Source organism: Eucyclogobius newberryi, unplaced genomic scaffold (genome assembly GCF_026437365.1).
Source record: "Eucyclogobius newberryi isolate DKJ021-1_F unplaced genomic scaffold, fEucNew1.0.hap1 SCAF_31, whole genome shotgun sequence".
In the NCBI taxonomy this organism is placed as follows: domain Eukaryota; kingdom Metazoa; phylum Chordata; class Actinopteri; order Gobiiformes; family Gobiidae; genus Eucyclogobius; species Eucyclogobius newberryi.
Window position 1 is genome coordinate 704,174 of NW_027315957.1, and position 71,277 is coordinate 775,450.

The 71,277-nt window shown below is 50.7% G+C and overlaps 3 protein-coding genes across 3 annotated transcripts; 2 read left to right on the forward strand and 1 right to left on the reverse strand.

Moving 5' to 3' along the window:
* The first annotated feature begins 17,543 nt into the window (after positions 1-17,543).
* On the forward strand, positions 17,544-18,466 carry LOC140374759 (olfactory receptor 4E1-like). Its single transcript, XM_072461760.1, has one exon. The coding sequence runs from the start codon at positions 17,546-17,548 to the stop codon at positions 18,464-18,466; it is 921 nt and encodes a 306-aa protein (XP_072317861.1). The 5' UTR covers positions 17,544-17,545.
* A 7,818-nt stretch (positions 18,467-26,284) lies between these two features.
* LOC140374763 (olfactory receptor 4E1-like) lies at positions 26,285-27,207 on the forward strand. Its single transcript, XM_072461763.1, has one exon. The coding sequence runs from the start codon at positions 26,287-26,289 to the stop codon at positions 27,205-27,207; it is 921 nt and encodes a 306-aa protein (XP_072317864.1). The 5' UTR covers positions 26,285-26,286.
* Positions 27,208-27,584: 377 nt separating this feature from the next.
* serpinf1 (serpin peptidase inhibitor, clade F (alpha-2 antiplasmin, pigment epithelium derived factor), member 1) lies at positions 27,585-60,191 on the reverse strand. The gene is made up of 8 exons (XM_072461767.1): positions 60,133-60,191; positions 59,484-59,544; positions 58,173-58,365; positions 55,551-55,706; positions 54,316-54,519; positions 48,684-48,823; positions 40,742-40,952; positions 27,585-28,352 (listed from the first exon to the last, which is right to left on the reverse strand). Exons 2-8 carry the CDS (start codon positions 59,541-59,543, stop codon positions 28,102-28,104), a joined length of 1,215 nt encoding a protein of 404 aa, XP_072317868.1. The 5' UTR covers position 59,544; positions 60,133-60,191; the 3' UTR covers positions 27,585-28,101.
* Between the last annotated feature and the right edge of the window lie 11,086 nt (positions 60,192-71,277).

Below are 71,277 nucleotides of genomic sequence, written 5' to 3' on the forward strand. Positions count from 1 at the left end.
GGTCTAGGACACAAAACACGCCGATGGTCAAGGACACAAAAAACACAGATGGTCAAGGACACAAAACACACCGATGGTCAAGGACACAAAAGACGCGATGATCAAGGACACAGAACACACCGATGGTCAAGGACACAAAACACGGCGATGGTCAAGGACACAAAACACACCGACGGTCAGGGACACAAAACACGCGATGATCAAGGACACAAAACACACCGATGGTCAAGGACACGAAACACGCAGATGGTCAAGGACACAAAACACACCGATGGTCAAGGACACAAAAAAACTGATGGTCAAGGACACAAAAAACACAGATGGTCAAGGACACAAAACACACCGACGGTCAGGGACACAAAACACGCGATGATCAAGGACACAAAACACACCGATGGTCAAGGACACGAAACACGCAGATGGTCAAGGACACAAAACACGCGATGGTCAAGGACACAAAAAAACTGATGGTCAAGGACACAAAACACACCGATGGTCAAGGACACAAAAGACGCGATGATCAAGGACACAGAACACACCGATGGTCAAGGACACAAAAGACGCGATGATCAAGGACACAAAACACACCGACGGTCAGGGACACAAAACACGCGATGGTCAAGGACACAAAAAACACTGATGGTCAAGGACACAAAACACACAGATGGTCAAGGACACAAAACACGCTGATGGTCAAGGAAACAAAACACACGGATGATCAAGGACACAAAACACGCCGATGGTCAAGGACACAAAAAACACAGATGGTCAAGGACACAAAAAACACCGATGGTCAAGGACACAAAACACACCGATGGTCAAGGACACAAAACACGCTGATGGTCAAGGACACAAAACACACGGATTATAAAGGACACAAAACACGCCGATGGTCAAGGACACAAAAAAAAACGATGGTCAAGGACAAAAAACACCCGATGATCAAGGATACAAAACACGCCGATGGTCAAGGACACAAAACACACCAATGGTCAAGGACACAAAACACACCCATGGTCAAGGACACAAAACACAACGATATGGTCAAGGACACAAAACACACCAATGGTCAAGGACACAAAACACACCGATGGTCAAGGATACAAAACACGCCGATGGTCAAGGACACAAAACACACCAATGGTCAAGGACACAAAACACACCCATGGTCAAGGACACAAAACACAACGATATGGTCAAGGACACAAAAAACGCCGATGTTCAAGGACAAAAAACACACCGATTGTCAAGGACACAAATCACGCCGATGATCAAGGACACAAAACACGCCGATGGTCCAGGACACAAAATACACCGATGGTCAAGGACACAAAACACACCAATGGTCAAGGACATAAAACACACCGATGTTCAAGGACACAAAACACACCGACGGTCAAGGACACAAAATACGCCGATGGTCAAGGACATAAAACACACCGATGGTCAAGGACACAAAACACGCCAATCGTCAAGGACACAAAACACGCCGATGGTCAAGGACACAAAACACACCGATGTTCAAGGACGCAAAACACGTCGATGGTCAAGGACAAAAAACACCCGATGATCAAGGACACAAAAAACACAGATGGTCAGGGACACAAAACACACCGATGGTCAAGGACACAAAACACACCGATGGTCAAGGACACAAAAGACGCGATGATCAAGGACTCAAAACACACCGATGGTCAAGGACACAAAACACGCCGATGGTCAAGGACACAAAACACACCGATGGTCAGGGACACAAAACACGCGATGGTCAAGGACACAAAAAAACTGATGGTCAAGGACACAAAACACACCGATGGTCAAGGACACAAAACACACCGATGGTCAAGGACACAAAACACACGGATGATCAAGGACACAAAACACACCGATGATCAAGGACACAAAAAACACCGATGGTCAAGGACACAAAACACACCGATGGTCAAGGACACAAAAGACGCGATGATCAAGGACACAAAATACACCGATGGTCAAGGACACAAAACACTCGGTTGGTCAAGGACACAAAAAAAAACGATGGTCAAGGACACAAAACACACCGATGGTCAAGAACACAAAACACGCCGATGGTCAAGGACAAAAAACACCCGATGATCAAGGACACAAAACACACCGATGGTCAAGGACACAAAACACACCAATGGTCAAGGACACAAAACACACCGATGGTCAAGGACACAAAACACGCCGATGGTCATGGACAAAAAACACGCCGATGGTCAATGACACAAAACACGCCGATGGTCAAGGACACAAAACACACCGATGGTCAAGGACACAAAAGACGCGATGATCAAGGACACAGAACACACCGATGGTCAAGGACACAAAAGACGCGATGATCAAGGACACAAAACACACCGACGGTCAGGGACACAAAACACGCGATGGTCAAGGACACAAAAAACACTGATGGTCAAGGACACAAAACACACAGATGGTCAAGGACACAAAACACGCTGATGGTCAAGGACACAAAACACACGGATGATCAAGGACACAAAACACGCCGATGGTCAAGGACACAAAAAACACAGATGGTCAAGGACACAAAAAACACCGATGGTCAAGGACACAAAACACACCGATGGTCAAGGACACAAAAGACGCGATGATCAAGGACACAAAACACACCGATGGTCAAGGACACAAAACACGCTGATGGTCAAGGACACAAAACACACGGATTATAAAGGACACAAAACACGCCGATGGTCAAGGACACAAAAAAAAACGATGGTCAAGGACACAAAACACACCGATGGTCAAGGATACAAAACACGCCGATGGTCAAGGACAAAAAACACCCGATGATCAAGGACACAAAACACACCAATGGTCAAGGACACAAAACACACCGATGGTCAAGGATACAAAACACGCCGATGGTCAAGGACACAAAACACACCAATGGTCAAGGACACAAAACACACCCATGGTCAAGAACACAAAACACAACGATATGGTCAAGGACACAAAAAACGCCGATGTTCAAGGACAAAAAACACACCGATTGTCAAGGACACAAATCACGCCGATGATCAAGGACACAAAACACGCCGATGGTCCAGGACACAAAATACACCGATGGTCAAGGACACAAAACACACCAATGGTCAAGGACATAAAACACACCGATGTTCAAGGACACAAAACACACCGACGGTCAAGGACACAAAATACGCCGATGGTCAAGGACATAAAACACACCGATGGTCAATGATACAAAACACGCCGATGGTCAAGGACACAAAACACACCGATGGTCAAGGACACAAAACACGCCAATCGTCAAGGACACAAAACACGCCGATGGTCAAGGACATAAAACACACCGATGTTCAAGGACACAAAACACACCGATGGTCAAGGACACAAAACACACCGATGTTCAAGGACGCAAAACACGTCGATGGTCAAGGACAAAAAACACCCGATGATCAAGGACACAAAAAACACAGATGGTCAGGGACACAAAACACACCGATGGTCAAGGACACAAAACACACCGATGGTCAAGGACACAAAAGACGCGATGATCAAGGACTCAAAACACACCGATGGTCAAGGACACAAAACACGCCGATGGTCAAGGACACAAAACACACCGATGGTCAGGGACACAAAACACGCGATGGTCAAGGACACAAAAAAACTGATGGTCAAGGACACAAAACACACCGATGGTCAAGGACACAAAACACACCGATGGTCAAGGACACAAAACACACGGATGATCAAGGACACAAAACACACCGATGATCAAGGACACAAAAAACACCGATGGTCAAGGACACAAAACACACCGATGGTCAAGGACACAAAAGACGCGATGATCAAGGACACAAAACACACCGATGGTCAAGGACACAAAACACTCGGTTGGTCAAGGACACAAAAAAAAACGATGGTCAAGGACACAAAACACACCGATGGTCAAGAACACAAAACACGCCGATGGTCAAGGACAAAAAACACCCGATGATCAAGGACACAAAACACACCGATGGTCAAGGACACAAAACACACCAATGGTCAAGGACACAAAACACACCGATGGTCAAGGACACAAAACACGCCGATGGTCATGGACAAAAAACACGCCGATGGTCAATGACACAAAACACGCCGATGGTCAAGGACACAAAACACACCGATGGTCAAGGACTCAAAACACGCCATGATCAAGGACACAAAAAACACAGATGGTCAAGGACACAAAAAACACAGATGGTCAAGGACACAAAACACACCGATGGTCAGGGACACAAAAGACGCGATGATCAAGGACACAAAACACACCGATGGTCAAGGACACAAAACACGCCGATGGTCAAGGACACAAAACACACCGACGGTCAGGGACAGAAAACACGCGATGGTCAAGGACACAAAACACGCTGATGGTCAAGGACACAAAACACACGGATGATCAAGGACACAAAACACGCCGATGGTCAAGGACACAAAAAACACAGATGATCAAGGACACAAAAAACACCGATGGTCAAGGACACAAAACACGCCGATGGTCAAGGACACAAAAGACGCTATGATCAAGGACACAAAACACACCGATGGTCAAGGACACAAAACACGCCGATGGTCAAGGACACAAAACACACCGATGGTCAGGGACACAAAACACGCGATGGTCAAGGACACAAAAAAACTGATGGTCAAGGACAAAAAAGACGCGATGATCAAGGACACAAAACATACCGATGGTCAAGGACACAAAACACGCCGATGGTCAAGGACACAAAACACACCGATGGTCAGGGACACAAAACACGCGATGGTCAAGGACACAAAAAAACTGATGGTCAAGGACACAAAACACACCGATGGTCAAGGACAAAAAACACACGGATGATCAAGGACACAAAACACACCGATAATCAAGGACACAAAAAAAACAGATGGTCAAGGACACAAAAAAAACACCGATGGTCAAGGACACAAAACACACCATTGGTCAAGGACACAAAACACGCCGATGGTCATGGACACAAAACACGCCGATGGTCAATGACACAAAACATGCCGATGGTCAAGGACACAAAAAACACAGATGGTCAAGGACACAAAAAACACAGATGGTCAAGGACACAAAACACACCGATGGTCAGGGACACAAAAGACGCGATGATCAAGGACACAAAACACACCGATGGTCAAGGACACAAAACACGCCGATGGTCAAGGACACAAAACACACCGACGGTCAGGGACAGAAAACACGCGATGGTCAAGGACACAAAACACGCTGATGGTCAAGGACACAAAACACACGGATGATCAAGGACACAAAACACGCCGATGGTCAAGGACACAAAAAACACAGATGATCAAGGACACAAAAAACACCGATGGTCAAGGACACAAAACACACCGATGGTCAAGGACACAAAAGACGCGATGATCAAGGACACAAAACACACCGATGGTCAAGGACACAAAACACGCCGATGGTCAAGGACACAAAACACACCGATGGTCAGGGACACAAAACACGCGATGGTCAAGGACACAAAAAAACTGATGGTCAAGGACAAAAAAGACGCGATGATCAAGGACACAAAACATACCGATGGTCAAGGACACAAAACACGCCGATGGTCAAGGACACAAAACACACCGATGGTCAGGGACACAAAACACGCGATGGTCAAGGACACAAAAAAACTGATGGTCAAGGACACAAAACACACCGATGGTCAAGGACAAAAAACACACGGATGATCAAGGACACAAAACACACCGATAATCAAGGACACAAAAAAAACAGATGGTCAAGGACACAAAAAAAACACCGATGGTCAAGGACACAAAACACACCGATGGTCAAGGACACAAAACACGCCGATGGTCAAGGACACAAAACACACCGACGGTCAGGGACAGAAAACACGCGATGGTCAAGGACACAAAACACGCTGATTGTCAAGGACACAAAACACACGGATTGTCAAGGACACAAAAGACGCGATGATCAAGGACACAAAACACGCTGATTGTCAAGGACACAGAACACACCGATGGTCAAGGACACAAAACACGCCGATGGTCAAGGACACAAAACACACCGACGGTCAGGGACAGAAAACACGCTGATGGTCAAGGACACAAAACACGCCGATGGTCAAGGACACAAAAAACACAGATGATCAAGGACACAAAAAACACCGATGGTCAAGGACACAAAACACACCGATGGTCAAGGACACAAAAGACGCGATGATCAAGGACACAAAACACACCGATGGTCAATGACACAAAACACGCCGATGGTCAAGGACACAAAACACACCGATGGTCAGGGACACAAAACACGCGATGGTCAAGGACACAAAAAAACTGATGGTCAAGGACACAAAAGACGCGATGATCAAGGACACAAAACACACCGATGGTCAAGGACACAAAACACGCCGATGGTCAAGGACACAAAACACACCGATGGTCAGGGACACAAAACACGCGATGGTCAAGGACACAAAAAAACTGATGGTCAAGGACACAAAACACACCGATTGTCAAGGACACAAAACACGCTGATGGTCAAGGACAAAAAACACACGGATGATCAAGGACACAAAACACACCGATAATCAAGGACACAAAAAAAACAGATGGTCAAGGACACAAAAAACACGGATGGTCAAGGACACAAAACACACCGATGGTCAAGGACACAAAACACCCGATGATCAAGGACACAAAAAACACAGATGGTCAAGGACACAAAACACACCGATGGTCAAGGACACAAAACACACCGATGGTCAAGGACACAAAAGACGCGATGATCAAGGACACAAAACACACAGATGGTCAAGGACACAAAACACACCGATGGTCAGGGACACAAAACACGCGATGGTCAAGGACACAAAAAAACTGATGGTCAAGGACACAAAACACACCGATGGTCAAGGACACAAAACACACGGATGATCAAGGACACAAAAAAAAACAGATGGTCAAGGACACAAAACACACCGATGGTCAAGGACACAAAACACACCGATGGTCAAGGACACAAAACACGCAGTTGGTCAAGGACACAAAAAAAAACGATGGTCAAGGACAAAAAACACACCGATTCATTTGTGTTTTAGTTCTCTCTGGTCTTGTTTTTGCTTGTTATGTCATTTTTTCTGTTCATTGTTTAAATTTAAGTTGAAAAAATAAAAGAATCTTAATTTTACAATAGGAAAGTCATCACGGAAGAAAGGTTGACCCAAACATCACCAATGGTCAAGGACTGGACGGACACGGTAAAAGACACACAAATGGACAAAAAATGAATTAAACAATGTCTGTGGTGGTGAGGGACAATGTCCCAGAATCCTCTGTCCTTAGACCCTCCTTCTGTCCTTAGACCCTCCTTCTGTCCTTAGACCCTCCTTCTGTCCTTAGCTCCTCCTTCTGTCCTTAGACCCTCCTTCTATCCTTAGACTCTCCTTCTGTCCTTAGCTCCTCCTTCTGTCCTTAGACCCTCCTTCTGTCCTTAGCTCCTCCTTCTGTCCTTAGACCCTCCTTCTGTCCTTAGCTCCTCCTTCTGTCCTTAGACCCTCCTTCTATCCTTAGACTCTCCTTCTGTCCTTAGACCCTCCTTCTGTCCTTAGACCCTCCTTCTATCCTTAGACTCTCCTTCTGTCCTTAGACCCTCCTTCTGTCCTTAGACCCTCCTTCTATCCTTAGACTCTCCTTCTGTCCTTAGACCCTCCTTCTGTCCTTAGACCCTCCTTCTGTCCTTAGACCCTCCTTCTGTCCTTAGACCCTCCTTCTATCCTTAGACTCTCCTTCTGTCCTTAGCTCCTCCTTCTGTCCTTAGACCCTCCTTCTGTCCTTAGCTCCTCCTTCTATCCTTAGACCCTCCTTCTGTCCTTAGACTCTCCTTCTGTCCTTAGACCCTCCTTCTATCCTTAGACTCTCCTTCTGTCCTTAGACCCTCCTTCTGTCCTTAGACCCTCCTTCTATCCTTAGACTCTCCTTCTGTCCTTAGACCCTCCTTCTGTCCTTAGACCCTCCTTCTGTCCTTAGACCCTCCTTCTATCCTTAGACTCTCCTTCTGTCCTTAGACCCTCCTTCTGTCCTTAGACCCTCCTTCTGTCCTTAGACCCTCCTTCTCGGCCAGGAAAAACTACAAAAAACCTCCTTGGGGAAAAAGTAGAAACCTGGAGGAGTTCCAAATGAAGGAGAGATCTGACTCTCAATAAATAAACTATATATAAATATATAAACTGACGAAACTGAGGCGCCATAAAAGACAATGAACACGTTTTACAGAGAAACACCAGTTTAATTAAGGATGTGTTCCAAACGAGGTCATGACAGGAGCATGACCTCCCTGCTGGAGCAGCTCCTCCACCACCTCCTCCCCCTGCTGGAGCAGCTCCTCCACCACCTCCTCCCCCTGCTGGAGCAGCTCCTCCACCTCCTCCCCCTGCTGGAGCAGCTCCTCCACCACCTCCCCCTGCTGGAGCAGCTCCTCCACCTCCTCCCCCTGCTGGAGCAGCTCCTCCACCACCTCCCCCTGCTGGAGCAGCTCCTCCACCTCCTCCCCCTGCTGGAGCAGCTCCTCCACCACCTCCCCCTGCTGGAGCAGCTCCTCCACCTCCTCCCCCTGCTGGAGCAGCACTTCTTGTATAGAGCATTAACATTATATTTACTATGTTATTTTGCTTGTACGTATATAAATCTATACATTTATGCCTCATATTTGCTCATTAAATCATGTTTAATTGCATGTCATATGACTCTTGCTCCGTGTTATGTGATGTCATGTGACTCTTGCTGGTGAGTCCAGGTCTTGTCCCTTGTGGATGAATAAGTTGAGGTGTAAAGGAGCAGCTGGAGGGAGATGAGGAGGTTTATATAAACCAGGACCAGACCCAGTCCAGGACTTTGGACACATTTAAACCAGACTAGAGATCGGACCTAGGATCATGTAAGCTTTTTGTTCATTCTGACACTTTCTTCTTGTTCAATTTCCTGTTGGTTTAACTTGAACTAATTAAACGTCCGTAAACAATATATGAGGCATTTGACTCTTTTAGACCTGGTTCAGTTCTAGTGTGGACCTGGTTTTAGTCTAGACCTGTCATAGACCTGTTATAGACCTGTTTTAGACCTGTTTTAGTCCTGGTTAGACCTGTATTAGACCAGTTATAGTCCTGGTTAGACCTGTTATAGACCTGTTATAGACCTGTTTTAGACCTGTTTTAGTCCTGTTTTAGACCTGTTTTAGTCCTGGTTAGACCAGTTATAGTCCTGGTTAGACCTGTCATAGACCTGTTATAGACCTGTTTTAGACCTGGTTAGACCTGTTATAGTCCGGGTTAGACCAGTTATGGTCCTAGTTAGACCTGTTTAGACCAGTTATGGACCTGGTTAGTCCTGGTTAGACCAGTTATAGTCCTAGTTAGACCTGTTTTAGACCAGTTATAGTCCTGGTTAGACCTGTTATAGACCTGTTTTAGACCTGGTTAGACCTGTTTTAGACCAGTTATAGTCCTGTTATAGTCCTCTTATAGTCCTGTTATAGTCCTGGTTAGACCAGTTATAGTCCTGTTATAGTCCTGTTATAGTCCTCTTATAGTCCTGTTATAGTCCTGGTTAGACCAGTTATAGTCCTGTTATAGTCCTGTTATAGTCCTGTTATAGTCCTGTTATAGTCCTGGTTAGACCAGTTATAGCCCTGTTTTAGACCTGTTTTAGACCAGTTATTGTCCTGGTTAGACCAGTTATTGTCCTGTTATAGTCCTCTTATAGTCCTGTTATAGTCCTCGTTAGACCAGTTATAGTCCTGTTATAGTCCTCTTATAGTCCTGTTATAGTCCTGGTTAGACCAGTTATTGTCCTGTTATAGTCCTCTTATAGTCCTGTTATAGTCCTCGTTAGACCAGTTATAGTCCTGTTATAGTCCTCTTATAGTCCTGTTATAGTCCTGGTCAGACCAGTTATAGTCCTGTTATAGTCCTGTTATAGTCCTGTTATAGTCCTGTTATAGTCCTGGTTAGACCAGTTATAGCCCTGTTTTAGACCTGTTTTAGACCAGTTATTGTCCTGTTATAGTCCTCTTATAGTCCTGTTATAGTCCTCGTTAGACCAGTTATAGTCCTGTTATAGTCCTCTTATAGTCCTGTTATAGTCCTGGTCAGACCAGTTATAGTCCTGTTATAGTCCTGTTATAGTCCTGGTTAGACCTGTATTAGACCAGTTATAGTCCTGTTATAGTCCTGTTATAGTCCTCTTATAGTCCTGTTATAGTCCTGGTCAGACCAGTTATAGTCCTGTTATAGTCCTGTTATAGTCCTGGTCAGACCAGTTATAGTCCTGGTCAGACCAGTTATAGTCCTGGTTAGACCTGTTATAGACTTGTTATAGACCTGTTTTAGACCTGGTTAGACCTGTTTTAGACCAGTTATAGTCCTGTTATAGTCCTCTTATAGTCCTGTTATAGTCCTGGTTAGACCAGTTATAGTCCTGTTATAGTCCTGTTATAGTCCTGTTATAGTCCTGTTATAGTCCTGGTTAGACCAGTTATAGCCCTGTTTTAGACCTGTTTTAGACCAGTTATTGTCCTGTTATAGTCCTCTTATAGTCCTGTTATAGTCCTGGTCAGACCAGTTATAGTCCTGTTATAGTCCTGTTATAGTCCTGTTATAGTCCTGGTTAGACCAGTTATAGTCCTGTTATAGTCCTCTTATAGTCCTGTTATAGTCCTGTTATAGTCCTGGTCAGACCAGTTATAGTCCTGTTATAGTCCTGTTATAGTCCTGGTCAGACCAGTTATAGTCCTGTTATAGTCCTGTTATAGTCCTGGTTAGACCAGTTATAGTCCTGTTATAGTCCTGTTATAGTCCTGTTATAGTCCTGTTATAGTCCTGGTTAGACCTGTATTAGACCAGTTATAGTCCTGTTATAGTCCTGTTATAGTCCTGTTATAGTCCTGTTATAGTCCTGGTCAGACCAGTTATAGTCCTGTTATAGTCCTGTTATAGTCCTGGTTAGACCAGTTATAGTCCTGTTATAGTCCTGTTATAGTCCTGTTATAGTCCTGTTATAGTCCTGGTTAGACCTGTATTAGACCAGTTATAGTCCTGTTATAGTCCTGTTATAGTCCTGTTATAGTCCTGTTATAGTCCTGGTTAGACCAGTTATAGTCCTGTTATAGTCCTGTTATAGTCCTGTTATAGTCCTGTTATAGTCCTGGTTAGACCTGTGTTAGACCAGTTGTAGTCTTGATTTAGTCTTGTTTGTCCTGGTTTAGTCCTGATGCGTTTAGAGGAGAATAGTTTTCCTCTAAGACTGTTGATTGTTCTTTATGAAGTATCACACCTAAATGTCCAAGAGATTTCGTTTGCCGTTTAAATGGGTGAGTCCTTCTGAAGAACAGAGGGGGCGCCAGAGAGAGACAACTTCACTTTTCTGCACATTTACTTTGTGTCCAGACCAATGAAAACACATTAGGTTTGGACATTTCTGGTTTGGTCAGTTATGTTCCAACAATAGTTCCAAGTTCAACGCAAACAACAGGAGGGACCAAGCACAGCCCTATCTAAAACCTCTCTCCAAAGTCAGTGAATCTATAAAGTGACCGTTCACTTTGATTCTCGATGTTGAACCATCGTAAAGAGCCTCAATATTTTTTATCCTTAAAAATTCTATTTAAAATGTGTTTATCACACTAAATAAATAAGTCCAGACTTATTCTTCCATCTTTGTTTAGTTGTGTTTGTGTGTCTCATTGTGTGTAAAGATGGTCTTATGTCGTCTTGTGTGTGTCTCATTGTGTGTAAAGATGGTCTTATGTCGTCTTGTGTGTGTCTCATTGTGTGTAAAGATGCTCTTATGTCCTCTTGTGTGTGTCTCATTGTGTGTAAAGATGGTCTTATGTCCTCTTGTGTGTGTCTCATTGTGTGTAAAGATGGTCTTATGTCGTATTGTGTGTGTCTCATTGTGTGTAAAGATGGTCTTATGTCGTCTTGTGTGTGTCTCATTGTGTGTAAAGATGGTCTTATGTCGTATTGTGTGTGTCTCATTGTGTGTAAAGATGGTCTTATGTCCTCTTGTGTGTGTCTCATTGTGTGTAAAGATGGTCTTATGTCCTCTTGTGTGTGTCTCATTGTGTGTAAAGATGGTCTTATGTCCTCTTGTGTGTGTCTCATTGTGTGTAAAGATGGTCTTATGTCGTATTGTGTGTGTCTCATTGTGTGTAAAGATGGTCTTATGTCCTCTTGTGTGTGTCTCATTGTGTGTAAAGATGGTCTTATGTCCTCTTGTGTGTGTCTCATTGTGTGTAAAGATGGTCTTATGTCGTCTTGTGTGTGTCTCATTGTGTGTAAAGATGGTCTTATGTCGTCTTGTGTGTGTCTCATTGTGTGTAAAGATGGTCTTATGTCCTCTTGTGTGTGTCTCATTGTGTGTAAAGATGGTCTTATGTCCTCTTGTGTGTGTCTCATTGTGTGTAAAGATGGTCTTATGTCGTCTTGTGTGTGTCTCATTGTGTGTAAAGATGGTCTTATGTCCTCTTGTGTGTGTCTCATTGTGTGTAAAGATGGTCTTATGTCCTCTTGTGTGTCTCATTGTGTGTAAAGATGGTCTTATGTCGTCTTGTGTGTGTCTCATTGTGTGTAAAGATGGTCTTATGTCGTCTTGTGTCTTTGTGGATTTGTTCCGTTCTTTTGGACATAATTGAGGTGAATAAACAACAGTCACATTCAGAAGAGAAAAAGTCTCTATGAGGCACAGTCCAGTCGCTCCTTCTCTTCTTTTGGTCTCAGGGACATGATGACTTTAGAGCTCTATACCACTCTGAGGTGTGTTTTTAGTTTTGCTCTTGGGTCTTGGCCGTGGTAAATTGAGAGTTTCCAAAAATTATTGTAATTATTCTTCTTTGTTTCCTGATATTTTGTTTTAAGCCTTTTTGTAAAAGAATTCAAACAATGAATTTATCTGGTCTTATTTGATTAAAATTAGATGTTTGTGTGTTTTTCTCTCCGTTTTTCTCTAAGCTTTGAACGACTTCATCATATCTTTGGTTTTAATTATTTCTTGTGAGGCAGATCATTAATCTGACTTATTATTGTTTATCTTTTTGGCATGTTTAGCTTCCAACAGCTTTAGTTTGTTCTGTATATCATAGGGAGGCGACAGCAATTGCACTGCCCCTCTAAACTGCCTTGGCTGCGTCCCAGAGAATGGGTCATTTTCCTCTACATTCAATTTAATCCAAGGTATTCTTATAACGCCCAAAATCACAACAGCAGTTTCCTCGAGGGGCGACAGTGAAACACAGATTAAACAATGTTCATAGGGACTTGACAATGTCCTAGAGTCCTCTGTCCTTAGACCCTCCTTCTGTCCTTAGACCCTCCTTCTGTCCTTAGACCCTCCTTCTGTCCTTAGACCTTCCTTCTGTCCTTAGACCCTTCTTCTGTCCTCAGACCCTCCTTCTGTCCTTAGACCCTACTTCTGTCCTTAGACCCTCCTTCTGTCCTCAGAGCCTCCTTCTGTCCTTAGACCCCCCCTCCTTCTGTCCTTAGACCCACCCTCCTTCTGTCCTTAGACCTTCCTTCTGTCCTTAGACCCTTCTTCTGTCCTTAGACCCTCGTTCTGTCCTCAGACCCTCCTTCTGTCCTTAGACCCTACTTCTGTCCTTAGACCCTCCTTCTGTCCTTAGACCCTCCTTCTGTCCTCAGAGCCTCCTTCTGTCCTTAGACCCACCCTCCTTCTGTCCTTAGACCCACCCTCCTTCTGTCCTTAGACCTTCCTTCTGTCCTTAGACCCTCCTTCTGTCCTTAGAACCTCCTTCTGTCCTCAGACCCTCCTTCTGTCCTTAGCCCCTCCTTCTGTCTTCTGTCCTTAGCCCCTCCTTCTGTCCTTAGACCCTCCATCTGTCCTTAGACCCTCCTTCTGTCCTTAGACCCTCCTTCTGTCCTCAGAACCTCCTTCTGTCTTCTGTCCTTAGACCTTCCATCTGTCCTTAGACCCTCCTTCTGTCCTTAGACCCTCCATTTGTCCTGAGACCCTCCTTCTCAGCCAGGAAAAACTACCAAACCTGGAGGAGTTCCACAGTGAAAGAGAGATCAGACTCCCTCAGACGAGAGAGGGACAGTGGAGCTGGAGCCACTCATGAGGAACCAGCTCTTCAGGAGGAGAACCAGAGGAGAACCAGTTCTTCAGGAGGAGAGCCAGTTTTTCAGGAGGAGAACCAGTTATATAAGAGGAGAACCAGTTTTTCAGAAGGAGAACCAGTACTTCAGGAGGAGAACCAGTTCTTCAGGAGGAGAACCAGCTCTTCAGGAGGAGAACCAGTTCTTCCAGGCAGATGAAGGATTGTTCATATGGGGTAGAGACTGCTTCACCAGGAGAGGATCATCTGTATCCACAGGTCCTCGATGTGTCTGTTCCAGTCCTGGGAGAAGAAGAAGAAAAGACAGAGAACAGACACAAGTGAAATTAAATATTCATTGATCAGTGTTTATCAGAGTATAGTGCTCAAGCTGCCATATTTCCCCTAGAGTTGCTGCTAGGGCAGCGGAGCTGAAACTGTAGCTTTATATTTCTGTTCCTAACTGGCCTGACCATAAGTAATTTCAAAGAGGAACGTTTTAAGCCTGGACTTAAATGAAGGAACTGTGTCGGCCTCTTTAACATGGACATGACTCTACCTCCTACTGTGCTTTTAGAGACTCTTGAGACCACTAGAATGCTCTACCTCCTACTGTGCTTTTAGAGACTCTTGGGACCACCAGAAGGCTCTACCTCCTACTGTGCTTTTAGAGACTCTTGAGACCACCAGAAGGCGCTACCTCCTACTGTGCTTTTAGAGACTCTTGAGACCACTAGAATGCTCTACCTCCTACTGTGCTTTTAGAGACTCTTGGGACCACCAGAAGGCTCTACCTCCTACTGTGCTTTTAGAGACTCTTGAGACCACTAGAATGCTCTACCTCCTACTGTGCTTTTAGAGACTCTTGGGACCATCAGAAGGCTCTACCTCCTACTTTGCTTTTAGAGACTCTTGGGACCACCAGAAGGCTCTACCTCCTACTGTGCTTTTAGAGACTCTTGTGACACCCAGAATGCTCTGCCTACTACTGTGCTTTTAGAGACTCTTGGGACCACCAGAAGGCTCTACCTCCTACTGTGCTTTTAGAGACTCTTGGGACCACCAGAAGGCCAGCATTTTGAGAGTGAAGAGCTCTGTTTGGATGAGATGGTTCTATAGCACCTCTTTGAACCGACGCCATAACGAGGTGGAGGGGTTTGAGCGACCAAATGATCCCAGGAGCTGTGTTATTGGGGCTTTGAGTCCCTAGTAGGGTCTCCCAAGGCAAACAGATCCTAGGTGACGGGTCCGACCAACAGCGGTTCAGAAGCCCTGTATGAACAGAGAAATATCAAGGCCAGTTACGTTGCCCGCATTGGTGTTACCGGAGCCCCATCCTGGAGCCAGGCCTGGGTTGGCCGGGTCTTTCCCCACGGGCCCCGGCCGGACACAGCCTGAAAGAGTGAGGTAGGGCCGCCCATCCGTGGACAGGTCTCTCACTGTTGTGGCGGTCTACAGGCCGAACAGCAGTGCAGAGTACCTGGCCTTCTTGGAGTCCTTGGGAGGGGTACTGGAAATTGCACTGACCGGGGACTCCGTTGTTCTACTGGGGGACTTCAACGTCCATGTGGGCAATGACAGCGACACCTGGGGAGGGGAGGAGCCCCGATCTGAACCCGAGCGGTGTTCAGTTACTGGACTTCTGTGCTACGGATTGTCCAGAACGAACACCATGTTCAAGCACAAGGTCCATCAGGTCACATGGCACAGGAGGTCAATGATCCACTTTGTTGTTGTGTCATCAGACCTCTGACCTCCGCGTGTCTTGGACACTCAGGTGAAGAGAGGGGCGGAGCTGCAGAGCGCCACCTGGAGTTGGATCCGCTGGCGGAGGAGGAAGCCGGACAGACTTGGCCCAAGTGCATTGTGGGGGTCTGTTGGGAACGTCTTGTGAAGCCCTCTGTCACACTTCCGGGAGAGCTTCTCCCATGTCCCAGGGGAGGCTGGGGACATTGAGTCGCTCCCTTAGAGATAGGGTGAGGAGCTCAGTCACACGGGAGGAGCTCGGAGTAGAGCTGCTGCTCCTCCAGCTGAGGTGGCTCGGGCATCTGTTCCGGAGCCTCCTGGGCGCCTCCCTGGGGAGGTGTTTCTGGTATGTCTCACCGGGAAGAAGCCCCAGGGAAGACCCAGGACACGCTGCAGGGACTATGTCTCTCGGCTGGCCTGGGAGCATCTCGGGATCCCCCTGGAGGAGTTGGGTGATGTGTCTGGGGAGAAGGAAGTCCGGGAGTCCCTGCTTAGACTGCTGCCCCTGGATAAGTTGAAAAAGATGGATGGATGGATGGTTCTATAGCATCTTTGAGGTAGGATGGGGCCATGTCATTTATGGCTTTCTAGGTTAGGAGGAGGAGTTTAAATGTGATTCTAAACTGGACAGGAGCCAGTGAAGAGACTCCAGCACCGGCGTAATGGGCTCTCTTCTTTTAGTTCCTGTTAGTAATCTTGCTGCTGCATTTTGAACCAGTTAAAGCTTTTTATGGAGCTTATAGGAGTTACAGTCTAATCTAGACGTTACAAATGCAGGGAGACGTTTTTCAGCTTCACTTTTATATGAGCTTTAAATGAGAGCTCCTGGTCCAATAAGACTCTGAGGTTTCTTACAGTAGAACTGGAGGCTACACTGACATTGTCCAGTGTGACTCTCTGCTCAGATAAAGCGTCTCGTAGACGTCTCAATGTCCTTTGTCATAATTTTTAACCCTAACCCAAAAACAAAAGTTTGGTGTATAAATTTTTGTGTTCAATGTAAATACTGCCAGCATAACGTCTCCTTTGAGAAATCCTTCTCTTGCTGTGATTTACTCTCTCCACCACAACATTAGCACTTGAGCGAGACGTGTAAACACACTGTGCTACATGATGACATCACCAAGCAGTGGTTTGTGCAGGTGTGAGTGTGGACCACAGAATGATCCAGTGTGAGTTCACCCAAAGTCATCACTGGTTGACACCAGACGGGTCAAAGAAACACTTAAAGCAGGCATGTCCAAACTATGGCCCGGGGGCCAAATGCGGCTCTCAGACCAATTTTTGTTGGCCCTCCGGCTTCCTCCTAAGTTAGTCAAACAACAAAAATTACAGCTTTTTCATGTAAAATTGTAAAAATTCAAGCATTCTGATGTTATACCAAGCTAATATTAGTGTTCCACGTCTTATTAAAGGTGTGGAGGCATCAAAACTATGTCAAATGTAAAATTTCAGTTTATTCACTTTGTCATTCAACAAATTCGACATTGTTGGGTTGTTTGTGGCCCTCTGCTCAGTATAAGTTTCAAAATGCGGACCTGTGTGAAAAAGGTTTGGACACCCCTGACTTAAAGTGTGTGTTGCATTTACCTCTACAGTACATTCACACACTGACATGAACATATCTCATGTGTGTGATCTCACAGGTGAATGGAGAACCGCAGTAGTGCCCTGCTGCAGATGGAAGGCCTGTCCTTGTCTCACAGCCCTTTCCTCGCTGTCTTCTCCATCTTCCTCCTGTCTTATGTCCTTATAATGGTGGGAAACGTGGGCAACATGTTCCTGATCCTGAGGGAGCGCAGTCTGCACCAGCCCGTGTACCTGCTGCTGTGTAACCTCTGCATCAACGACATCATCGGTGGTACTCACATGATCCCACGGTTACTCGCTGACATGCTCAGAGCGCCCTCAGAGCGCCTCATCTCGTACCCCGAATGTGTAACTCAGGCCTTTGTCACTCACATTTTTGCCACGATGGCCCACACCATCCTCATGATCATGGCGTTTGACCGTTACGTGGCCATATGCGACCCGCTGCACTACACCACGATCATGAGCGGTCGGATGCTAGTGAAGCTAATGGCGTCAGCGTGGGGCGTGGCTGTGGTGATGGTGAGCATTCTGATTGGTCTGTCGGTGCGGCTAACTCGCTGTCGCTCTATGATCGCAAACATGTACTGCGATAATGCCTCTCTGTTCAAGCTGTCGTGTGAGAGTACCCTGATCAACAACGTGTTCGGGCTGCTCTACACCGTACTGCTGCTGAGCACCTCCATCGGGTCCATTCTCCTGACCTACGGCAAGATCACGCTGGTGTGTCTGAGGACCAACAGCTCCAGCCTGAATCGCCGCGCCCTGCAGACCTGCTCCACTCACCTGCTGGTGTACCTGCTGATGCTGCTGAGTGGAGCTGTGGTCATCACGCTGCACCGGTTCCCTCAGTACTCTGACTACAGGAAGCTGGCAGGCATTCTGTTTGTCGTGGTGCCTGGGGCTGCAAACCCCATCATCTACGGAGTGCAGTGCAGAGACATACGCAACGCCTGGGCCCGGCCCTCCAGGAGGAAGTGAAAATATAATAAATACTATGAAACAGTCGTGTTTCCTGTTTTGTCTTAGTGTTTTGATCTTTGCTTAGAGACCTCCTGAATCCAGACTGGAGCTTAGAGACTTCAGAGCTGACAGATCCAGGAGGTAGTTGTCACAGTGCTTATTCTTAACATGTTCATCCCCAGTTCAGCTCCATTTCACAGCCTGTTCCAGTCTGTCTTTTCCCTGTGGTTTTCCTGCTCTCCACATCTTATTCCCCATCATCCCAGTCGAGTCAATAAACTCCCCCTGTTCAGTCCCTGCTAAATGATTGACCAGTCAAGAGAGATTCTCAAGCTCTGCATTTGTACAGCTCTGTTGTTCTGCCCCAGTGCGTTTTCTTCCCTGATTTGTTTGTGAGGCCTGTTTCTTTGTTTATGCCCAGCCTGTATTCTCTCCAGTGATTTTCTCATTTGGAGCAACATTGATATTAATAAAGACATTTATTCATGTTTTTAGTGATCTGTCATGAGATATAACTGATTGAAGGACATTTTCTGTTTTATTTTACAAAACATACTTTTGACTTGTTTGTGTTGCACTTGAGTCCAGTCCAGTCCTTGGGAACTTTCTGCAGTGATGTTAAAACCCTTTATTTCTGCGACTTTGGCATCATTCATGTACAAGGACATTTATGAAATAATAATAGAAAATAAAACATTTCAGAGTTGGTTTCTCCCTTTACGGGCAAAGGACACAAGGTTTATATGGGCAGTTACTACACCTCACCTGCAATTGCAAATGAATTAGAAGATTTGGAAACTGGACTGTGTGGGACAGTAAGGACTACAAGGATTGGAACGCCCAAATGCCTGGGTAAAAGTGTCTTACAGCTGAAAAAAAGGAGATGAACCAGTTTTTTTGCATGTGCTTGGCATGACACTAAAAGACTCACCATGTTGTCAACGGTACATGGAAATGATTGTGTTCAGAGGAGGATCCGGATCCAAAAGACCCGTGTGTGTCGACCAGTACAATGTATTCATCGGGAGAGTATATACAGCAGACCAGAGGATGAAGACGTACCTATTTCCACACCGTTCCCGGAAATGGTATCATCTCATATTCAATGCCATTATAAGCATAAGTGTCGTCAACTCACACATCATATACACTAAATCCACCCCAGGCCCCAAGGTTTACATTTAGGACATTATTGATGCATTTCTGGCTGATCACTCCAGAAACAAACAGAGGAAAGGAGGCCAGCCTTCGAGACCGGGTAGTGAAATGCCACAGAGGCTCACAGAACGTCATTGGCTTTGTGAAACAGCAACGTCCAGACTGCGTCGTGTGCTCAGACCGTTCTCGTACCAAAGACAGGCGCCAAACAAAGTACAGGTGCCGTGTGGCGTTGGCCTCTGTGCGGTTCCCTGAAACGAGAGATACCATACTCTCAAAAACTATAAATGCTGTCATTTGGATATGTAAAAGTGCAGGGTACCTTGACCCTGGAGGGACATCGTTTCTGGGATGTCTTTCTCCTTCTTCACTGCTTTCTACGCAGCCTGTCCCCAAGGATGGCTGTATAAGTTGGTCAAATAAATAAAAATAAATAAGATAAAACCAAATAAAAGAGCATTACATATCCAACAACGTTGTGGTCATCATTTGGTCGGACCTCAGGGACAGCTGGTAGATAACCGGATGTAGAAATACCTATATACACCTTAGCTTCCTGGGCATGGCCCTGTGCAACAGCTCCACACAAAAGCTCCAAGAGGATCCAGGGGAATGGTCCCATTCACTCTGCCCACATAAAGCCCTCCTTTCTGGGCCTGCTCTGTGCATCAGCTCTCCCAAAAAGCTCCAGGAGGACAAGGGCCGGACACAGGCCACTCTGGCCGGGCCACAGCTCTCCATGGAGGCTCCGCTCAGGCAGTCACGCTCAGGCTCAGGGGCCAGAGCTCCAGGCTGGGCACCGGAGACCAGGCCCACCCTTCGAACCCGAGTACACACCCTTAAGTACCCCCACACGGGCTGCACACCCTGGGGGCAGCCGCCTGGAAGTCCGTGCCCATGGTACTCCGGGAGAGAACCAACAACAGAAATGCACATCGCAATACGAACCTGACCGCACACATACCCAGGTAGGCCGATGGCCACCAAAGTCACTGGACTGGCGCAGACCCCCACCGGGCCCAGTGGGGCAGAGCGCTGCCATCGCCCAGTGCTCTGTGAGAGACCTGCTACAAGACATGAAAAACAGGGACTGAGGGGTGAGGAAAAGTTTCATGATTCAGTTGCCACATAGAGTCAAATCTGCAGTGAGCAGGAGCGTTCCAAGCTGGATGTTACCAGAAGGAGGCCCTAAAGTGGCAGATCTCGTGTGCCAATCGACCAGGCTGAAAACATTCAGACAGTAGGAGGTCGAGCGTTTAGCTCAAGTCCCCAGCAGCCAAGATGGCCGCCCATTCAAGTCAATGGGAGCTGCTCAGTGGCGCATGTCGCCAGTTAGCCTTTAACTCTTCGGGGAACGCTTCCCGGAAGTTACGTAGGCTTGCGTCAGGTTTGCGTACCATGTGATCGTGCTGACCACTCAGAGAGAGTTACTAGAGCAGCGCAGAGCCCAGTGTGAGATAAAACCAACAACTGGTTTTAAGAAAACTGAAGGATTTTGAACCGGGAAAAGTCGAATCGAGCACGGGACAAGGAGAGAGCACGGAACACGGGGCGAGCCAAGAGGGTGGAGCACAGGGCGAGCAGAGAGGGCGGAGCACGGGGCGAGCAGAGAGGGCGGACCACGGCCCTCAGACCCGTGGCCCTCGGATCCACGGCCCTCAGGTCCGTGGTGGTCATTAGTTCCATGATTTGTTCTGTCATTAAACCTATGGATCTATAGTTTTACGCCTGTAGCTTATTGGTGGCATTTGGGCTCTTTCACGGCATCTCGGCCCCTTCAAGCGCTGATTGGTCTAGAATAGACGGTCACCGCTCTGACCAATCAGCGCACGAGCTGGGCTAGAGCGGCACTAGAGCGTAGCCGAAGCTACAGATTAAAATGCGTTTTAAAGATTGAAGAATCTTAAAATTAAAAAAGTCAATGACCCAAAAATGGGTAAGAATTTACGCTATATCCAACATTTTTGAAAGCTCTAGGTGCTCTAGGTGCTCTAGGTGCTCTTTCAGCCGAACACGAGTAGTTTTTTGTTACATTGCGCTCTAGGGAAAAAAATCTTTCTGGGCTGCTGTACCAATGGAGTGGCCACTGGGGGTGTTTACGACGTGCTGCGGCGAGCCAGACCCTATCCAGATATTATAATAGATCCATGGTTTAGCTCCCAAGCTCCTGTGTTATGGAATCAGCTCTGTCCATGTTCAAGAGGCCGACACAGTCTCTTCATTTAAGACCAGGCTTAAAACGTTCCTCTTTGAAATGGCTCAAAGAGCTCCGCTGCCCTAGGCGCAACTCTGGGCCAAGTATGGCAGCTTGAGCTCGATCCTCTTCTTCTGACTGCTTATTCTTACAAACTATATTCTAACAAACTTCTTTACAAACCTCTCCAGGGTAGAATCCATCAGGGAGGACGAGGAGGTGACAAACATGTTTATTTAAATCCAGACTAAACCAAGGCCAGGCTGAGTCAGAGCCAGGACCAGTTCCAACACAGACCCAGGACCAAGACCACGTAAGATGTCCTCAGATTTATGGTGACAATAATAATAATAATAATAATAATACAGTTATAACTTTGTGGATGATTTGCTTTAGGTTTAAGTTCAACTGTTTGTCCTGGTTTATGTTTCATATCTCTGTAATAACTGGGCCTTTCCTACCGAGGGCGAATCATGTGTTCACTGCCTCCACCAGTGTCCCTCACGGACACCAGTGTCCCTCACGGACACCAGTGTGGACAGGACACCAGTGTGGACAAGACACCAATTAAATTTCAATTCAATTCAATTTATTTTTGTAAATCACAACAACAGTTGCCACAGTGAGAAGTGAATCAACAATGTCTGTGGTGGCGATGGACGATGTCCCAGAGTCCTCTGTCCTTAGACCCTCCTGTCCACCAGTGTGGACAGGACAGAGACTTTCTTTAACACATAACATGTCGGCAAATTTCAGAGCTTTAAAGCAATTGAAGGTTAAGGTTTCTTAAATTCATCAAATGTATTTATATTTTCACTCTTAAATGGATATAATTAGAACCAATGACCAATGTTTGCAGCTCTTGTATTTACATTATCTTGTATTTTTTATCTTTACCTGTTCAACATTTTCAGCCAAAAGACATCACTCGTCACATAACTGGAAACTTAGTTCACGATGTGCTGTTTTTATGGATTCATTGATTGTTTATTGCTCCTTGGTTTGAAGTTGTTAGAGTTCACATTTATGTCGTGTCTGAGTTCTCACACACTGTGTTTTATACATGTCCACTGGCTTTATTTACACTTTTATTTCTTTAAAGCAATGGCATTTTTTATTTAAAACCATCGTCTTAGGTGACCTCATGGCATCATTTATGTTTGCAGAATCAATCACTTTATATGGTTACAATAGTACATGTTGGGAATATAAAACTATTAAAGTAAATAAAGACTATATTTGGTGTTTTAAAATACCCGTGCTCATTGTTTGAATATCAAATGTCATGTTGTGCTAGTCCAAGACAAAAGGGGATCAATATGTAATATTTCACTGTAAAGTCACATAAGTCAGCCTCTGGAGTCTGAACTGAGACAGATCAGGTTTGATTCTAGAGTAAAGGAGCTTTTATCACACGTGACTGGGTCTGAGACTGGGTCTGACACTGGGTCTGACACTGGGTCTGACACTGGGTCTGACACTGGGTCTGACACTGGGTCTGACACTGGGTCTGACACTGGGTCTGACACTGGGTCTGACACTGGGTCTGTGACTGGGTCAGAGACTGGGTCCTCAGCCACCCGGCGGAGGAAACTTATTTCGACCGCTTGTATCCGTGATCTTGTCCTTTGGGTCATTAAAGCTCATGACCATAGGTGAGTTCAGAACGTAGAGTGACCGGTAAATCCAGAGCTTTGTCTTTGGACTCAGCTCCTTCTTCACCACAACAGTCGATGCAGCGACTGCATCGATCCAACCGTCAATCTCACGCTTGAAGGGTTGACCTATTACCCTTGTAGGGCGTGTTCACGCATCGAGAGGAGAGATGACCAAAAAGTCGTCCGAATCAGTCCAAAGATTTATTATCAGCCTAACAAACAGTTCCAAGACGTCTGGATCCTGGACCTTTCGACAGCACACAAGAGACGTGAGGCTTACGCGTCGCAGACCGCAAGATGCTCACACACTATCCAGGATGCAGAATAAAATATATTGATTATGAAATGTAGACGGTGACGTAGTTTTAGGTCTCGAAGTCCGGCACGTCCCCTAAGACACTCCACTGGATTGGATGCTCCGGGGGGGAGAGTCGGGGCCTCTACAGAATGATGTAGGGGTCGTTGCTCCTGGTACTCTGAACCTGTTCTGACAGCGGAGGTTTTTTGGGATTGATCGCTTACGCAATTCACCGCTCACTCCGAACACAAGCACATGATTTATCATTTCTAGCATAATCATAATCAATTAATATCAATATACAGAAGTACATGAGCATAATTATTATAGTCGCAATATTTAATATATTTCACACTCCATCCTTCACTCACTTGTGAACAAGACCCCGAGATACTGGAACTCCTCCACTTGGGGCAAGGACTCCCCACCCACCTGGAGAGGGCAAGGACCCCCCACCCACCTGGAGAGGGCAAGGACTCCCCACCCACCTGGAGAGGGCAAGGACCCCCCACCCACTTGGAGAGGGCAAGGACCCCCCACCCACTTGGAGAGGGCAAGACACTTTTTTCCTGTTGAGAACCATGACCTCTGATTTGGAGGTGCTGATTCTGCAGGTCCGGGTTTGATGGATCCATCAGGACAACATCGTCTGCAGCAGAGATTAGATCCTGTGGTCCCCAAACCGGAAACCCTCCGACCCCTGACCACACCCACTGATCCCTGACCACACCCTCCGACCCCTGACCACACCCTCCGATCCCTGACTTCGCTTAGAAATTCTGACCATAAAAACCATGAACAGAACCGGTGACAAAGCGCAGCCCTGAGGAGTCCCTCATGCACTGGGAACAGGTCTGACTTACTGCAATGAACACAGCTCCTGCTCCTGTCAGACAGGGATCGGCAGCCCTGAGCAAAGGGCCCCGGACCCCATACTCCCGGAGCACACCTCAAAGGACACCCCGAGGGACACGGTCGAAAGCCTTCTCCAGATCCACAAAGCACATGTGACTGTGCAAACTCGATGGAGAGTCTAGAGCTGGTCCAGTGTTCCACGACTGGGACCTAAACCACTCTGCTCCTCCTGAATCCTCCTGAATCCAGGTTCCACTATCAATCAGATTCTCCTCTCCAGGACCTGGAATACAGTGAACCCTCGTTTATCGCGGGGGTTACGTTCCAAAACGAACCCGCAATAGGCGAAATCCGCGAAGTTGAAACCTTTATTTTTTTTACAGTTATTATACAATGAAATACTCCATAAAACATTGAAGCTCACGCGCGCGCTCTCACCGGCCTCTCACGCGCGCGCTCTCACCGGCCTCTCACGCGCGGCGCCGCTCTCACCGGCGTGTCCCGCAGCTCACACGCGCGCTCTCACCGGCCTCTCACGCGCGCCGCTCTCACCGGCCTCTCACGCGCGCGCTCTCACCGGCCTCTCACGCGCGCCGCTCTCACCGGCCTCTCACGCGCGCCGCTCTCACCGGCCTCTCACGCGCGCGCTCTCACCGGCCTCTCACGCGCGCGCTCTCACCGGCCTCTCACGCGCGGCGCCGCTCTCACCGGCCTCTCACGCGCGGCGCCGCTCTCACCGGCGTGTCCCGCAGCTCACACGCGCGCTCTCACCGGCCTCGCAAACTTCAATTCGGCAAGCGGTTCTACGAACGTGTACATATTAATCCATAACGTTATTGACACAGGTAGAGAAGACGCGGAGAGACTGTTTAGCCAATCAGAATGCAGAACACAATGCATGATGCAAATCCGCGAAGCAGCGAGAGCGTGAAAAGTAAACCGCGTTATAGCGAGGGATCACTGTAGACCTTATGGAAGGCTGAGGTGTGATCCCTCTGTAGTGTGAACACACCCTCCGGTCCCCCATCTTGAGGGACCACCACCCCGGTCTGCCAGTCCAGAGACACTGTCCCCGATCACCACGCGATGTTGCAGAGACGTGTCAGCCAAGACAGTCCTACAACATCCAGAGACTTTAGGTACTCAGGATCTCATCCACCCTCACAGCCACTGAGGAGTTCGCCAACAACCTCAGTGACTTCAGCTTGGATAATGGACAGGTCAGCCCCCGAGTCCTCGGGGAAAAAAAGGAGAACCTTATGTCCCATAATAATGCATGACAATGCACCATCTCATGCTGCGAGGAACACCTCAGCATCATTGCCTGCTATGATGATAAAACTCACCAAAAATGGGGCATCCATTTCAGACGTGCTAGATTATTTTATTGTTTGTTCTTCTGTTTGAGATTCTTGTGTTGCTTTATGCTTGTGTTTCCAAGATGATAATTTTTGCATATTTGCTTTTTATCTGAAAGTCGGGACCTATTGGCAGCATCTCAATTCTGGATACTTCTGCCAAATCGATCGGCCATGTGACCGAGCAACATGTTGACTTATGGGATTTGTTTATTTTATGAGGGGAGGAGGAAAACTGCTTCAGACACAAGTGTTTCAGCATGGTAAAATTCACACACTGACATGAACATATCTCATGTGTGTGATCTCACAGGTGAATGGAGAACCGCAGTAGTGCCCTGCTGCAGATGGAAGGCCTGTCCTTGTCTCACAGCCCTTTCCTCGCTGTCTTCTCCATCTTCCTCCTGTCTTATGTCCTTATAATGGTGGGAAACGTGGGCAACATGTTCCTGATCCTGAGGGAGCGCAGTCTGCACCAGCCCGTGTACCTGCTGCTGTGTAACCTCTGCATCAACGACATCATCGGTGGTACTCACGTCATCCCACGGTTACTCGCTGACATGCTCAGAGCACCCTCAGAGCGCCTCATCTCGTACCCCGAATGTGTAACTCAGGCCTTTGTCACTCACATTTTTGCCACGATGGCCCACACCATCCTCATGATCATGGCGTTCGACCGTTACGTGGCCATCTGCGACCCGCTGCACTACACCACGATCATGAGCAGTCGGATGCTAGTGAAGCTAATGGCGTCAGCATGGGGCGTGGCTGTGGTGATGGTGAGCATTCTGATTGGTCTGTCGGTGCGGCTAACTCGCTGTCGCTCTATGATCGCAAACCCATACTGCGATAACGCCTCTCTGTTCAAGCTGTCGTGTGAGAGTACCCTGATCAACAACGTGTTCGGGCTGCTCTACACCGTGCTGCTGCTGAGCGCCTCCATCGGGTCCATTCTCCTGACCTACGGCAAGATCACGCTGGTGTGTCTGAGGATGAACAGCTCCAGCCTGAATCGCCGCGCCCTGCAGACCTGCTCCACTCACCTGCTGGTGTACCTGCTGATGCTGCTGAGTGGAGCTGTGCTCATCACGCTGCACCGGTTCCCTCAGTACTCTGACTACAGGAAGCTGATGGCGATCCTGCTCTTGACGGTGCCTGGAACTGTAAACCCCATCGTCTACGGAGTGCAGTGCAGGGACATACGCAACGCCTGGGCCCGGCTCTCCAGGGGGAAGTGAAAACATAACTTTTTATAATGATGTGTTTATTTGTTTGAGCAAAGCACTGCATTCTTGCTGTAGCCGAGCCAACGTACAGTTCTGACCTCTCTGGTCAGCGCAGGGTGTGAGGGATACTTCCAGAACAAAGAAGGTCTAACACATGGAGCAGTGGCTACACGTCAACCTTCACTGAGCTCCTCAGGGCTTCGTCAACACTCCCAGCAGACACTCACCAGAGCTGAGACTGTAGCTCACTTTAAAACGGTCCCACAAGAATAATTACTCTAACCTCACAGCGAGCAATGTTCCAAAACAGCCACCTGATTTGGCAAAGTGTTTTTTGTTATTTACCTTAATAAAAACAGCAGTTTCATTTATTTTCAACATTAAGTTTTATTTGTGAAAACAAAATGAACCTTTCGTGTGCTGTACATGTGATTTGAATATTGAACCAATAAAACTCATCACCAACAACAGGCAGTATTTGGATCTTCGTCGTGTCAGTTAAACGCTTTCGGTTCAGACCTGGTTCAGTCCTGGTTCAGTCCTGGTTCAGTCCAGGTTCAGTCCTGGTTCAGACCTGGTTCAGTCCTGGTTCAGTCCTGGTTCAGTCCTGGTTCAGTCCTGGTTCAGACCTGGTTCAGACCTGGTTCAGTCCTGGTTCAGTCCTGGTTCAGTCCTGGTTCAGTCCTGGTTCAGTCCTGGTTCAGACCTGGTTCAGACCTGGTTCAGTCCTGGTTCAGTCCTGGTTCAGTCCTAGTTCAGACCTGGTGCAGACCTGGTGCAGTCCTGGTTCAGTCCTGGTGCAGTACTGTGCAGTACTGGTTCAGTCCTGGTTCAGTCCCGGTTCAGTCCTGGTGCAGTCCTGTGCAGTACTGTGCAGTACTGGTTCAGTCCTGGTTCAGAGCCGGTTCAGACCTGGAGCAGTTTGGGGTTGATGACACGCCCTGTGAACAGCAGTGCTCCGGTTGATTGGTCACGGATGAGGAAAAGGAAAGGACGGTCGACGTGATAGGTCAGTGCGGAGGCGTGGACGGGCTCCGGGGCAAACTGGAGACCTTCAGGAGCGGAATCCAGAAGCAATTTGTGGAACACAGCGGTCAGTTTGACAGGCTGCGCCGAAATCTGGTCCAAACCGGTGTCTGCCAGCCAATCAGTGAGACCTGCGAAAGAGACAAGCCAATCAAGAGAGGAGAAATGATAATGCCAGTTTAGTCCTGGTTTTGTCTGATTCAGATGTGCTTCAAATACGACTCTGAGGTTTCTTACAGTAGAACTGGAGGCGACACTGACATTGTCCAGTGTGACTATCTGCTCAGATAGAGCGTCTCGTACATGTTTAGGACCAGCACAATGACCTCATTTTTTTCAGGGTTAAGAAGCAGATCATTAAGTGTCTAAACTGAATGCCCGTCCTGCTGAGCTAAACTGAAGGCCCGTCCTGCTGAGCTAAACTCTCAGACATGGAGCAGTTCATTACACATTAGCGTTCTGTGTTGTTCAATGCCTGTTTCTAACTAACATTTAACAATTGGAAACATGAAAAGAGCCTTAGCTGCTGCAGACGACCTCTGAATGTTGCCATGGTGACAGTTATGCAGGAGTAAGGTTGTACCATGGTACTGGAGATTTATGACATCTCTTCAGAAAGAGAAACTTAACGCTTTGAACGTTGGGAAATGTTTTCCATCGAATGACTGCTTTGGGATTAAAATCAACTCACAGATCCATGGGTTTGAAGCAGAGATCCATGGGTTTGGGCATAGATCCATGGGTTTGGGCATAGATCCATGGGTTTGGGCATAGATCCATGGGTTTGGGCATAGATCCATGGGTTTGGGCACAGATCCATGGGTTTGAGGCTCAGATCCATGGGTTTGGGTATTGATCCACGGGTTTTGGCTCAGATCCATGGGTTTGGGCTCAGATCCATGGGTTTGGGCATAGATCCGTGGGTTTTGGCACAGATCCATGGGTTTGGGCTCAGATCCGTGGGTTTGGGCACATATCCAAGGGTTTGGGCTCAGCACCATAGGTTTGAGGCACAGATCCAAGGGTTTGGGCACAGATCCATGGGTTAGGTCACAGATCCATGGGTTTGGGCATATATCCATGGGTTTGAGGCTCAGATCCATGGGTTTGGGCACAGATCCATGGGTTTGAAGCTCATATCCATGGGTTTGGAAATAGATCCGTGGGTTTGGGCTCAGATCCATGGGTTAGTGCACAGATCCATGGATTTGGGCATAGATCCATGGGTTTGAGGCTCAGATCCATGGGTTTGGGCACAGATCTATGGGTTTGGGCTCATATCCATGGGTTTGGGCACAGATCCATGGGTTTGGGCTAAGATCCAAGGGTTTGGACACAGATCCATGGGATTGAGGCACAGATCCGTGGGTTTGGGCTCAGATCCGTGGGTTTGGGCACATAGCCATGGGTTTGAGGCTCAAATCCATGGGTTTGGGTATTGATCCATGGGTTTGGGCTCAGATCCATTGGTTTGGGCATAGATCCGTGGGTTTTGGCTCAGATCCGTGGGTTTGGGCACAGATCCGTGGGTTTGGACTCAGATCCATGGGTTTAGGCATAGATCCCTGGGTTTGGGCTCAGATCCATGGGTTTGGGCAAAGATCCATTGGCTTCAGGCACTGATCCATGGGTTTGGGCACAGATCCATGGGTTTGGGCATAGACCCATGGGTTTGAGGCTCAGATCAATGGGTTTGGGCATAGATCCATGGGTTCGAGGCTCAGATCCATGGGTTTGGGCATAGATCCGTAGGTTTGGGCTCAGATCCATGGGTTTGGGCTTAGATCCATGGGTTTGAGGCTCAGATCCATGGGTTTGGGCACATATTCATGGGTTTGGGCAGAGATCCCTGGGTTTGGGCTCAGATCCGTGGGTTTGGGCACAAATCCGTGGGTTTGGGCTCAGATCCATGGGTTTGGGAATAGATCCGTGGGTTTGGGCTCAGATCCATGGGTTTGGGCTTAGATCCATGGGTTTGAGGCTCAGATCCATGGGTTTGGGCACATATCCATGGGTTTGGCCAAAGATCCCTGGGTTTGGGCTCAGATCCGTGGGTTTGGGCACAGATCCGTGGGTTTGGACTCAGATCCATGGGTTTGGGCAAAGATCCATGGGTTTGGGTATTGATCCGTGGGTGTGGGCTCACATCCGTGGGTTTGGGCATAGATCCGTGGGTTTGGGCACAGATCGTGGGTTCGGGCGCATATCCGTGGGTTTGGGCTCACATCCGTGGGTTTGGGCATAGATCCGTGGGTTTGGGCACAGATCGTGGGTTCGGGCGCATATCCGTGGGTTTGGACTCAGATCCATGGGTTTGGGCAAAGATCCATGGTTTTGGGTATTGATCCGTGGGTTTGGGCTCAGATCAATGGGTTTGGGCATAGATCTGTGGGTTTTTAGCAAAGATCCGTGGGTTAGTGCACAGATCAATGGATTTGGGCATAGATCCATGGGTTTGGGCTCATATCCATGGGTTTGGGCACAGATCCATGGGTTTGGGCTAAGATCCAAGGGTTTGGACACAGATCCATGGGATTGAGGCACAGATCCGTGGGTTTGGGCTCAGATCCGTGGGTTTGGGCACAGATCCGTGGGTTTGGACTCAGATCCATGGGGTTTAGGCATAGATCCCTGGGTTTGGGCTCAGATCCATGGGTTTGGGCAAAGATCCATTGGCTTCAGGCACTGATCCATGGGTTTGGGCACAGATCCATGGGTTTGGGCATAGACCCATGGGTTTGAGGCTCAGATCAATGGGTTTGGGCATAGATCCATGGGTTCGAGGCTCAGATCCATGGGTTTGGGCATAGATCCGTGGGTTTGGGCTCAGATCCATGGGTTTGGGCTCAGATCCGTGGGTTTGGGCACAGATCCGTGGGTTTGGACTCAGATCCATGGGGTTTAGGCATAGATCCCTGGGTTTGGGCTCAGATCCATGGGTTTGGGCAAAGATCCATTCGCTTCAGGCACTGATCCATGGGTTTGGGCACAGATCCATGGGTTTGGGCATAGACCCATGGGTTTGAGGCTCAGATCAATGGGTTTGGGCATAGATCCATGGGTTCGAGACTCAGATCCATGGGTTTGGGCATAGATCCGTGGGTTTGGGCTCAGATCCATGGGTTTGGGCAAAGATCCATTCGCTTCAGGCACTGATCCATGGGTTTGGGCACAGATCCATGGGTTTGGGCATAGACCCATGGGTTTGAGGCTCAGATCAATGGGTTTGGGCATAGATCCATGGGTTCGAGACTCAGATCCATGGGTTTGGGCATAGATCAGTGGGTTTGGGCTCAGATCCATGGGTTTGGGCACATAATATGTGCCCAAACCCATGGATCTGAGCCCAAACCGGCCGTATGAAACCCAGTTACATGTCTACCCTGAGACATTTTGAGTTATTCACAGATTCTGAAAGTGTGAATTCAAAGCTTTCCAATGATGTCTCACTCATGTAGATCTGATAATATTTGAGTAAGTTGTGGTCATTTGAATGTATACAACTCTCAAACCCATTCACTGAGAAAACGGCTTCCAAAGTTTCTCACCGGAGTGAGCCCAGAGTTACAGGGGGGCTCATTTGCATCTCATTGAGATAAGCCCTCCCCCCTGTCACACTGACACCACCTCCCCCTACAGCTGTCACTCAAGACTCAAGAGGAGTGTTGTTATTGATGGTAACTGGACTTGAATCAGAATTAGAAGTTACTATATTAAAATGGAAATACTTGGATTACAAAAGGCCCTGAATAGAATCAAAGAATCAGAATGAGAATAGGGTTCATTGCATTTGTCGATAAACATAATTCACAGGTGATTCAGTGCACCAACAATGGTGCACTGAATGATTCAACACAAACAACAAAAAGATAAGATAAGATAAAATAGCCTTTAATGTTACAACGCAGTAGATACAGGGGGAAAGGACAGTAACTTATAGGAAGTTTAAAAAACACTCTTAATAGAAGAACTCTTGTAAACAGATGCCAGGGCCAGGTATACGAACTGCAACGGGTCCATGGCTTTGAATATATGAGATATGAGATAATAGATATGATATGTACACCACCAGAGTCCAATTACATCAGAGATCACATCCTCATCCTCTTCTTTGTCTGTGCACTCTTCTGTGCTGTGACTCTCGGCATCAAAGCTGTAAACAAATAACAGGACATTTAAGAAATGGCTAACTATTTCACATAAAACACTCATTAACTATTTATTTTTTTTAACACAACGTGAGAGTTTCAATATAAATACCTGAAGTGCTGATAACTCTTGATCTTTGGAAGCCGTCTGAAGAAGTGGGATATTGAGGTGAGACTCAGGAGAGCTGTTTTCCACTCCCTGATGACAAGGGCGACACTGTAAAAAAATGAGAACAGAAGAAACATATCTTAAGCAGAGAGCAGCACTGAAGTTTTGCCAGGCTAATGTTTACACATTACAGTAGTCAAATAATATAAACTAACCTCAGCGATGTCTTCCAAAGTGTCAACCCTGGTCTTCATGTATGCTCGCTTGATAAGTCCAAAGCCGCAATCAGGGGAGAATTTGGTGTGGCCAGCAATGAGGAAGTGGATGTCCATTGTGTAGTGAAGCTTGGCCCCGTCTGCAGAGGGTAGTAGACAGAGAGAGAAAAGGAGATTAGATTAATACATATGACATTTGATTAAGACGTATATGTCTCTATAATTGCTATTCTGCATTTGCACTATCATTAGTACCTGCTGTGCAAAGTCAAAGCTGTAATGCATCCTGATGTCTTTGCTTGCTGGCGGTGAGGGTCCGAAAGACAGCACATTAGATTCTGTTGTAGAGATCTGTGCGTGGCCTGCAGCTTCTGATGTGTGGGAGAAGCTGTTTCCACAGTGATCTGAAGCTTGATGTACAAACTGCAGGCTCACCTGAAAAACAGATGTTGCTTATGGTTAATTATACTCTAATCATTAAAACATGAAAATCACCAAAATAATGTTTTACACTTACCACGCTCCTTAGCAGACTTCATGTAGAGACAGGTCATGTCAGTCAGGGTGTCTTTGCCAATTCTGAAAAGGGGGATAACAGGATTAGGGTTAACAGTAATATGGGAATAACACGCTTCACAGATAACAGTTCACATTGTGACGTTAACGGTGTATTTAAGATGCAAAACGCGGAGATATTGGGACATCTGCCCTCGGCTAGCGATGCTAGCTAGCTCACTTGCGATAACACGGCTCGTAAAAGCAAAACACTTGCAGAACAGCACACCAAAACATAAACATACACTCGAGTTTAAAACCGGCGCACATTAAAGTGATTAAAAGCGGGTGTTTTAGTCGCAAAGCTTACCCGGTTCGGCCGTCCTGTTGTCTCTCCCAACACCGTGCACAGAGACACACAGGAAGCTGATAATGGCCAGGCAAGCGCGTGATTGGTTCGAGTGACGCAGTGCGTGCGTGACGTGCAACGTACGTAAGCCACGTGACCAGAAGTGGTATCGGGAGTTGTAGTTTTTTTCTCTTCCCACGCCGAAACAGACACAAAGCACGACCCACGGGTCAAGAAATACTACATAAGTATATAATTTGTACAGACAAAACGCCGAAAAATAACCCGATAACATAGCAAAGTTTAGCTTACAACTTAGCTCCGAATAGCTGCGTTTAGCTCCGGGCTGTGGGGGTAACAGCCGGTTTAGCACCATAAAATAGACACAAAGCACGACCCACACAACACACGGGCCAACCCACGCCGAAAAATAAACCCGATAACATGGTGATAACAGCAAGTAGTCACATTAAGCCCGTATTGCAGAGTGCACTGAAGCAACATGTTAGCTTAGCATTAGCTCCACCGGAGCAGACAAGTAAGATTCTAAAGTGATCACGAGACCGCCTTAAAACACAGCGTTAAAGCAATAATTTAGTAGTAAAGTAAAAGTGTACCTGAGTAAACAGTTCCGTTGCAATGTAGTCCAGGAAATGTAAGCTCTGAAGACTGTGCTCTGCAGACGGTCTGGAGTAATGAGAGGAAAACACGGAGCAGCAGCTGCCATGCGGATCACAGCTGATTGGTGGAAAATGTAAACAATACGTTGGCTAGAAAAAGGTGACGCCCCCCAGGAGAGCAGGAAAAAGACCCAAAAACTCCACATCTTTAACAGCTTAATGTATACGTTTAAGACAACCAATAGTGTTATCTGAAGCACACAGGGGCTTATTCATAACTTCAACTAGCACATTCTGCAAAAAAACGAAAATCACAAATTTGGGGGAAAAAAAGTAAAATGCTGTTTTTCTCAGTTTCACCGAGGCCGACATGGTCCGACAATTCTCGTGGCGAGTCACATATTCATGGGTTTGGGCAGAGATCCCTGGGTTTGGGCTCAGATCCATGGATTTGGGTACAGATCCGTGGGTTTGGACTCAGTTCAATGGGTTTGGGCATAGATCTGTGGGTTTGGGCACAGATCCATGGGTTTGGGCACAGATCCATGGGTTTGGGCACAGATCCATGGGTTTGGGCACAGATCCATGGGTTTGGGCACAGATCCATGGGTTTGGGCACAGATCCATGGGTTTGGGCACAGATCCATGGGTTTGGACACAGATCCGTGGGTTTGGGCAAAGATCCATGGGTTTGGGTATTGATCCGTGGGTTTGGGCTCACATCCGTGGGTTTGGGCATAGATCCGTGGGTTTGGGCACAGATCGTGGGTTCGGGCGCATATCCGTGGGTTTGGGCTCAGATCCGTGGGTTTGGGCATTGATCCATGGATTTGGGTACAGATCCGTGGGTTTGGACTCAGTTCAATGGGTTTGGGCTCAGATGCGTGGGTTTGGGCACATAGCCATGGGTTAGGGCTCAGATCCATGGGTTTGGGCATAGATCCATGGGTTTGAGGCTCAGATCCATGGGTTTGGGCACAGATCCATGGGTTTGAGGCTCAGATCCATTGGTTTGGGCACAGATCCATGGGTTTCGGCTCATATCCATGGGATTGGGCTCAGATCCATGGGTTTGGGCACAGATCCGTGGGTTTGGCCACAGATCCGTGGGTTTGGGCTCAGATCCGTGGGTTTGGCCACAGATCCGTGGGTTTGGGCTCAGATCCGTGGGTTTGGGCATAGATCCGTGGGTTTGGGCACAGATCGTGGGTTTGGGCGCAGATCCGTGGGTTTGGAATCAGATCCATGGGTTTGGGCACATAGCCATGGGTTTGGGCACATAGCCGTGGGTTTGGGCTCAGATCCATGGGTTTGTGGAAAAGATCCATGGGTTTGAGGCACAGATCCATGGGTTTGGGCATAGATCCATGGGTTTGGGAACAGATTGTGGGTTTGGGCACAGATCCGTGGGTTTGGGCACAGATCCGTGGGTTTGGGCGAAGATTTGTGGGTTTAGGCACATAGCCATGGGTTTGGGCTCAGATCCATGGGTTTGTGGTATTGATCCATGGGTTTGGGCAAAGATCCATGGGTTTGAGGCACAGATCTATGGGTTGGGGCATAGATTCTTGGCTTTGAGACTCAGAACCTTGGGTTTGGGCATAGATCCATGGGTTTGAGGCTCAGATCCATGGGTTTGGGCATAGATCCGTGGGTTTGGGCATAGATCCGTGGGTATCGGCACAGATCCGTGGGTTTGGGCACAGATTCGTGGGTTTGGGCTCAGATCCGTGGGTTTTGGCATAGATCCGTGGGTTTGGGCACAGATCGTGGGTTTGGGCGCAGATCCGTGGGTTTGGGCTCAGATCCATGGGTTTTGGCACAGATGCGTGGGTTTAGGCTCAGATCCATGGGTTTTGGCACATAGCCATGGGTTTGGGCTCAGATCCATGGGTTTGTGGGATAGATCCATGGGTTTGAGGCACAGATCCATGGGTTTGGGCATAGATCCATGGGTTTGGGCACTGATCCGTGGGTTTGGGCTCAGATTTGTGGGTTTGGGCACATAGCCATGGGTTTGGGCTCAGATCCATGGGTTCATGGCATAGATCCATGGGTTTGGGCACAGATCCATGTGTTTGAGGCACAGATCTAAGGGTTTGGGCACAGATCCCTGGGTTTGGGCTCAGATCCATGGGTTTGGGCAAAGATCCATGGGTTTGGGTATTTATCCGTGGGTTTGGACTCAGATCAATGGGTTTGGGCATAGATTTGTGGGTTTTTAGTACAGATCCATGGGTTTGGGCTAGGATCCGTGGGTTTGGGCACATAGCCATGGGTTCGGGCTCAGATCCATGGGTTTGTGGCATAGATCCATAGGTTTGATGCTCAGATCCATGGATTTGGGCACAGATCCATGGGTTTGAGGCTCAGATCCATTAGTGTGGGCACAGATCCGTGGGTTTTGGCATAGATCCGTGGGTTTGGGCACAGATCGTGGGTTTGGGCGCAGATTCGTGGGTTTGGGCTCAGATCCATGGGTTTGGGCACAGATCCGTGGGTTTGGGCTCAGATCCGTGGGTTTGGGCACAGATGCGTGGGTTTAGGCTCAGATCCATGGGTTGGGGCATAGATCCATGGCTTTGAGACTCAGAACCTTGGGTTTGGGCATAGATCCATGGGTTTGTGCTCAGATCCATGGGATTTGGCATTGATCCATGGGTTTGGGCAAAGATCCATGGGTTCTGGCTCAGATCTGTGGGTTTGGACACAGATCCGTGGGTTTGGGCTCAGATCCATGGGTTTGGGAATAGATCATGGGTTTGAGGTTCAGATCCATAGGTTTGGGCATAGATCCATGGGTTTGGGCTCAGATCCAAGGGTTTCGGCTCAGATCCGTGGGTTTGGGCTCAAATCCATTGATTTGAGGCACATATCCTTGGGTTTGGGCTCAGATCCGTGGGTTTGGGCATAGATCCAATAGATTTGGGCTCAGATCCGTGGGTTTGGGCTCAGATCCGTGGGTTTGGGCTCAGATCCGTGGGTTTGGGCACAGATCCATGGGTTTTGGGCTCAGATCCATGGGTTTGAGGCTCAAATCCGTGGATTTGGGCACAGATCCATGGGTTTGAAACTCAGATCCGTGGGTTTGGGCACAGATCCATGGGTTTTGGCAGAGATCCATGGGTTTGGGCTCAGATCCATTGGTTGAGGCACAGATCCGTGGTTTTGCACTCAGATCCTTGGGTTTGGGCATATATCCAACGGTTTAAGAGACTCTCTATCTGAGCAGATAGTCACACTGGACAATGTCAGTGTAGCCTCCAGTTCTACTGTAAGAAACCTTGGAGTCTTATTTGACCAGGAGCTCTCATTTAAAGCTCATATAAATCAAGCTTGTAAAACAGCCTATTTCCATTTGTGCAACAAGAGCCAAAATCAGAAGAATCCTGCCTAAAAGTGATGCCGAAAAACTTATCCATGCTTTTGTAACGACTAGATTAGACTACTGTAACTCCCTGCTTGCAGCGTGTCCTAAAAGCTCCATAAAAAGCTTTCAACTGGTTCAAAATGCAGCAGCAAGATTACTAACAGGAACAAAAAGAAGAGAGCACATTACGCCGGTGCTGAATTCTCTTCACTGGCTCCTGTCGAGTTTAGAATCAAATTTAAAATTCTACTCTTGACCTACAAAGCCATAAATGACATGGCCCCATCCTACCTCAAAGATGCTATAGAACCATATCATCCAAACAGAGCTCTTCGCTCTCAGAATGCTGGCCTTCTGGTGGTGCCAAGAGTCTCTAAAAGTACTGTAGGAGGTAGAGCGTTTAGCTACCAAGCTCCTGTGTTATGGAATCAGCTCCCGACCCATGTTAAATATGCTGACAGTCTCTTCATTTAAGTCCAGGCTTAAAACGTTCCTCTTCGAAATCGCTTATGGTCAGAGTAGTTAGGAACATAAAGATAAACCCACAGCTTTAGCTACGCTGCCCTAGGAGCAACTATGCTGGGGGAAGTATGACAGCTTGAGCACTATCCTCTTCTTCTTCTGACTACTTATGCTATCAAACAATATTTATTTTTTGATTCCACTTGCAAATTGTTCACCGCCTTCTTTTCTTTCTCTCACTCCTGAGGACCTGTGGACCCAGATGCCCCTCCCCTGGTGAAGTGGTCCCTGCCCTGTGTGGACGGTCCCTCATCTGCCTGAGGAGTCGGTCCAGCTCGCCCCCGACGGTCCCTCATCTGCCTGAAGAGTGGGTCCAGCTCGACTCCGACGGTCCCTCATCTGCCTGAAGAGTGGGTCCAGCTCGACTCAGACGGTCCCTCTTCTGCCTGAAGAGTGGGTCCAGCTCGACTCAGACGGTCCCTCTTCTGCCTGAAGAGTGGGTCCAGCTCGCCTCAGTCGGTCCCTCATCTGCCTGAAGAGTGGGTCCAGCTCGCCTCCGACGGTCCCTCATCTGCCTGAAGAGTGGGTCCAGCTCGACTCAGACGGTCCCTCTTCTGCCTGAAGAGTGGGTCCAGCTCGCCTCCGACGGTCCCTCATCTGCCTGAAGAGTGGGTCCAGTTCGCCTCAGTCGGTCCCTCATCTGAAGAGTGGGTCCAGCTCGACTCAGACGGTCCCTCTTCTGCCTGAAGAGTGGGTCCAGCTCGACTCAGTCGGTCCCTCATCTGCCTGAAGAGTGGGTCCAGCTCCAGTCTCCTTGTGTCCGTCTGTCCGTCTGTGAGAGTCGGATCTCTCCTTCACTGGAACTCCTCCAGGTTTCTACGCTTTTTTCCCAAAGAGGTTTTTTTTCGCAGTTTTTCCTGGCCGAGAAGGAGAGTCTAAGGACAGAGGACCCTGGGACATCGTCCCTCGCCACCACAGACATTGTCTGACTCCATCGCCACCACAGACATTGTTGATTCATTTCTCCCTGTGGCCCTCAGAGGCAACTGTTGTTGTGATTTTGGGCCTTACAAAAATAAATTGATTTGATTTGATTTAAGGCTCAGATCCATGGGTTTGGGCATTAATCCATGGGTTTGGGCTTAGATCCATGGTTTAGGGCACAAATTTATGGGTTTGGTCTCAGATCCGTGGGTTTGGGCATAGATCCATGGGTTTGAGGATCAGAACCTTGGGTTTGGGGATAGATCCATGGGTTTGGGCTCAGATCCATGGGTTTTGGCTTAGATCCATGGGTTAGGGCTAATATCCATAGGTTTGGGCTCAGATCAAATCAAATCAAATCAAATCAATTTATTTTTGTAAGGCCCAAAATCACAACAACAGTTGCCTCTGAGGGCCACAGGGAGAAATGAATCAACAATGTCTGTGGTGGCGATGGAGTCAGACAATGTCTGTGGTGGCGAGGGACGATGTCCCAGGGTCCTCTGTCCTTAGACTCTCCTTCCGTGGGTTTGGGCACGGATCCGTGGGTTTGGACTCAGATCCATTGGTTTGGGAATAGATCCATGGGTTTGGTCAAAAATCCGTGGGTTTGAGCTCAGATCCATGGGTTTGGGCAAAGATCCATGGGTTTGAGGCACTGATCTGTGGGTTTGGGCTCAGATCCGTGGGTTTGTGGTATAGATCCGTGGGTTTGGGCACAGATCCATGGGTCTGAGGCTCAGAACCTTGGGTTTGGGCATAGATCCATGGGTTTGGGCTCAGATCCATGGGTTTTGGCATAGATCCATGGGTTTGGGCTCAGATCCATTGGTTTGATTAAAGATCCATGGGTTTGGGCACAGATCCATGGGTTTGGACTCATATCCATGGGTTTGGGCATAGATCCATGGGTTTGGGCAAAAATCCGTGGGTTTGGGCTCAGATCCATGGGTTTGGACAAAGATCCATGGGTTTGAGGCTCAGATCCATGGGTTTGGGCATAGATCCATGGGTTTGAGGCTCAGATCCATGGGTTTGGGCATAGATCCGTGGGTTTGGGCTCAGATCCATGGGTTTGGGCACAGATCCATGGGTTTTGTTACAGATCCATGGGTTTGAGGCACAGATCCTTGGGTTTGGGCTCAGATCCATGGGTTTGGGCACAGATCCATCGGTTAGGGCTCAGATCCATGGGTTTGGTATCAGATCTTTGTGTTTGGGCTCAGATCCATGGGTTTGAGGCACAGATCCGTGGGTTTGGGCAGAGATTCATGGGTTTGGGCACAGATCTTTGGGTTTGGGCTCAGATCCATGGGTTTGGCCATGGGTTTGGGCTCAGATCCATGGGTTTGAGATACAGATCCGTGGGTTTGGGCTCAGATCCGTGGGTTTGAGATACAGATCCGTGGGTTTGGGCTCAGATCCGTGGGTTTGGGCACAGATCCATTGGTCTGAGGTTGTGTGGTCCTCAGAGCACATGTGCAGAGCTCTAAGACAAGCTGCTGTCAGCTCAGGTTGTGAAACCTCATGTCACAGGGCGGAGCATGAACGAGTTGCTATGGTAACAGCAGAATCATGCTTCCCACGCAGTACTGCCCAGTGGCCTGTAGAGGCCACTAAAAGACGCTATGACATCACGCTGGTCTATTTGCTGGTCTTATTCTATTTTTGTTCAGTTCATTTGAGATGAAGTGTGGTGAGAATGTGAACAACACCAAATGAAACTGAAATAGTCTCAAATGGAAGCACTGAAGTTGAAAGCACAGACCCAGGTCGGCGAGCAGGGGCAGCAGGTCGGCGCTGTAGACGAGCTTTAGACTGGGCATGCTCAGTGACACGTGGGCGGGCAGCAGCGTCATGGACAGGTCTTGGACAAACTCAGCCGTAAGCGCGTCCTCGATGGCTGTGAGGTTAGAGGTCACGGCGTCAGGCAAGAAGAGGAAGAGGCTGACCCCGTCCTGCAGGGGGAGCTCTGCAATCTGAGGACACAAGTCAAATATTTATACATACATACATATATATACATACATACATATATATATATATATATATATAAAACAACAAAAACAAACAAGACAGTAAAATAACCGGAAGTCTTTTATTTATTTATTTTAGTCAGTTATGATGTGAGTCCTTCTTGGTGTGTGTGTGTGTGTGTTTGTGTGTTTGTTTGTGTTTGTTTGTTTGTGTGTGTTTGTGTGTGAGAGATAAGGGGGCAGTAGCCAGAGACGAGAAGTGACAGAAAACCCGTAGGTGAAACAAGACAAGATAGTGACCATGACAGGAGACAGGAGACAGGAGACAGGAGAAAGGAGACAGGAGACAGGAGACAGGAGACAGGAGACAGGAGACAGGAGAAAGGAGACAGGAGACAGGAGACAGGAGTCTGGAGACAGGAGACAGGAGACAGGAGACAGGAGAAAGGAGACAGGAGACAGGAGACAGGAGACAGGAGACAGGAGACAGGAGACAGGAGACAGGAGAAAGGAGACAGGAGACAGGAGACAGGAGTCTGGAGACAGGAGACAGGAGACAGGAGACAGGAGACAGGAGTCTGGAGACAGGAGACAGGAGTCTGGAGACAGGAGACAGGAGTCTGGATACAGGAGACAGGAGACAGGACACAGGAGACAGTAGACAGGAGATAGGAGACAGGAGTCTGGAGACAGGAGACAGGAGACAGGAGACAGGAGACAGGAGACAAGAGACAGGAGACAGGAGTCTGGAGACAGGAGACAGGACACAGGAGTCTGGAGACAGGAGACAGGAGACAGGAGACTGGAGACAGGAGACAGGAGACAGGAGACAGGAGACAGGAGACAGGAGACAAGAGACAGGAGACAGGAGACAGGAGACTGGAGATTGGAGACAGGAGACAGAAGACAGGAGACAGGAGACAGGAGTCTGGAGACAGGAGACAGGAGACAGGATACAGGAGAAAGGAGTCTGGAAACAGGAGACAGGAGACAGGAGACTGAAGACAGGAGACAGGAGACAGGAGTCTGGAGAAAGGATACAGGATACAGGAGACAGGAGACAGGAGACAGGAGAAAGGAGACAGGAGTCTGGAGACAGGAGTAAGGAGACAGGAGAAAGGAGACAGGAGACAGGAGACAGGAGTCTGGAGACAGGAGACAGGAGACAGGAGTCTGGAGACAGGAGACAGGAGACAGGAGTCTGGATACAGGAGACAGGAGACAGGACACAGGAGACAGTAGACAGGAGATAGGAGACAGGAGTCTGGAGACAGGAGACAGGAGACTGGAGACAGGAGACAGGAGACAGGAGACAAGAGACAGGAGACAGGAGTCTGGAGACAGGAGACAGGACACAGGAGACAGGAGTCTGGAGACAGGAGACAGGAGACAGGAGACAGGAGACTGGAGACAGGAGACAGGAGACAGGAGACTGGAGACAGGAGTCTGGAGACAGGAGACAGGACACAGGAGACAGGAGTCTGGAGACAGGAGACAGGAGACAGGAGACAGGAGACAGGAGACAGGAGACAGGAGACAGGAGACAGGAGACAGGAGACTGGAGATTGGAGACAGGAGACAGAAGACAGGAGACAGGAGACAGGAGTCTGGAGACAGGAGACAGGAGACAGGAGACAGGAGACAGGATACAGGAGAAAGGAGTCTGGAAACAGGAGACAGGAGACAGGAGACAGGAGTCTGGAGAAAGGATACAGGATACAGGAGACAGGAGACAGGAGACAGGAGACAGGAGAAAGGAGACAGGAGACAGGAGACAGGAGAAAGGAGACAGGAGACAGGAGACAGGAGTCTGGAGACAGGAGACAGGAGACAGGAGAAAGGAGACAGGAGACAGGAGACAGGAGTCTGGAGACAGGAGACAGAGACAGGAGTCTGGAGACAGGAGACAGGAGACAGGAGTCTGGATACAGGAGACAGGAGACAGGACACAGGAGACAGTAGACAGGAGATAGGAGACAGGAGTCTGGAGACAGGAGACAGGAGACAGGAGACTGGAGACAGGAGACAGGAGACAGGAGACAGGAGACAGGAGACAAGAGACAGGAGACAGGAGTCTGGAGACAGGAGACAGGAGACAGGAGACAGGAGACAGGAGACAGGACACAGGAGACAGGAGTCTGGAGACAGGAGACAGGAGACAGGAGACAGGAGACTGGAGACAGGAGACAAGAGACAGGAGACAGGAGACTGGAGATTGGAGACAGGAGACAGAAGACAGGAGACAGGAGTCTGGAGACAGGAGACAGGAGACAGGAGACAGGATACAGGAGAAAGGAGTCTGGAAACAGGAGACAGGAGACTGAAGACAGGAGACAGGAGACAGGAGTCTGGAGAAAGGATACAGGATACAGGAGACAGGAGACTGGAGACAGGAAACAGGAGACAGGAGACAGGAGACAGGAGTCTGGAGACAGGAGACAGGAGACAGGAGACAGGAGACTCCAGACTGGAGACAGGAGACAGGAGACAGGAGACAGGAGACAGGAGACAGGAGACTGGAGACAGGAGACAGGAGACAGGAGACAAGAGACAGGAGACAGGAGTCTGGAGACAGGAGACAGGACACAGGAGACAGGAGTCTGGAGACAGGAGACAGGAGACAGGAGACAGGAGACAGGAGACAAGAGACAGGAGACAGGAGTCTGGAGACAGGAGACAGGAGACTGGAGACAGGAGACAGGAGACAAGAGACAGGAGACAGGAGACAGGAGACTGGAGATTGGAGACAGGAGACAGAAGACAGGAGACAGGAGACAGGAGTCTGGAGACAGGAGACAGGAGACAGGAGACAGGAGACAAGAGACAGGAGACAGGAGACAGGAGACTGGAGACAGGAGACAGGAGACAGGAGACAGGAGACAGGAGTCAGGAGACTGGAGGCTGGAGACAGGAGACAGGAGACAGGAGACTGGAGACAGGAGACAGGAGACTCGAAACGGGAGATGGGAGACGGGAGACAGGAGACTGGAGACTGGAGACTGGATACTGGAGACAGGAGACAGGAGACAGGAGACAGGAGACTGGAGACAGGAGACAGGAGACAGGAGTCAGGAGACAGGAGACTGGAGACTGGAGACTGGAGACTGGAGACAGGAGACAGGAGACAGGAGACAGGAGACAGGAGACTGGAGACTGGAGACGAGACTGGAGACAGGACACTGGAGACTGGGGACTGGATACAGGAGACAGGAGACAGGAGACTGGAGACAGGAGAAAGGAGAAAGGAGAAAGGAGAAAGGAGAAAGGAGACAGGAGACAGGAGACAGGAGACAGGAGTCTGGAGACAGGAGACAGGAGACAGGAGTCTGGAGACAGGAGACAGGAGACAGGAGACAGGAGAAAGGAGACAGGAGACAGGAGACAGGAGACAGGAGACAGGAGTCTGGAGACAGGAGACAGGAGACAGGAGACAGGAGACAGGAGTCTGGAGACAGGAGACAGGAGTCTGGAGACAGGAGACAGGAGTCTGGATACAGGAGACAGGAGTCTGGAGACAGGAGACAAGAGACAGGAGATAGGAGACAGGAGTCTGGAGACAGGAGACAGGAGACTGGAGACAGGAGACAGGAGACAGGAGACAGGAGACAGGAGATAAGAGACAGGAGACAGGAGTCTGGAGACAGGAGACAGGAGACAGGACACAGGAGTCTGGAGACAGGAGACAGGAGACAGGAGACTGGAGTTAGGAGACAGGAGACAGGACACAGGAGTCTGGATACAGGAGACAGGAGACAGGAGAAAGGAGACAGGAGACAGGAGACAGGAGACAGGAGACAGGAGACAGGAGACAGGAGACAGGAGTCTGGAGACAGGAGACAGGAGACAGGAGACAGGAGACAGGAGTCTGGAGACAGGAGACAGGAGTCTGGAGACAGGAGAAAGGAGACAGGAGACAGGAGACAGGAGACAGGAGACAGGAGACAGGAGACAGGAGAAAGGAGACAGGAGACAGGAGTCTGGAGACAGGAGACAGGAGACAGGAGACAGGAGAAAGGAGACAGGAGACAGGAGACAGGAGACAGGAGACAGGAGTCTGGAGACAGGAGACAGGAGACAGGAGACAGGAGTCTGGAGACAGGTGACAGGAGTCTGGAGACAGGAGAAAGGAGACAGGAGACAGGAGACAGGAGACAGGAGACAGGAGACAGGAGACAGGAGAAAGGAGACAGGAGACAGGAGACAGGAGACAGGAGACAGGAGAAAGGAGACAGGAGACAGGAGACAGGAGTCTGGAGACAGGAGACAGGAGACAGGAGACAGGAGACAGGAGACAGGAGACAGGAGACAGGAGACAGGAGTCTGGAGACAGGAGACAGGAGTCTGGAGACAGGAGACAAGAGACAGGAGACAGGAGTCTGGAGACAGGAGACAGGACACAGGACACAGGAGTCTGGAGACAGGAGACAGGAGACAGGAGACTGGAGACAGGAGACAGGAGACAGGAGACTGGAGACAGGAGACAGGAGACAGGAGACAGGAGACAGGAGACAGGAGTCAGGAGACTGGAGGCTGGAGACAGGAGACTGGAGACAGGAGACAGGAGACAGGAGACAGGAGACAGGAGACAGGAGTCAGGAGACTGGAGGCTGGAGACAGGAGACAGGAGACGGGAGACGGGAGACAGGAGACTGGAGACTGGAGACTGGATACTGGAGACAGGAGACAGGAGACAGGAGTCAGGAGTCAGGAGACAGGAGACTGGAGACAGGAGACAGGAGACAGGAGTCAGGAGACAGGAGACTGGAGACTGGAGACTGGAGACTGGAGACAGGAGACAGGAGACAGGAGACAGGAGACAGGAGACTGGAGACTGGAGACGAGACTGGAGACAGGACACTGGAGACTGGGGACTGGATACAGGAGACAGGAGACAGGAGACTGGAGACAGGAGAAAGGAGAAAGGAGAAAGGAGAAAGGAGAAAGGAGACAGGAGACAGGAGACAGGAGACAGGAGTCTGGAGACAGGAGACAGGAGACAGGAGTCTGGAGACAGGAGACAGGAGACAGGAGACAGGAGAAAGGAGACAGGAGACAGGAGACAGGAGACAGGAGACAGGAGACAGGAGTCTGGAGACAGGAGACAGGAGACAGGAGACAGGAGTCTGGAGACAGGAGACAGGAGTCTGGAGACAGGAGACAGGAGTCTGGATACAGGAGACAGGAGTCTGGAGACAGGAGACAAGAGACAGGAGATAGGAGACAGGAGTCTGGAGACAGGAGACAGGAGACTGGAGACAGGAGACAGGAGACAGGAGACAGGAGACAGGAGATAAGAGACAGGAGACAGGAGTCTGGAGACAGGAGACAGGAGACAGGACACAGGAGTCTGGAGACAGGAGACAGGAGACAGGAGACTGGAGTTAGGAGACAGGAGACAGGACACAGGAGTCTGGATACAGGAGACAGGAGACAGGAGAAAGGAGACAGGAGACAGGAGACAGGAGACAGGAGACAGGAGACAGGAGACAGGAGTCTGGAGACAGGAGACAGGAGACAGGAGACAGGAGACAGGAGTCTGGAGACAGGAGACAGGAGTCTGGAGACAGGAGAAAGGAGACAGGAGACAGGAGACAGGAGACAGGAGACAGGAGACAGGAGACAGGAGAAAGGAGACAGGAGACAGGAGTCTGGAGACAGGAGACAGGAGACAGGAGACAGGAGAAAGGAGACAGGAGACAGGAGACAGGAGACAGGAGTCTGGAGACAGGAGACAGGAGACAGGAGACAGGAGTCTGGAGACAGGAGACAGGAGTCTGGAGACAGGAGAAAGGAGACAGGAGACAGGAGACAGGAGACAGGAGACAGGAGACAGGAGACAGGAGACAGGAGACAGGAGAAAGGAGACAGGAGACAGGAGACAGGAGTCTGGAGACAGGAGACAGGAGACAGGAGACAGGAGACAGGAGACAGGAGACAGGAGTCTGGAGACAGGAGACAGGAGACAGGAGACAGGAGTCTGGAGACAGGAGACAGGAGTCTGGAGACAGGAGACAAGAGACAGGAGACAGGAGTCTGGAGACAGGAGACAGGACACAGGACACAGGAGTCTGGAGACAGGAGACAGGAGACAGGAGACTGGAGACAGGAGACAGGAGACAGGAGACTGGAGACAGGAGTCTGGAGACAGGAGACAGGACACAGGAGACAGGAGTCTGGAGACAGGAGACAGGAGACAGGAGACAGGAGACAGGAGACAGGAGACTGGAGATTGGAGACAGGAGACAGGAGACAGGAGACAGGAGACAGGAGACAGGAGTCAGGAGACTGGAGGCTGGAGACAGGAGACAGGAGACTGGAGACAGGAGACAGGAGACTGGAGACTGGAGACTGGATACTGGAGATTGGAGACTGGAGACTGGAGACAGGAGACAGGAGACAGGAGTCAGGAGTCAGGAGACAGGAGACTGGAGACAGGAGACAGGAGACAGGAGACAGGAGTCAGGAGACAGGAGACTGGAGACTGGAGACTGGAGACAGGAGACAGGAGACAGGAGACAGGAGACAGGAGACTGGAGACTGGAGACGAGACTGGAGACAGGACACTGGAGACTGGGGACTGGATACAGGAGACAGGAGACAGGAGACTGGAGACAGGAGTCTGGAGACAGGAGACAAGAGACAAGAGACAGGAGTCTGGAGACAGGAGACAGGAGACAGGAGTCTGGAGACAGGAGACAGGAGTCTGGAGACAGGAGACAAGAGACAGGAGACAGGAGTCTGGAGACAGGAGACAGGACACAGGACACAGGAGTCTGGAGACAGGAGACAGGAGACAGGAGACTGGAGACAGGAGACAGGAGACTGGAGACTGGAGACAGGAGTCTGGAGACAGGAGACAGGACACAGGAGACAGGAGTCTGGAGACAGGAGACAGGAGACAGGAGACAGGAGACAGGAGACAGGAGACAGGAGAAAGGAGAAAGGAGAAAGGAGAAAGGAGAAAGGAGAAAGGAGACAGGAGTCTGGAGACAGGAGACAGGAGACAGGAGACAGGAGACAGGAGACAGGAGTCAGGAGACAGGAGACAGGAGACTTGAGACTGGAGACTGAGATAGGAGACAGGAGACAGGAGACTGGAAACGGGAGATGGGAGACGGGAGACAGGAGTCAGGAGTCAGGAGACAGGAGACTGGAGACAGGAGACAGGAGACAGGAGACAGGAGTCAGGAGACAGGAGACTGGAGACTGGAGACAGGAGACAGGAGACAGGAGACAGGAGACAGGAGACAGGAGACAGGAGACAGGAGACTGGAGACGAGACTGGAGACAGGAGACAGGAGACTGGAAACGGGAGACAGGAGTCAGGAGACAGGAGACAGGAGACAGGAGACAGGAGACAGGAGACAGGAGACAGGAGACTGGAAACGGGAGACAGGAGTCAGGAGACAGGAGACAGGAGACTGGAAACGGGAGATGGGAGATGGGAGACGGGAGACGGGAGACAGGAGACTGGAGACAGGAGACAGGAGACAGGAGACAGGAGACAGGAGACAGGAGACAGGAGACAGGAGACTGGAAACGGGAGACAGGAGTCAGGAGACAGGAGACAGGAGACTGGAAACGGGAGATGGGAGACGGGAGACGGGAGACAGGAGACTGGAAACGGGAGACAGGAGACAGGAGGCAGTTAATGTGTCCCATAACTTTTGGTCAAAAATGAAAATACCCTCAAGTTAAAGCGTGAATTCTGCGCTTAAGTCTGACCGTACTGACCGTGCAGCTCAGGTCCGAGTCGATGCCCATCTTTATCGGGTAGTTGTCCTGTTGCATCATGGGAACTTGGACCGGAGTAGAACCATCAACCTGGAACTGGCCCATAGAACCAGAGTTCCCAAAACGGGTCACCCACTTTCCTTTAGAGGGAACAACAGAGTCAGGGGAGCAGAGGAGAAGGTCAGAGGAGCAGAGGAGAAGGTCAGAGGAGCAGAGGAGAAGGTCAGAGGAGCAGAGGAGAATGTCAGAGGAGCAGAGGAGAAGGTTAGAGGAGCAGAGGAGAAGGTCAGAGGAGCAGAGGAGAAGGTCAGAGGAGCAGAGGAGAAGGTTAGAGGAGCAGAGGAGAAGGTCAGAGGAGCAGAGGAGAATGTCAGAGGAGCAGAGGAGAAGGTTAGAGGAGCAGAGGAGAAGGTCAGAGGAGCAGAGGAGAAGGTTAGAGGAGCAGAGGAGAAGGTCAGAGGAGCAGAGGAGAAGGTCAGAGGAGCAGAGGAGAAGGTTAGAGGAGCAGAGGAGAAGGTCAGAGGAGCAGAGGAGAAGGTTAGAGGAGCAGAGGAGAAGGTCAGAGGAGCAGAGGAGAAGGTCAGAGGAGCAGAGGAAAAGGTTAGAGGAGCAGAGGAGAAGGTCAGAAGAGCAGAGGAGAAGGTTAGAGGAGCAGAGGAGAAGGTCAGAGGAGCAGAGGAGAAGGTTAGAGGAGCAGAGGAGAAGGTCAGAGGAGCAGAGGAGAAGGTTAGAGGAGCAGAGGAGAAGATCAGAGGAGCAGAGGAGAAGGTCAGAGGAGCAGAGGAGAAGGTCAGAGGAGCAGAGGAGAAGGTCAGGGGAGCAGAGGAGAAGGTTGGAGGAGCAGAGGAGAAGGTCAGAGGAGCAGAGGAGAGGGTCAGAGGAGCAGAGGAGAAGGTCAGAGGAGCAGAGGAGAAGGTCAGAGGAGCAGAGGAGAGGGTCAGAGGAGCAGAGGAGAAGGTCAGAGGAGCAGAGGAGAAGGTCAGAGGAGCAGAGGAGAAGGTTAGAGGAGCAGAGGAGAAGGTCAGAGGAGCAGAGGAGAAGGTTAGAGGAGCAGAGGCGAAGGTCAGAGGAGCAGAGGAGAAGGTTAGAGGAGCAGAGGAGAAGGTCAGAGGAGCAGAGGAGAAGGTCAGAGGAGCAGAGGAGAAGGTCAGAGGAGCAGAGGAGAAGGTCAGAGGAGCAGAGGAGAAGGTCAGAGGAGCAGAGGAGAAGGTCAGAGGAGCAGAGGAGAAGGTCAGAGGAGCAGAGGAGAAGGTCTGAGGAGCAGAGCAGAAGGTCAGAGGAGCAGAGGAGAAGGTCAGAGGAGCAGAGGAGAAGGTCAGAGGAGCAGAGGAGAAGGTCAGAGGAGCAGAGGAGAAGGTTAGAGGAGCAGAGGAGAAGGTCAGAGGAGCAGAGGAGAAGGTTAGAGGAGCAGAGGAGAAGGTCAGAGGAGCAGAGGAGAAGGTCAGAGGAGCAGAGGAGAAGGTCAGAGGAGCAGAGGAGAAGGTCAGAGGAGCAGAGGAGAAGGTCAGAGGAGCAGAGGAGAAGGTTAGAGGAGCAGAGGAGAAGGTTAGAGGAGCAGAGGAGAAGGTCAGAGGAGCAGAGGAGAAGGTTAGAGGAGCAGAGGAGAAGGTTAGAGGAGCAGAGGAGAAGGTTAGAGGAGCAGAGGAGAAGGTCAGAGGAGCAGAGGAGAAGGTTAGAGGAGCAGAGGAGAAGGTTAGAGGAGCAGAGGAGAAGGTCAGAGGAGCAGAGGAGAAGGTTAGAGGAGCAGAGGAGAAGGTCAGAGGAGCAGAGGAGAAGGTCAGAGGAGCAGAGGAGAAGGTCTGAGGAGCAGAGGAGAAGGTCAGAGGAGCAGAGGAGAAGGTCAGAGGAGCAGAGGAGAAGGTCTGAGGAGCAGAGGAGAAGGTTAGAGGAGCAGAGGAGAAGGTCAGAGGAGCAGAGGAGAAGGTTAGAGGAGCAGAGGAGAAGGTTAGAGGAGCAGAGGAGAAGGTCAGAGGAGCAGAGGAGAAGGTTAGAGGAGCAGAGGAGAAGGTTAGAGGAGCAGAGGAGAAGGTCAGAGGAGCAGAGGAGAAGGTCAGAGGAGCAGAGGAGAAGGTCTGAGGAGCAGAGGAGAAGGTCAGAGGAGCAGAGGAGAAGGTCTGAGGAGCAGAGGAGAAGGTCAGAGGAGCAGAGGAGCAGAGGAGAAGGTCTGAGGAGCAGAGGAGAAGGTCAGAGGAGCAGAGGAGAAGGTCAGAGGAGCAGAGGAAAAGGTTAGAGGAGCAGAGGAGAAGGTTAGAGGAGCAGAGGAGAAGGTCAGAGGAGCAGAGGAGAAGGTCAGAGGAGCAGAGGAGAAGGTTAGAGGAGCAGAGGAGAAGGTCAGAGGAGCAGAGGAGAAGGTTAGAGGAGCAGAGGAGAAGGTCAGAGGAGCAGAGGAGAAGGTCAGAGGAGCAGAGGAGAGGGTCAGAGGAGCAGAGGAGAAGGTCAGAGGAGCAGAGGAGAAGGTCAGAGGAGCAGAGGAGAAGGTTAGAGGAGCAGAGGAGAAGGTCAGAGGAGCAGAGGAGAAGGTTAGAGGAGCAGAGGAGAAGGTCAGAGGAGCAGAGGAGAAGGTCAGAGGAGCAGAGGAGAAGGTTAGAGGAGCAGAGGAGAAGGTCAGAGGAGCAGAGGAGAATGTCAGAGGAGCAGAGGAGAAGGTTAGAGGAGCAGAGGAGAAGGTCAGAGGAGCAGAGGAGAAGGTTAGAGGAGCAGAGGAGAAGGTCAGAGGAGCAGAGGAGAAGGTCAGAGGAGCAGAGGAGAAGGTTAGAGGAGCAGAGGAGAAGGTCAGAGGAGCAGAGGAGAAGGTTAGAGGAGCAGAGGAGAAGGTCAGAGGAGCAGAGGAGAAGGTCAGAGGAGCAGAGGAAAAGGTTAGAGGAGCAGAGGAGAAGGTCAGAAGAGCAGAGGAGAAGGTTAGAGGAGCAGAGGAGAAGGTCAGAGGAGCAGAGGAGAAGGTTAGAGGAGCAGAGGAGAAGGTCAGAGGAGCAGAGGAGAAGGTTAGAGGAGCAGAGGAGAAGATCAGAGGAGCAGAGGAGAAGGTCAGAGGAGCAGAGGAGAAGGTCAGAGGAGCAGAGGAGAAGGTCAGGGGAGCAGAGGAGAAGGTTGGAGGAGCAGAGGAGAAGGTCAGAGGAGCAGAGGAGAGGGTCAGAGGAGCAGAGGAGAAGGTCAGAGGAGCAGAGGAGAAGGTCAGAGGAGCAGAGGAGAGGGTCAGAGGAGCAGAGGAGAAGGTCAGAGGAGCAGAGGAGAAGGTCAGAGGAGCAGAGGAGAAGGTTAGAGGAGCAGAGGAGAAGGTCAGAGGAGCAGAGGAGAAGGTTAGAGGAGCAGAGGCGAAGGTCAGAGGAGCAGAGGAGAAGGTTAGAGGAGCAGAGGAGAAGGTCAGAGGAGCAGAGGAGAAGGTCAGAGGAGCAGAGGAGAAGGTCAGAGGAGCAGAGGAGAAGGTCAGAGGAGCAGAGGAGAAGGTCAGAGGAGCAGAGGAGAAGGTCAGAGGAGCAGAGGAGAAGGTCTGAGGAGCAGAGCAGAAGGTCAGAGGAGCAGAGGAGAAGGTCAGAGGAGCAGAGGAGAAGGTCAGAGGAGCAGAGGAGAAGGTCAGAGGAGCAGAGGAGAAGGTTAGAGGAGCAGAGGAGAAGGTCAGAGGAGCAGAGGAGAAGGTTAGAGGAGCAGAGGAGAAGGTCAGAGGAGCAGAGGAGAAGGTCAGAGGAGCAGAGGAGAAGGTCAGAGGAGCAGAGGAGAAGGTCAGAGGAGCAGAGGAGAAGGTCAGAGGAGCAGAGGAGAAGGTTAGAGGAGCAGAGGAGAAGGTTAGAGGAGCAGAGGAGAAGGTCAGAGGAGCAGAGGAGAAGGTTAGAGGAGCAGAGGAGAAGGTTAGAGGAGCAGAGGAGAAGGTTAGAGGAGCAGAGGAGAAGGTCAGAGGAGCAGAGGAGAAGGTTAGAGGAGCAGAGGAGAAGGTTAGAGGAGCAGAGGAGAAGGTCAGAGGAGCAGAGGAGAAGGTTAGAGGAGCAGAGGAGAAGGTCAGAGGAGCAGAGGAGAAGGTCAGAGGAGCAGAGGAGAAGGTCTGAGGAGCAGAGGAGAAGGTCAGAGGAGCAGAGGAGAAGGTCAGAGGAGCAGAGGAGAAGGTCTGAGGAGCAGAGGAGAAGGTCAGAGGAGCAGAGGAGAAGGTCAGAGGAGCAGAGGAGAAGGTCAGAGGAGCAGAGGAGAAGGTCAGAGGAGCAGAGGAGAAGGTCTGAGGAGCAGAGGAGAAGGTCAGAGGAGCAGAGGAGAAGGTCAGAGGAGCAGAGGAGAAGGTCAGAGGAGCAGAGGAGAAGGTCAGAGGAGCAGAGGAGAAGGTCTGAGGAGCAGAGGAGAAGGTCAGAGGAGCAGAGGAGAAGGTCAGAGGAGCAGAGGAGAAGGTCAGAGGAGCAGAGGAGAAGGTCAGAGGAGCAGAGGAGAAGGTCAGAGGAGCAGAGGAGAAGGTCAGAGGAGCAGAGGAGAAGGTCAGAGGAGCAGAGGAGAAGGTTAGAGGAGCAGAGGAGAAGGTCAGAGGAGCAGAGGAGAAGGTTAGAGGAGCAGAGGAGAAGGTCAGAGGAGCAGAGGAGAAGGTTAGAGGAGCAGAGGAGAAGGTTAGAGGAGCAGAGGAGAAGGTCAGAGGAGCAGAGGAGAAGGTTAGAGGAGCAGAGGAGAAGGTTAGAGGAGCAGAGGAGAAGGTCAGAGGAGCAGAGGAGAAGGTCAGAGGAGCAGAGGAGAAGGTCAGAGGAGCAGAGGAGAAGGTTAGAGGAGCAGAGGAGAAGGTCAGAGGAGCAGAGGAGAAGGTTAGAGGAGCAGAGGAGAAGGTTAGAGGAGCAGAGGAGAAGGTCAGAGGAGCAGAGGAGAAGGTTAGAGGAGCAGAGGAGAAGGTTAGAGGAGCAGAGGAGAAGGTCAGAGGAGCAGAGGAGAAGGTTAGAGGAGCAGAGGAGAAGGTCAGAGGAGCAGAGGAGAAGGTTAGAGGAGCAGAGGAGAAGGTTAGAGGAGCAGAGGAGAAGGTCAGAGGAGCAGAGGAGAAGGTCAGAGGAGCAGAGGAGAAGGTCTGAGGAGCAGAGGAGAAGGTCAGAGGAGCAGAGGAGAAGTTCTGAGGAGCAGAGGAGAAGGTCAGAGGAGCAGAGGAGCAGAGGAGAAGGTCTGAGGAGCAGAGGAGAAGGTCAGAGGAGCAGAGGAGAAGGTCAGAGGAGCAGAGGAGAAGGTTAGAGGAGCAGAGGAGAAGGTCAGAGGAGCAGAGGAGAAGGTCAGAGGAGCAGAGGAGAAGGTTAGAGGAGCAGAGGAGAAGGTCAGAGGAGCAGAGGAGAAGGTTAGAGGAGCAGAGGAGAAGGTCAGAGGAGCAGAGGAGAAGGTCAGAGGAGCAGAGGAGAGGGTCAGAGGAGCAGAGGAGAAGGTCAGAGGAGCAGAGGAGAAGGTCAGAGGAGCAGAGGAGAAGGTTAGAGGAGCAGAGGAGAAGGTCAGAGGAGCAGAGGAGAAGGTTAGAGGAGCAGAGGCGAAGGTCAGAGGAGCAGAGGAGAAGGTTAGAGGAGCAGAGGAGAAGGTCAGAGGAGCAGAGGAGAAGGTCAGAGGAGCAGAGGAGAAGGTCAGAGGAGCAGAGGAGAAGGTCAGAGGAGCAGAGGGTCAGAGGAGCAGAGGAGAAAGTCAGAGGAGCAGAAGATTTGACCTTTGAAATAGGCAGCAGTGATGGCGGTGACCCCAGGGTTTCGAGGCAGGGCTTTGGTCAGGATCTTCTGGACCTTCCCCGTGGTCTGCTGTGAGACCCACTCATTGATCTCCTTCTGGTCCTTGGCTCCTCCCTGAAGAGCCTTGGGTCTGGTTCCATAGGCCTGTTCCACCAATGAGAAGAACTCCTGCTTCAGACGCAGACCTGCGCAAACGTCATAGAGCAGCACGCGTCACTGTGTGCGAGGGGCGTGGCTAAAGCGAGTGTTTGTGAGGGGTGTGGCTAAGGCTAGTCTGTGAGGGGCGTGGCTAAAGCTAATGTTTGTGAGGGGCGTGGCTAAAGCTAGTGTGTGAGGGGCGCGGCTAAAGCTAGTGTGTGTGAGGGGCGTGGCTAAAGCAAGTGTGTGTGAGGGGTGTGGCTAAAGCTAGCGTGTGTGAGGGGCGTGGCTAAAGCAAGTGTGTGTGAGGGGCGCGGCTAAAGCTAATGTGTGTGAGGGGCGTGGCTAAAGCAAGTGTGTGTGAGGGGTGTGGCTAAAGCAAGTGTGTGTGAGGGGCGCGGCTAAAGCTAGTGTGTGAGGGGTGTGGCTAAAGCTAGTGTTTGTAAGGGGCGCGGCTAAAGCTAGCGTGTGTGAGGGGCGTGGCTAAAGCAAGTGTGTGTGAGGGGCGCGGCTAAAGCTAGTGTGTGTGAGGGGCGTGGCTAAAGCAAGTGTGTGTGAGGGGTGTGGCTAAAGCTAGCGTGTGTGAGGGGCGTGGCTAAAGCAAGTGTGTGTGAGGGGCGCGGCTAAAGCTAGTGTTTGTGAGGGGCGTGGCTAAAGCAAGTGTGTGTGAGGGGTGTGGCTAAAGCAAGTGTCTGTGAGGGGCGTGGCTAAAGCTAGTGTGTGTGAGGGGCGTGGCTTAAGCTAGTGTGTGTGAGGGGCGTGGCTAAAGCTAGCGTGTGTGAGGGGCGTGGCTAAAGCTAGCGTGTGTGTGAGGGGCGTGGCTAATGCTAGCGTGTGTGAGGGGCGTGGCTAAAGCTAGTATGTGTGAGGGGCGTGGCCAAAGCTAGCGTGTATGAGGGGCGTGACTAGGGATTTGTACCGCTACGATGGACCGGATCTGGACTTGTAAAAACATTTCGGTTCAGGTCCAAAAAAATGAAACCCGGTGATTAGTAGCAGTAGTAGCAGCAGTAGCAGTATTTGCAGCAGTAGTAGCAGCAGTAGCAGTATTTGCAGTAGTAGTATCTGCAATACTCACGGCGGCTTAAGTACAGTCTGGACGCAGTACTCAGTCCTTTTCCTGTGGCAGTGCTGGAGCTCAGGAGGGACCTCAAGGTGGAGTGGAGAGCCGGGTCCTGGAGCGTGTGGTACCGGAGAGCGCGGGTCAGGTCCCTCTGCGAGTACTGCGACCCGCCTGAGTACACAGAGTACACAGAGTACTACAGAGTGTAATCCCTCTTTGGTCCAGGAGGGGTCATGGTAGAGAAAGTTCGGAAGGCTAGCCCCGCCCTCAGGGAGGAGTTAAACCCTTTGTTTACCTGATGGACGACGTCGTTGTCCCCCGATTGTGATCACTATTGATCACTATTGATCACTATTGTGCCGTGCAGCTTCCGAGAGCCTGATTGGTCAATTCTGAAGAGGGGTGGGGCTTGGAGTTCTTTTATGTGCACGTTTTTAAAACAAAATAGACATAAATGCTAAAACTGGCCGAAGTGCGTCTGTGATTGGTCAGGCCCAGAGTAGCTCAAGCCCAACAGCACGAATCTGACCATCTGGACCGGTCAAACATCTGTGTTCAGAACAGCCCCCTGTGAACCAGAACTCTAGTGTCTTTAGAGCTCCTTCAGTCCCACCCTCACCCTCCCTCACCCTCCCTCACCCTCCCTCACCCTCCCTCACCCTCCCTCACCCTCCCTCACCCTCACCCTCCCTCACCCTCCCTTACCCTCCCTCACCCTCACCCTCCCTCACCCTCCCTCACCCTCCCTCACCCTCCCTCACCCTCACCCTCCCTCACCCTCCCTCACCCTCCCTCACCCTCCCTCACCCTCCCTCACCCTCCCTCACCCTCCCTCACCCTCACCCTCCCTCACCCTCCCTTACCCTCCCTCACCCTCACCCTCCCTCACCCTCCCTCACCCTCCCTCACCCTCCCTCACCCTCACCCTCCCTCACCCTCCCTCACCCTCACCCTCCCTCACCCTCACCCTCCCTCACCCTCCCTCACCCTCACCCTCCCTCACCCTCACCCTCCCTCACCCTCCCTCACCCTCACCCTCACCCTCCCTCACCCTCACCCTCCCTCACCCTCACCCTCCCTCACCCTCCCTCACCCTCACCCTCCCTCACCCTCACCCTCCCTCACCCTCCCTCACCCTCACCCTCACCCTCCCTCACCCTCACCCTCACCCTCACCCTCCCTCACCCTCACCCTCCCTCACCCTCACCCTCCCTCACCCTCACCCTCCCTCACCCTCCCTCACCCTCCCTCACCCTCCCTCACCCTCACCCTCCCTCACCCTCCCTCACCCTCCCTCACCCTCCCTCACCCTCCCTCACCCTCCCTCACCCTCACCCTCCCTCACCCTCCCTCACCCTCCCTCACCCTCACCCTCCCTCACCCTCACCCTCCCTCACCCTCACCCTCCCTTACCCTCCCTCACCCTCACCCTCCCTCACCCCCCCTCACCCTCCCTCACCCTCACCCTCCCTCACCCTCCCTCACCCTCCCTCACCCTCACCCTCCCTCACCCTCCCTCACCCTCCCTCACCCTCACCCTCCCTCACCCTCCCTCACCCTCACCCTTACCCTCCCTCACCCTCACCCTCCCTCACCCCCCCTCACCCTCCCTCACCCTCACCCTCCCTCACCCTCACCCTCCCTCACCCTCCCTCACCCTCACCCTCACCCTCCCTCACCCTCACCCTCCCTCACCCTCACCCTCCCTCACCCTCCCTCACCCTCCCTCACCCTCACCCTCCCTCACCCTCCCTCACCCTCACCCTCCCTCACCCTCCCTCACCCTCCCTCACCCTCACCCTCCCTCACCCTCCCTCACCCTCCCTCACCCTCACCCTCCCTTACCCTCCCTCACCCTCACCCTCCCTCACCCCCCCTCACCCTCCCTCACCCTCACCCTCCCTCACCCTCCCTCACCCTCCCTCACCCTCCCTCACCCTCACCCTCCCTCACCCTCACCCTCCCTCACCCTCCCTCACCCTCACCCTCCCTCACCCTCACCCTCCCTCACCCTCACCCTCCCTCACCCTCCCTCACCCTCACCCTCCCTCACCCTCACCCTCCCTCACCCTCCCTCACCCTCCCTCACCCTCCCTCACCCTCACCCTCCCTCACCCTCACCCTCCCTCACCCTCCCTCACCCTCACCCTCCCTCACCCTCACCCTCCCTCACCCTCCCTCACCCTCCCTCACCCTCCCTCACCCTCACCCTCCCTCACCCTCCCTCACCCTCACCCTCCCTCACCCTCACCCTCCCTCACCCTCACCCTCCCTCACCCTCCCTCACCCTCACCCTCCCTCACCCTCCCTCACCCTCACCCTCCCTCACCCTCACCCTCCCTCACCCTCCCTCACCCTCCCTCACCCTCACCCTCCCTCACCCTCACCCTCCCTCACCCTCCCTCACCCTCCCTCACCCTCACCCTCCCTCACCCTCACCCTCCCTCACCCTCCCTCACCCTCACCCTCCCTCACCCTCACCCTCCCTCACCCTCCCTCACCCTCACCCTCCCTCACCCTCACCCTCCCTCACCCTCCCTCACCCTCCCTCACCCTCACCCTCCCTCACCCTCACCCTCCCTCACCCTCCCTCACCCTCCCTCACCCTCACCCTCACCCTCCCTCCCTCACCCTCACCCATGCTCAGCTGGCTCAGGGCGGCGCTCACGCTCAGAGGCGACAGGAACACGTTTCCGCTCTCTTGGACACACAAAGATCTGAACAAGTTGAAGCCAAAATCTGAGGCGGCGGCGGCCATCTTTGTGGTGGGCGTGGTGAACAGCTCCACAGGTTCTTCCTCCTCAGGGGGCGTGTCCTCCACTGGGTCTGACTGTAGGGGGCAGCAGAGGGAACGAATGAGCGTTTAATCCTGAGGTTGTGGTTCAAAGATGTTTTTAGTTCAAAGCTCTCAGACGTGGACGAGGCGGAAACAACTGACGATTGAATAAATACTGACATTTTTTGTTATAATTATTATTATTATTATGATATAGTAAAATCTATTTGTGCAATTGTTTTATACAAGCCTCTCCAGCACTGCCGTTTTATTGATGATTTGACTTGACTGAGATGTTTCAGTCGCACAGACTTTGATGGTTTGGTCATTACAGGTGATTTTAATGTGCATGTGGAGAATATTTGTGACAGAAACGCTAAAGAGCTTGATGCTGTCCCTGAGACCTTACTCAGCATGTGAGAGACCCCACCCACAGCAGAGTGGCTCCAGTCACAGCAGAGGGGCCCCACCCACAGCAGAGTGGCCCCACCCACAGCAGAGGGGCCCCACCCACAGCAGAGTGGCCCCACCCACAGCAGAGGGCCACTCTAGATCTCATAATTACAAAGGGGGTAAATATTTCAAATGTCAATGTGGTCGATGCTGCTCTGTCTGATCATTTCTTCTTTGACATGTTTGTTTTTCTGCTGCTCCTGCAGCTGTTCAGAGGCTGGTCCTGCAGCTGTTCAGAGGCTGGTCCTGCAGCTGTTCAGAGGAGACACATAAATGATGACACAGGTGTGTGGAGGCAAAACTACTTTCTCCAGCTGAACTCAGACAAGACTCAAATCAAGACACATTAAAAAAAAAGTAGCAGCAACGGCCAATTTGACAAATTGTGATGATTTAACGGCAAACCAGTTTGAGGCATGTCAGAGATGCTGCTGAAGGACTTTGATCAAAAGCCTTTGATGAATCGATAAAATATATATAATATATTTCTTGTCAGATCTGGTGCTTGATAAACTCTCTTCTCTTTTGAGTTGTAAACTGTTTTGTGAATTCTGTCTATTTTCTTTGAATTGCCTCGTGTACAAACTGTGCTCTGAAAAGTCCTTGACATCCAAACTGCAGCGAGCCAAAGCACATGGAAACAATCTGTGCAGCAGAACAGCAGCCAAATGTGTCAGATGCCCTTCCGTTTATTATCTGTCTGAATATAAAGTATTTACCTGAGCCAGAGCCGACCCCAGGAAAACTCCACAGAACAACAGCGAAGAGACGAGCCTCATCCTGCAAGACCAGAGACCTGCTTTAGTCCTGGTTTAGACCTGGTTTAGTCCTGGTTTAGTCCTGGTCTAGTCCTGGTTTAGTCCTGGTCTAGTCCTGCTTTAGTCCTGGTTTAGTCCTGGTTTAGTCCTGGTTTAGTCCTGGTTTAGTCCTGGTCTAGTCCTGGTTTAGTCCTGGTCTAGTCCTGGTTTAGTCCTGGTCTAGTCCTGCTTTAGTCCTGCTTTAGTCCTGCTTTAGTCCTGCTTTAGTCCTGGTTTAGTCCTGCTTTAGTCCTGGTTTAGACCTGGTTTAGACCTGCTTTAGTCCTGCTTTATTCCTGATTTAGTCCAGGTTTAGTCCTAGTTTAGTCCTGTTTTAGTCCAGGTTTAGTCCTAGTTTAGTCCTGGTTTAGTCCTGGTTTAGTCCTGGTTTAGACCTTGTTTAGTCCTGGTTTAGTCCCGGTTCAGTCCTGGTTTAGTCCTGGTTTAGTGCTGGTTTAGTCCTGGTTTAGTCCTGGTTTAGTCCTGGTTTAGTCCTGGTTTAGACCTGGTTTAGTCCTGGTTTAGTCCTGGTTTAGTCCTGGTTTAGTCCTGGTTTAGTCCTGGTTTGGACCTGGTTTAGTCCTGGTTTGGCTCCAGCGTCGGCTCTTCTGTTTCTCTCTTCGTCTGAGGAACTTTAAACATCTGGAAGAAATTTAGCTCCAACTAAACTTAAAGAGAGAGGGAGAGGGAGAGAGGGAGTCCTGACCACAATCCTCCTGAGTCCTGACCACGACCCTCCTGAGTCCTGACCACGACCCTCCTGAGTCCTGACCACGACCCTCCTGAGTCCTGACCACGACCCTCCTGAGTCCTGACCACGACCCTCCTGAGTCCTGACCACGACCCTCCTGAGTCCTGACCACGACCCTTCTGACCACGACACAGGCAAAACAGCAGCATGTTGTTCGTCTTCAGCTGAGATTCGACTTTCCACAAGATTTAGCCGTATTTTATAAAGCTGTTGCTTGGGTCTGATAAAATGGCCTGACGTCAGCTTTAAGATTGTTTGCACCAGTCCACAGATGAACAGAAAGTACACAGAAAGTACACAGAACGTACACAGAAAGTACACAGTAAGTACACAGAAAGTACACAGAAAGTACACAGAAAGTACACAGAAAGTACACAGTAAGATCATCGTGACCCATGATAAATAGGACAATAATTTGGTCAATATCCACAATTCCCCCTTTTGATCAAACTAAAGAGGCGCCAGACGCAACCTCACAAAACAACAGATCGTAAACCCCCCAAAAACATATTAAATGTTTAAAAATCATATTAAATCATTGTATAATACAGCAAATCAATGAAAGATAAAAAATAACCCATCGTGGACATAAAACGGTGTGAGACAATCGCCAATGCAAGTAGAAATTAGATTTGTTGGATTCAGGATAAAGTATAGGACAACAGTCATGATCAGAGTTAGATTCGTGTAATAGTGTGTGTCATGTAAGAGCAGATCCAATCAAGCGTTCTACACGTGATCTAAGACAGCACAGCATCCAATCACAATCAATACAAAGGCAATAACATTGGTGAAAAACAGAAACTGTGCCAGCCCAAGGCCCAAAGATGCGGTATAACCAGGGAGACCACAAGGGGCAAGGGTGGTGGATGATGATTCTGGCTTGAAAAGTGTTGATCATTTGAGGTCTTTGAAATTGGCCAGGTTGGTTTGGGGCCATTTGGTGTGGACCTCTTTGTGTTTGCCCTTGTGTCTGCCCTTGTGTTTGCCCTTGTGTTTGCCCTTGTGTTTGCCCTTGTGTTTGCCCTTGTGTTTGCCCTTGTGTTTGCCCTTGTGTCTGCCCTTGTGTTTGCCCTTGTGTTTGCCCTTGTGTTTGCCCTTGTGTTTGCCCTTGTGTTTGCCCTTGTGTTTGCCCTTGTGTTTGCCCTTGTGTTTGCCCTTGTGTTTGCCCTTGTGTCTGCCCTTGTGTTTGCCCTTGTGTTTGCCCTTGTGTTTGCCCTTGTGTTTGCCCTTGTGTTTGCCCTTGTGTCTGCCCTTGTGTTTTCCCTTGTGTCTGCCCTTGTGTTTGCCCTTGTGTTTGCCTTTGTGTCTGCCCTTGTGTTTTCCCTTGTGTCTGCCCTTGTGTTTTCCCTTGTGTTTGCCCTTGTGTTTGCCCTTGTGTCTGCCCTTGTGTTTGCCCTTGTGTCTGCCCTTGTGTTTGCCCTTGTGTTTGCCCTTGTGTTTGCCCTTGTGTCTGCCCTTGTGTTTGCCCTTGTGTCTGCCCTTGTGTTTGCCCTTGTGTTTGCCCTTGTGTTTGCCCTTGTGTCTGCCCTTGTGTTGCCCTTGTGTTTGCCCTTGTGTTGCCCTTGTGTCTGCCCTTGTCTTTACCCTTGTGTTGCCCTTGTGTTTGCCCTTGTCTTTACCCTTGTGTTGCCCTTGTGTTTGCCCTTGTGTTGCCCTTGTGTTTGCCCTTGTGTCTGCCCTTGTGTCTGCCCTTGTGTTGCCCTTGTGTCTGCCCTTGTGTTTGTCCTTGTATTTGCTCTTGTGTTTGCCCTTGTGTTGCCCTTGTGTTTGCCCTTGTGTCTGCCCTTGTGTCTGCCCTTGTGTTGCCCTTGTGTCTGCCCTTGTGTTCTCCCTTGTGTCTGCCCTTGTGTTTGCCCTTGTGTCTGCCCTTGTGTTTGCCCTTGTGTCTGCCCTTGTGTTTGCCCTTGTGTCTGCCCTTGTGTTTGCCCTTGTGTCTGCCCTTGTGTTTGCCCTTGTGTCTGCCCTTGTGTCTGCCCTTGTGTTGCCCTTGTGTCTGCCCTTGTGTTTGCCCTTGTGTCTGCCCTTGTGTTTGTCCTTGTGTTTTCCCTTGTGTTTGCTCTTGTGTGGTGGATGGGACTGCCTATGGTGGATGGGACTGCCTGTGGTGGATGGGACTGCCTGTGGCGGATGGGACTGCCTGTGGTGGATGGGACTGCCTGTGGCGGATAGGACTGCCTGTGGATGGTACTGCCTGTGGTGGATGGGACTGCCTGTGGCGGATGGGACTGCCTGTGGATGGGACTGCCTGTGGTGGATGGGACTGCCTGTGGCGGATGGGACTGCCTGTGGCGGATGGGACTGCCTGTGGCGGATAGGACTGCCTGTGGATGGGACTGCCTGTGGTGGATGGGACTGCCTGTGGTGGATGGGACTGCCTTTGGTGGATGGGACTGCCTCTGGCGGATGGGACTGCCTGTTGCGGATGGGACTGCCTGTGGCGGATGGGACTGCCTGTGGTGGATGGGACTGCCTGTGGCGGATGGGACTGCCTGTGGTGTGTCTTCCCTTGTGTTTGCCCTTGTGTTGCCCTTGTGTTTGCTCTTGTGTTTGCTCTTGTGTTTGCTCTTGTGTTTGCCCTTGTGTTTTCCCTTGTGTTTGCTCTTCTGTTTGCTCTTGTGTTTGCCCTTGTGTTTGCCCTTGTGTTTGCCCTTGTGTCTGCCCTTGTGTTTGCCCTTGTGTCTGCCCTTGTGTTTGCCCTTGTGTCTGCCCTTGTGTTTGCCCTTGTGTCTGCCCTTGTGTTTGCCCTTGTGTCTGCCCTTGTGTTTGCCCTTGTGTTTGCCCTTGTGTCTTCCCTTGTGTCTGCCCTTGTGTTCCAAAGCAGTTCAAGCACTGATCAGGAGTCACTCTGAACCTGTTCCTACTGCTCCTGCCCCACGTCCTCTTCCTGCTCCTGCCCCACGTCCTGACCAATCACAGCGCAGCATTCAATTCAAAAGGAGGAACCTAAACACACATAGCGACGCCCACATACGCATTTCGGCCAGTTTTAGCATTTATGTCTATTTTGTTTAGAAAACGTGCACATAAAAGAACTCCAAGCCCCACCCCATTCAGTGTTGTTCTTTGGGCCTCTGGCGGATGGGACTGCCTGTGGTGGATGGGACTGCCTGTGGCGGAAGGGACTGCCTGTGGTGGATGGGACTGCCTGTGGTGGATGGGACTGCCCGTGGCAGATGGGACTGCCTGTGGCGGATGGGACTGCCTTTGGCAGATGGGACTGCCTGTGGCGGATGGGACTGCCCGTGGCAGATGGGACTGCCTGTGGAGGATGGGATGGGACTGCCTGTGGCGGATGGGACTGCCTGTGGAGGAAGGGATGGGACTGCCTGTGGCGGATGGGACTGCCTGTGGCGGATGGGACTGCCCGTGGCAGATGGGACTGCCTGTGGAGGATGGGAAGGGACTGCCTGTGGCGGATGGGACTGCCTGTGGAGGATGGGATGGGACTGCCTGTGGCGGATGGGACTGTCTGTGGCGGATGGGACTGCCCGTGGCAGATGGGACTGCCTGTGGCGGATGGGACTGCCCGTGGCAGATGGGACTGCCTGTGGAGGATGGGATGGGACTTCCTGTGGTGGATGGGACTGCCTGTGGCAGATGGGATGGGACTGCCTGTGGTGGATGGGACTGCCCGTGGCAGATGGGACTGCCTGTGGAGGATGGGATGGGACTGCCTGTGGCGAATGGGACTGCCTGTGGTGGATGGGACTGCCTGTGGCGGATGGGACTGCCTTTGGCAGATGGGACTGCCTGTGGCGGATGGGACTGCCCGTGGCAGATGGGACTGCCTGTGGAGGATGGGATGGGACTGCCTGTGGCGGATGGGACTGCCTGTGGAGGATGGGATGGGACTGCCTGTGGCGGATGGGACTGCCTGTGGCGGATGGGACTGCCCGTGGCAGATGGGACTGCCTGTGGAGGATGGGAAGGGACTGCCTGTGGCGGATGGGACTGCCTGTGGAGGATGGGATGGGACTGCCTGTGGCGGATGGGACTGTCTGTGGCGGATGGGACTGCCCGTGGCAGATGGGACTGCCTGTGGCGGATGGGACTGCCCGTGGCAGATGGGACTGCCTGTGGAGGATGGGATGGGACTTCCTGTGGTGGATGGGACTGCCTGTGGCAGATGGGATGGGACTGCCTGTGGTGGATGGGACTGCCCGTGGCAGATGGGACTGCCTTTGGAGGATGGGATGGGACTGCCTGTGGCGGATGGGACTGCTTGTGGCGGATGGGACTGCCTGTGGCGGATGGGACTGCCTGTGGCAGATCGCTGAACACTCCCCCTCTTCTTCCTCGTGCCTTTGTGGTGGAGGAGTGGTTGGAGTCTCCTCTCACAACAGCCTCGTCGTAGCTCATTCACCACATGGTGGTGGTGACACAAATGGGTCTAATCCCATTTTCTTCTGCTGTTCCACTTCCTCTTTGAATGTGGAGTTTTTGCTGTGATTGCTTCTTTTTTTAGCTTCTATTAGCCCAGTTCCAGGACTGTTTATCCCTGTTTGAGCCGCTGTTTGAGCCGCTGTTTGAGCCGCTGTTTGAGCCGCTGTTTGAGCCGCTGTTTGAGCCGCTGTTTGAGCCGCTGTTTGAGCTGCTGTTTGCTCGAGCGTGAATTTGGAGATGTGATTTTGGCTGGAAACCAACGTTGTCAGAGCGAACACCTGCATCTGTCAGAGTACCAGAGGGGTTCTGATGGTACCATAGTCAGAGTACCCGAGGGGTTCTGACGGTACCATAGTCAGAGTACCCGAGGGGTTCTGACGGTACCATAGTCAGAGTACCCGAGGGGTTCTGACGGGACAATAGTCAGAGTACCCGAGGGGTTCTGATGGTACCATAGTCAGAGTACCAGAGGGGTTCTGACGGTACCATAGTCAGAGTACCCGAGGGGTTCTGACGGTACCATAGTCAGAGTACCCGAGGGGTTCTGACGGGACAATAGTCAGAGTACCCGAGGGGTTCTGATGGTACCATAGTCAGAGTACCCGAGGGGTTCTGACGGGACAATAGTCAGAGTACCCGAGGGGTTCTGACGGTACCATAGTCAGAGTACCTGAGGGGTTCTGATGGTACCATAGTCAGAGTACCAGAGGGGTTCTGACGGTACCATAGTCAGAGTACCCGAGGGGTTATGATGGTACCATAGTAAGGGTGCCAGAGGGGTTCTGACGGTACCATAGTCAGAGTACCCGAGGGGTTCTGACGGTACCATAGTCAGAGTACCCGAGGGGTTCTGACGGGACAATAGTCAGAGTACCCGAGGGGTTCTGACGGTACCATAGTCAGAGTACCCGAGGGGTTCTGACGGGACAATAGTCAGAGTACCCGAGGGGTTCTGACGGGACAATAGTCAGAGTACCCGAGGGGTTCTGACGGTACCATAGTCAGAGTACCCGAGGGGTTCTGATGGTACCATAGTCAGAGTACCCGAGGGGTTCTGACGGGACCATAGTCAGAGTACCCGAGACTACAGCATGTTTGGTTGGCAGTTGTGATGCTGGTTGTTTCCATGGATGAGCCCTGCAGGGGAGGAGCCGCTGGAGGAGCCGCTGGAGGAGCCGCTGGAGGAGCCACAGGAGGAGCCACAGGAGGAGCCGCAAGAGGAGCCGCTGGAGAAGCCGCTGGAGGAGCCGCTGGAGGAGCCGCAGGAGGAGCCGCTGGAGGAGCCGCTGGAGGAGCTGCAGGAGGACCCGCTGGAGGAGCCGCTGGAGGAGCCGCAGGAGGAGCCGCTGGAGGAGCCGCTGGAGGAGCCGCTGGAGGAGCCGCTGGAGGACCCGCTGGAGGAGCCGCTGGAGGAGCCGCAGGAGGAGCCGCTGGAGGAGCCGCTGGAGGAGCCGCTGGAGGAGCCACTGGAGGAGCCGCAGGAGGAGCCGCAGGAGGAGCCACTGGAGGAGCCGCAGGAGGAGCCGCTGGAGGAGCCGCTGGAGGACCCGCTGGAGGAGCCACTGGAGGAGCCGCAGGAGGAGCCGCAGGAGGAGCCACTGGAGGAGCCGCAGGAGGAGCCGCAGGAGGAGCCACTGGAGGAGCCGCAGGAGGAGCCGCTGGAGGACCCGCTGGAGGAGCCACTGGAGGAGCTGCAGGAGGAGCCACTGGAGGAGCCGCAGGAGGAGCCGCAGGAGGAGCCACTGGAGGAGCCGCAGGAGGAGCCGCTGGAGGAGCCGCTGGAGGACCTGCTGGAGGAGCCACTGGAGGAGCCGCAGGAGGAGCCGCAGGAGGAGCCACTGGAGGAGCCGCAGGAGGAGCCGCTGGAGGAGCCGCTGGAGGACCCGCTGGAGGAGCCACTGGAGGAGCCGCAGGAGGAGCCGCAGGAGGAGCCACTGGAGGAGCCGCAGGAGGAGCCGCAGGAGGAGCCGCTGGAGGAGCCGCAGGAGGAGCCGCTGGAGGAGCCGTGTGGGGATCTGGTTTGTCTGGCTCAGCTTCTGTCATAATTTTTTTCAGATAATAAACCAATAATTTGGTCAATATCCACAAGTCCTGACCACGACCCTCCTGAGTCCTGACCACGATCCTCCTGAGTCCTGACCACGATCCTCCTGAGTCCTGACCACGACCCTCCTGAGTCCTGACCACGATCCTCCTGAGTCCTGACCACGATCCTCCTGAGTCCTGACCACGATCCTCCTGAGTCCTGACCACGACCCTCCTGAGTCCTGACCACGACCCTCCTGAGTCCTGACCACGACCCTCCTGAGTCCTGACCACGATCCTCCTGAGTCCTGACCACGATCCTCCTGAGTCCTGACCACGATCCTCCTGAGTCCTGACCACGATCCTCCTGAGTCCTGACCACGATCCTCCTGAGTCCTGACCACGATCCTCCTGAGTCCTGACCACGATCCTCCTGAGTCCTGACCACGATCCTCCTGAGTCCTGACCACGATCCTCCTGAGTCCTGACCACAATCCTCCTGAGTCCCAAACCGAGCAGTGGTCAGGGAGTGGTAAAGTGACCGGTGGGGCCTCAGTTAGGCCGAGCCAAATGTAATTTTCTATATTTTCTTTTTCACTTCTGAAACTGAAAATTAAGTTTAAAGACTGAAAACACAAATTCAGCAGATTTAAACTTTAACAACTTCTGGACAAATATGAGGTCATCCAATGTAGACCCAAAAATGTGAGCATGTCCAGATGTCCAGATGTCCAGATGTGAAGGACACGACAAAGAGTTAAAGTCTGAGCTCAGCGTCTGTGACGAGCTCTTTTTCCACATGTTCAGTTCTTGATAGTTTTATAAACGACTGTTGCATCGTCCAAGATTCCAAGATAAAACTGTGGTTTAGACCTGGTTTAGTCCTGGTTTAGACCTGGTTTAGACCTGGTTTAGTCCTGGTTTAGTCCTGGTTTAGACCTGGTTTAGTCCTGGTTTAGACCTGGTTTGGACCTGGTCTAGACCTAGTTTAGTCCTGGTTTAGTCCTGGTTTAGTCCTGGTCTAGACCTGGTTTGGACCTGGTTTAGACCTGGTTTAGTCCTGGTTTAGTCCTGGTTTAGTCCTGGTCTAGACCTGGTTTAGTCCTGGTTTAGTCCTGATTTAGTCCTGGTTTAGACCTGGTTTAGTCCTGGTTAAGACCTGGTTTAGTCCTGGTCTGGTCCTGGTTTAGTCCTGGTTTAGTCCTGGTTTTATTCCTGATTTAATCCTTGTTTAGTCCTGGTTTTAGTCCTGATTTAGTCCTGGTTTAGTCCTGGTCTAGTCATGGTTTAGTCCTGGTTTAGTCCTGGTTTAGTCCTGGTTTAGTCCTGGTTTTGTCCTGGTTTAGTCCTGGTTTAGACCTGGTTTAGTCCTGGTTTTGTCCCGATTAAGACCTGGTTTAGACCTTGTTTAGACCTGGTTTAGACCTGGTTTAGTCCTGGTTTTGTCTTGGGTTTGGCTCCTGACTCTGTGGAATTCTGGTCTTTTATTGTGAAATTCCTCAGTCTTGGCTCTTACTGTGAAATATCACACTCTGAGCTCAGAAATGGCTCTTCCTGTCAGTGCCAGAGTCAAAGACCAGACCAGGACCAGGACCAGGACCAGGACCAGGACCAGGACCAGGACCAGGACCAGGACCTGGACCAGGACCAGGACCAGGACCAGGACCTGGACCAGGACCAGGACCAGGACCAGGACCAGGACCAGGACCTGGACCAGGACCAGAACCTGGACCAGGACCTGGACCAGGACCAGGACCTGGACCAGGACCTGGACCAGGACCAGGACCAGGACCTGGACCAGGACCTGGACCAGGACCTGATAAAACAGACATTTTCTGTCTAAAAACATTTACTTTACTTTTTACTTTAAAAATATTATATTGTGTGAAGGAGATGTTTCCTTCTGCTGCTGTCACACTCTACAACAAACAGTGTCATACCTGTGTGCAATACTGTCATACCCATGTGCAATACTGTCACACCCATGTGCAATTCTGACATACCTGTGTGCAATACTGTCATACCCATGTGCAATACTGTCATACCCATGTGCAATATTGTCATACCCATGTGCAATACTGTCATACCCATGTGCAATACTGTCCCACCCATGTGCAATACTGACACATCCATGTGCAATACTGACATACCCATGTGCAATACTGACATACCCATGTACAATACTGTCAAACCCATGTGCAATACTGTCATACCCATGAGCAATACTGTCATACCCATGTGCAATATTGTCACACCCATGTGCAATACTGTCACACCCATGTGCAATACTGCCATACCCATGCGCAATACTGTCATACCCATGTGCAATACTGTCGTATCAATGTGCAATATTGTCATGCCCATGTGCAATACCGTCAAACCCTTGTGCAATACTGTCACACCCATGTGCAATATTGACACATCCATGTGCAATACTGAAATACCCATGTGCAATACTGACATACCCACATACAATACTGTCAAACCCATGTGCAATACTGTCATACCCATGTGCAATATTGACACATCCATGTGCAATACTGAAATACCCATGTGCAATACTGACATACCCATGTACAATACTGTCAAACCCATGTGCAATACTGTCATACCCAAGAGCAATACTGTCATACCCATGTGCAATATTGTCAAACCCATGTGCAATACTGTCGTACCCATGTGCAATACTGTTATACCCATGTGCAATACCGTCATATCCATGTGCAATACTGACATACCCATGTGCAATACTGTCGTACCCATGTGCAATACTGTTATACCCATGTGCAATACCGTCATACCCATGTGCAATACTAACATACCCATGTGCAATACTGTCAAAACCATGTGCAGTACTGTCACACCCATGTGCAATACTGTCGTACCCATGTGCAATACTGTCATACCCATGTGCAATACTGTCATACCCTTGTGCAATACTGTCACACCCATGTGCAATACTGACACATCCATGTGCAATACTGACATACCCATGTACAATACTGTCACACCCATGTGCAATACTGACATAACCATGTGCAATACTGTCATACCCAAGTGCAATACTGTCATACATATGTGCAATACTGTCGCACCCATGTGCAATACAGACATACCCATGTGCAATACTATAATACCATGTGCAATACTGAATTAACCATGTGCAATACCGTCATATTCATGTGCAATACTGAATTAACCATGTGCAATTCTGTCATACCCCTGTGCAAAACTGACATACCCATGTGCAATACTGACATACCCATGTGCAATACTGTTTTACACATGTGCAATACTGACATACCCATGTCTAATACTGTCTTACCCATGTGCGATACTGTCGTACCCATGTGCAATACTGTCATAACCATGTGCAATACTTTCACACCGATATTCAATACTGACATACCCATGTGCAATACTGTCATACCCATGTACAATACCATCATACCCATGTGCAATACTGTCATACTCACAAGAAATTAAGGCCATATGCATGTGCAATACTGTCTTACCCATGTGCAATACTGAATTAACCATATGCAATACTGAATTAACATGTGCAATACTGTCATATTCATGTGCAATATCTTATCTTATTTGTTGAATAAAGATGATTATGTGGTTCCACCAGGGGGCAGCACTGCCCTGTGGCTATGGCAGGGACCGTAATGTCCACCAGGGGCCGACACAGGCTCACACAGCAAGAGACAAGGACCAGAGACCATGAGACAAGGACCAGGGACCTGAGGCCAGAGACAGGGAGCAGAGACCATGAGACAAGGACAAGAGACCAGAGACCAGAGACCATGAGAAAAGGACCAGACACCAGAGACCAGAGACCAGAGACCAGAGACCATGAGAAAAGGACCAGACACCAGAGACCAGAGACCATGAGACCATTGACCAGAGACCAGAGACCAGGGACCAGAGACCATGAGACCATTGACCAGAGACCAGGGACCAGAGACCATGAGACAAGGACCAGACACCAGAGACCAGAGACCAGAGACCAGAGACCAGAGACCAGAGACCATGAGACCATGAGACCATTGACCAGAGACCAGGGACCAGAGACCATGAGACCATTGACCAGAGACCAGGGACCAGAGACCATGAGAAAAGGACCAGAGACCATGAGACCATTGACCAGAGACCAGGGACCAGAGACCATGAGACAAGGACCAGAGACCAGGGACCATGAGACCAGAGACCAGAGACCAGGGACCAGAGACCATGAGACAAGGACCAGAGACCAGGGACCAGAGACCATGAGACCATTGATCAGAGACCAGGGACCAGGGACCATGAGACCATTGACCAGAGACCAGGGACCAGAGACCAGAGACCATGAGACAAGGACCAGAGACCAGGGACCATGAGACCAGAGACCAGGGACCAGAGACCAGAGACCATGAGACAAGGACCAGAGACCAGGGACCAGGGACCAGGGACCAGGGACCAGAGACCAGAGACCAGAGACCAGAGACCAGAGACCATGAGACAAGGACTAGAGACCAGAGACCAGAGACAAGGACCAGGGACCAGGAACCA

Excerpts from the sequence above, each read along its gene's own strand:
- LOC140374759 (XM_072461760.1), top strand. The coding sequence starts at position 17,546 with ATGGAGAACCGCAGTAGTGCCCTGCTGCAGATGGAAGGCCTGTCCTTG.
- LOC140374763 (XM_072461763.1), top strand. The coding sequence starts at position 26,287 with ATGGAGAACCGCAGTAGTGCCCTGCTGCAGATGGAAGGCCTGTCCTTG.
- serpinf1 (XM_072461767.1), bottom strand. The coding sequence starts at position 59,543 with ATGAGGCTCGTCTCTTCGCTGTTGTTCTGTGGAGTTTTCCTGGGGTCG. Across the intron at positions 58,366-59,483 it reads TGGGGTCGGCTCTGGCTCAG|TCAGACCCAGTGGAGGACAC; the intron begins GTAAATACTTTA and ends TGCCCCCTACAG. Across the intron at positions 48,824-54,315 it reads CACTGCTGCCTATTTCAAAG|GAAAGTGGGTGACCCGTTTT; the intron begins GTCAAATCTTCT and ends TTCCCTCTAAAG.